This window comes from Mustela erminea, chromosome 21 (genome assembly GCF_009829155.1).
Source record: "Mustela erminea isolate mMusErm1 chromosome 21, mMusErm1.Pri, whole genome shotgun sequence".
NCBI classification, from domain to species: domain Eukaryota; kingdom Metazoa; phylum Chordata; class Mammalia; order Carnivora; family Mustelidae; genus Mustela; species Mustela erminea.
In genome coordinates, this window is record NC_045634.1 from 10,885,136 (window position 1) to 10,957,224 (window position 72,089).

Consider the following 72,089-nt stretch of genomic DNA (forward strand, 5'->3'; position numbering starts at 1 on the left):
TTTTGCTACATGATTGCCATTATGATCCATTTTCCTCCATTTCAGATTATCTTACTCGTCAAATCTACTTCCATGTCCATGAGAAATTGAATACATAATAAACTTTATAAAGTCTAACTTATGAAATACATTTATACAAATAAAAATCCCTTTTCTCTTTAATAACTTCATACAAAAGGCACTTGTAAAATGTTTAAAAATTTACTGTTGCTGTTCGCTTCTATTAGTTACATCTCTGCACTTCAGTGAGATTTGCTAAAAGTACTCTTTTGCTTGTCTTTTGGCCAAGTTTTGAGATCATACATCAGGCTTTTTCACTATATTTTGAGACAGTCTATATATTTTGTTAATTAACTCTCTCCAAAGATTTAAAGGCTTCACATGTTAAGCCTACACCGCAATAATTTCAGTCATATTTATTGGTATATTTAGGTTTTCTGTATTCTCTTTAATCAATATTGGTAATGTTAATTTTCCTAAAAAGTATCATTATTTCCAGATTTGGAAAGTCTTAGAAATACCTTTCACTCATGGTTATAATAAAAAGTATCTTTTACCACTTTCTCACTAACATTTTCCTCATGTTGGGAAGGCAAAAGAGAGAAAGAAGAAGAGAAAGACAGGGTCAGTAGTAAGAGCAAAGGAGCATAGGAGAATGGAACAGAAAACGCTGCTTTAGTATTCCTTTCTAAATCAGACTTCTTATTAAAAGACAAATTAGGTAAAAGAAGTGAAGGTGGATATACAAGGTAAAGGATGGGCTCTCAAAGATTTAGGCAGGCCACTGTTACCCAAATTTCTTCAACTATAAAAAAGAATTTATATTAACTATATTCAACATTTGATGTGAAGATTAGGTAAAAAATTCTATATTTCTCTGAAATATAATCTTACATTAATATAAACTAGTAGTATTATTTTATAAATTTAATATGTTCCAATCCTGACTCATCCTCTTCTAGCAAATTTCCATTTTAAATGATAAAAGATGATTTTTTTTTCTAGGGAATGATGATTCAAAATGGTACACGTTATTGATGGCAGGTTCTGGCTGACCATGGGACTAACCAAGAAAAAAGCACTTACAAGATCAGATCAGCGTGTGTGTGTGTGTGTGTGTATACGTGTGTGTGTGTATACATATACACACACACACTCATTATTACTGAAAAGGAGATATAATTATCAATATTGATCTAGATGAATTTGTAAATAATACTTCAGCAAATAATTATAACTTTGGAACTACTACTGCCCTCCTTGAAAAGAGTCAGTACTAAGTGTAAAAAGAGACATAAATATTTAAAAGATGTGACACCTTGAAAAGAAATATGATCAAAAGAGAGAAAGACATTGGCCTGTAGCTCAACTACCTATCTTCTGTTCATTAACCTTTCTATCTGATTTCCCCCACTCCTGCCTCCATGATCTAGGCAATTTATGGTTGGTTCTTTGATAATAGCTGCTGGGAAAGTTATTTGATTTTTTTTTCAAGATTTTATTTATTTATTTGACAGAGAGAAAGCAAAATCACAAGTAGGCAGAGAGGCGGAGAGAGAGGGGAAAGCAGGCTCCCTTCTAGCAGAGAGCCCACCATGGGGCTCGATCCCAGGACCCTGAGATCATGACCTGAGCCAAAGGCAGAGGCTTAACCCACTGAGCCATCCAGGTGCCCCTGACTTTTTTCCCATTTTTAACATCATCTCCCTCTTGTTTTGCATTTCATCTATTGTTTTGTTAACAGTGGTGACATCTCACTTGTAAAGAGGGTTTATACTTACTGAAAGTCATCATTTGAGACATTTAGCAAATATCCCTAACCTTTGGGGTGTCTAGGTGGCTCAGTCATTAAGTGTCTGCCTTCGGCTCAGGTCATGATCCCAGGACCCTGGGATTGAGCCCCACATCAGGCTCCCTACTTGGTGGGGAGTCTGCTTCTCCTTCTCCCACTGCCCCTGCTATGTTCCCTCTCTCACTGTCTCTCTGTCATATAAATAAATAAAATCTTTTTTAAAAAGTCCCTAACTTTCTTTACCCTATATCCCTGTGGGTGGCAAACAGAGTTTTGTTAATTAAAAGCATGAGCTGCAAGCCTCTGGATGGCTCAGTCAGTTAAGTGTCTGCCTTTGGCTCAGGTCATGATCCCGGGGTCCAGGGATCAAATCCTGCATCAGGTTCCCTGCTCAGCGGGGAGTCTGCTTCTCCCTCTGCCCCTCCCCTCCACAAACGCTCTCTCTCTTTCGCTCTCTCTCACAAAAACAAATAAATAAAAGCATGAACTGAGAACCAAGAAAAAAAAAGGTGCACTTAAGGCCAAGGTATTAAGACCATGGAAATATCATTCTGCAGCTCATTAAAACATCTATGGAAGTGTACTTCTCTAGAGAAAAATAACCAAATGAAATGTCCATGCTCCATGCTTTCCGCAGACATCAGTCTGCATAGCTAGAGTGTGGAGGAGGAGGAGGTGCTAGTGGTCCTGCAAAACTTCGGATTCACCTGCGTATCAGATGCCCCAAACTGGGGACATTACATTAAAAATAAACTTCATGAATATCACCAGCTTATTTGGGAGAATGGGTATGACAAGGAGGACCATCTCATGAATGTAAAATATTTAGATAGGCAGATGCACAATAATGGCTGTGCTACAGAGGTGCAAATCTAATTTTCTCCTATCTTCCTTCTTCTCCACTGGGTAACCCAATTTCTTAAGATAAAATGACGGAGACAGTTCGGTAATGACCGAGAAAATCAGATGAACAACTGTAAATAACTGACCTATGCTGTGAGGCACACAGAGTTACGTGACACTTGGGAAACTAGTATTTGTATAATATTTAATTCACAAATCACCTTGAAACCAGATCCTTACATTCTTCCTATGCTAGAGGTGGTTTTGGAATGCTTTTCCGCTTTTCAAATGGAATAAATAAGCCAAGACTCGGAGATATTCAATGACTAGTCCTGTGCTTTAGAGCGGCTATGCACGTAGCTGGGACCCAAACCCAGTTCCAAATCCCATGCTTTCCCTGCCTTTCTGTGGGAAGGTACAACCCACGCATATGAAACCACCGAGGATTAAGCAGACCACATAAGGGGGGCACTAGGTGAATGCCCTCACTCTGCTGACGAGGGCAGCTGGTGGGCTGACAAGGCGTATTTGACTTAGCAGCCAACTGAAGCAACTCCGAGACCAGCTGGAAGGTTTCTTACTGACCTATCTAGCGGTATACCCATATGAGAAATACCGTTACATATGTCTGTAAAACACGTATTGATTCAATCTGCAAGCCATGCGTGGATTTGCCTTCCACTTGTGGCTAGCATATGGACCCGGTAGCTAAAGATTCTTCAGGCTCCTTTGGTCCTGGTTGTTCTCTACATCAGCAGGTAAACAAAATCTTGTAACCCCCCCCCCCCCATCTCATGCATCACTTCATGTATTTTTAAAATCATTATTAAAATGCTCAAAAGTTGGAGCATTCGACGGAAACCGCCCCCCCCCCCCGCCCCGCCTTGTTTGCAGGACTTTATTGAGTGCTCTCTGAACTGGGGATTTAGACTCAAAGACTCTGACCATTTCTTATAACCATCATTGTTCCTACTGAATTTTCCCGAAAGGTATGGAAGCTGGTCCTTAAACATTGAGATCATCAAAAAGGATGAACAGATTTTTCTAGGTGACTCCTTCAACCTGTTGTAAATTACTCTCTAGGAGAGGACATAAGATTCTTCTTTTCCTTAATAATAAATGCCAGTTCTTGGATCATTGTTTCTAAACCATGATTAGAGCTATCCTGAAAGCCTCATGCCAGGTTCCCTCAGCTTTCTGTATTAGCATACAGTTGCATGGTTTCTTTGTTCCAAGAAAAATCCCTGAGAAAACTCTGCTGTCAAAAATATGTTTTTCCCTAAGTGGGAGGTCAATAGCATCTCCATATCCCCAGCGGAGAAGAAGAAATGAGATGCCAAGTGTGACACCCACTAATCATCTACCTTTCAGGACTTGATTGGGTAATTTTCTCCAAGAATGAAGAAGCTGACAGAAATGCTTTCAAGATGGAAAGTGGGCTTGCAAACCTGCCTGACTTATTATTTTCTGCCTGAAAGCAATAAACATCTGTTTTCTTGATAAAGTAACCAGGTTCATATTTGAGGAGAACAAAGCTATAGCTGGCCTCCAATTATTGATTCTTCTTGAGAACACTGCCCCAGGAGGCTCTATGCAGTGAAATACTGAACTTTACCCCAGGCGCTCTGGATTTCCTGATACAGTCTGTCAATAGCCCAAATTCCATGCCATGAGACATTTTTTCATGCTATAAAATGTTGGAAAATAGCTGGCTGTTCATTTTGATTGAGATATTGGGGTAGGCCAAAGCTTAAGGAAGAGACTCTTCCTCATATATAAACCAGTCTTACTGCTGAATAGCCAGAATTCATTTCCCTGGACTAGATAATAGTTAGGTCTAGAAAGAGATGGGACTTTTGTCTTGTGGTGTGTGTGTGTGTGTGTGTGTGTGTGTGTGTGTGTGTTGTGTCTGAGTCTTATTATCATACTTAGAACACTCAGACTCTTGGTTCTTGACTAACAAAAGCTTATCCTATTATCTACTATTTTAAAACTATAATAAAACTATTCTTTTATTCATTCATTTATCCAGCAAATTTTTTTAAAAGATTTTATTTATTTATTTGACAGAGAAAGAGATCACAAGTAGGCAGAGAGGCCAGCAGAGCAAGGATGGCAGAGAGAGGCAGGCAGAGAGAGAGGAAGGGAAGCAGGCTCCCTGCTGAGCAGAGAGCCAGATACAGGACTCGATCCCAGGACCCTGGGATCATGACCCGAGCCAAAGGCAGAGACAACGCTCTGAGCCACCCAGGTGCCCCATTCAGCCATTTTTTTTAGTATCTCTACGTGCCAGATATTTTTTCAAGTACTTAAAAAAATTAAGATACAAAAGACAATAATCTCTCTCCTCCTGGAAACTTAGATTATAGGCAACAAAGAACAAGTATAGTAAAGAAAGAGACTGTACACTCTGGTGGGGGGGGGGAAATGAACAGAGTAATGGAAATCAGAAAAGACAGGTAGTGAGTGGAAGGCAGCTGCAATTTTTAAAAGAATGACCAAGATTACAACTCACTGAAAAGGTGACATTTGAGCAAAGTTTGATGGAGATGAGAGAGTATCCATACATCCAGATCCTCAAGGAAGAATATTCTAGGGAGAAGGGAAAGCCGGTGCATGGGCTAGAAGGCCAAGAAGGCAAGAACATGTCTGAGAAGTTCAAGCAGCATCAAGGAGGTCAGTATTCCCAAAGAGGAGGATCAAGCAGGGAAGAAGCAGAATTTAGCATCAGAGAAGTAAGACTGAAAGGGCAGAAAAGGAGCATGCAGACCCTTTTGACTGTAGTGAGAACTTCGGCTTGTACCCTGAGTGAAATAAAGTCTTTTACTGGGTATTAAGCAATGGGGCTATATGACCTGACTTGCATTTTAAAAGAATCACTATCTACTTTGTTAAAACAACAACAACAAAAAAAAACAAAAAACAAAACTGTGGATATCAGGTAGCAGGTGTAGAATCAAGGAGTTGTTTCAGGAGACTACTGCAACTGTCCAAGCAAGAGGCCCAGAAAAGAGTGGTAGTGATAGAGATGGTGAGAAGTTTGGGACTCTGAATATATTTTGAAGAGTCAACAGGATTTCATGTTATGCTGTGTGTAAGGTTTGAAAGAGTCAAGGATGACCTCAAGATTTTTTATTTCCGCAACTGGGGAAATGGAGATGTATCAATAGAGATGGGGAAAACTGTGGATGAAATGATTCTGGGGGAAAATATCATAACTTCAGTCTTGACATGTTATTTTGAAATGTTTATTAGTTAACCTAATGGAGATGTTACATAGGCAGCTATTTTTTTTTATAAAGATTTTATTTATTTGACAGACAGAGATCACAAGTAGGCAGAGAGGCAGGCAGAGAGAGAAGGGGAAGCAGGCTCCCTGCTGAGCAGAGAACCTGATATGGGGCTTGATCCCAGGACCCTGAGATCATGACTGGAGCTGAAGGCAGAGGCTTTAACCCACTGAGCCACCCAGACGCCCAAAGCAGCTATTTTTATAGGTGTAGATTTCAGATGAAAGATAAAGGGGAGGTATAATTTTTAAATAGCTATGGTAGTTAAAATCATACTGCTGGAGGACAGGACCAAAAGAATAAATGTAGATAGAGAACTAAAGACTGAGTCCTAGAGCATGCCAAAGTTAAGAGGTCAGGGATAAGAAGAAGAACCAGCAAAGAAGAAAAAAGAGAACATGGTGTCCTAACACGACCTCCTGCAACAAGGAGGAGAGAGTCACTAAATGTACAAACGTGAGATTCGTAAGGTAAAGACTTAGGAATCTGAGTTTAGCAAAGTAAATCTCACTGGTGACCTTGATAAAGGCCGTCTACGAATGAGAACATAGCTGGTAACAAGATGGGGAAAACCTGTGTAGTTTCTTTGCGAGTAAGAACAAAAGCTAAAGTGGAAGCTGGTGAGGGGAATGGAATCAAATTAAGTTTTTTGTTTTCTAAATAAGAGAAATAATGAAGTTTACATGTCACATTGATGGAAAATTCCAGAACAGAGGGAAAAAATTTAATGATGCCGTATTCCTAAAGTAATACCTTGGGGTAAATGAACATAGCTGAGCCGTGGTGCCCTGGACAGACTGGTTTTGAATGGGAGTATAGGTATTCCATCTATGGTTACAGGTGGACAGACAGAGTAGGTGGGGACAGATGTGGATAACTGGGAAGACATGAGTCTTTCGAATGCTTCTGTTTTCTGAGTGAGTTAAGCAGCAAGGCTATCAGGTGGAAATTATGAGGACAGGGGAGGAATTTTTGAAGGTCTGAAGAAAGGAGAGTGTGGGATATAGTTGTTTATGCCCTTTATGTTTGAAGTGAGGTCCTTGGGGGGTGCCTGGGTGGCTCAGTTGTTAAGCGTCTGTCTTCGGCTCAGGTCATGATCCCAGGGTCCTGGGATAGAGCCCCACATCACACTCCCTGCTCCACGGGGAGCCTGCTTCTCCCTCTCCCACTCCCCCTGCTTGTGTTCCCTCTCTCGCTGTGTCTCTCTCTGTCAAATAAATAAACAAATATTTAAACACATACACACACACACACACACACACACACACACACACACACACACACACACAATAAATAAAGTGAGGTCCTTGGGCCAGCAGCAGTGGCATCACCTGTGAGGCTGTTAGAAATGCTGACTCTCAGGCCTCAGAACAACTGAATCAAAAAATGCATGTTAACAGGATCCCCAAGTGTTTCACATGCACATTAAAATTTGAGAAGCTCTGGCCTTGACAGTCTGCCGTAGTGGGAAGAACATAAAAGGTATGAGCTTTTGATCCAAATAAACTGAATTCTAACTCTACCATTTAGAAGTCATGTGATTTTCAGAATGTTATGTAAGCTCTGTGTATAGGTTTCCTCATCTGTAGATTGGGGAGAACTCTTACTATTAGCCTGATGGTGATGGTAGTCGTAATAATGATCAGTAACAGTCACTGAGTGCTCTATCAGTCACAGTCTTGGCAGGAAACAGAATTCACTCACTCATGGTTTCAATAAGCCATTCTCAGCTCTGGCTTGATTACCTGCAGAGCTCTCACATGGCACGAGTGCGCCCAGACCCCAACCCAGGCCTGTTACATCAATCTCTAGGGACAGGGGCCCAGGCATTTGTAGTTTTCAAAAGCTCCCCTGGTGATGATAATGTGCAGGAAGAATTGAGAACCACGGCTTTTAGTGAGTAGATTTTAATGAAGGGACTGCTTGCAGAGATTTGGGCAGAGTCAAGGAAGCAGAAATGGGATGTTAAAGCACTCAGGGAGCAGCAGCAGGGGGAAGGTGTTAACCTTCCAGGGCAGCAGAGACACAGGGAGCAAACGGGGTCACTGCGCCAGTGGCGGAGGGCCACCAGGTGGGGTTTCATAATGGAGGGACTGGGTTACTGCCAGAGAAGGAAGCAGGGGAGGGCAGGAAGGGAATTCTCTGGTCTCTCTCTTCCTCTCTCCTGGTTCCCTGACACTTCCTCCCATTGGCTGGCCCCAAACTAAAGTTGGCTGGCGAGGGAACCTGGGTAATATAGTCCTTTCTTTCCTGGGAAGAGACCAGAAGAGAGAAGACGGGAGAATGAATAGGGGGTGGGGGGGTTGCTGAGGATCAAATGGAGAGTAGTCAGTCAGCCCAAGCACTTACTACGGACCAGGCTCTCTTCCAAGTGTTTTACATGTATTAACATTTTAGTAAATGGTTTCATTCTTTTTCATTAGAATCCAGTACTTTTTTATTGAACAAAGGATATGTTCCAGATCAATTAATTATTTGAGACAGTTAAATATTTAATCCATTCAGACGCACTATTACCAGAATAGTGCTTTGCATTGGTCTTCAGTAGTAAGGCTTTATAAGGCCCAGAGCTCACCATGCACATTCTCTAGGCCTGCAGTGTGCCCCTAGTAAATTCTTGGTAATCATCTGGTTATAGGAATACAATCTGGGTGATGAAACAACTTGCCCTTGTCCTAATGACTTAGCTTTCTAATTTTGTCTTAGGAAAACATGATAGAGAAAGGCACAGTGAGTACCCAAATTTAGATACTGCCAGAATTCTAAGACACATTACACGAACAACATGAAATAAGTCTACAAGACCAACAACAGTTAACCAATGATATTTACAAGGTTTCCTACTTGGAAGAGGGAGATTTGCTTATTTTGACCCAAAGAGTCGTTACCGTCAAAGCTGTGGTTGGATCTCGGTTGACTTCAGTGTTACACAGCAGATGGGAAATAAGCAACACTAGCACAGGTGGTTGTCAGGCAAGGCTCATCTCTGGCAACAACCACTTCCCCCTGCAGCAACCCCATTCCATTTATGGATCAAAAAGATGTATCCAGGGAAAGTGGGGACTGGGATGGGGCACCCAGGGTCGGGGGCAGAGCTGAGCCATCGCTCAGAAGGAACACGAGTACGATCTATACAGGGCAGCTCTCCAAGTCCTGCTTTCCAGCATTTTCTTCCTCTAACTACATTCACAATTGCCTTACCCGGGGTTAGAGCAACCCATTGCCTTTCAAATTTGTTGCAAAGCATCACTTTTGAAGAAAGTGTTCTGAGGGAGAGATCATACGTCTTTAAAACAACCTCCTGTCTGTTAGTCTAGTGCAGGTTTCCTGCTTCATTAGAATTTCATATCAAGACCTGGCTTTCAGACCACATTGAGCAAACCATTTTTTTTTAACTTTTCTAAAAATTTATTTTGTAGTAATCTCTACACCCAACATGGGGCTCAAACTCATGACGCAGAAATCAAGGGCGGCATGCTCTTCCAACTGAGCCGGCCAGGCGGCCCTTGAGCAAATCCTCTTAAAGGTGTTATCTGGCATATCGTCTTGTCAGAGGTCTCTAGGGAAAAGAAAAGTCTACCAAATTCATAGACACTCTTTCCTAATATTGGAATTCAAGCGCCGGGACTATGAGAGAGAAATTGTTCTCCAAGCCCACCATACCCCAAAGGCTTTAGACTGCTTTCACATTCGGACACTCTACTGAAGAGTTCATGAAGACCGTGTCTCAGCACTGGTGGTATTTATTTAACACGCACTGCAAACCCAGCGGACACTTCCTAATGAGTTTATTGCTGCTGTGGAGTTAAAGCTCCCCCACTCAATAAGCATAAACTTGAGTGTCAAAAATGAAACATAGTCAGTCCTGATGCTTAAATGGCCTGTATCGATCCTCCGGCGGTCTAACTGCTCCAGTCTGGTGCCAGTCCTCTAATTTGTGCCCTGAAGTGTACAGCCACACTTGATTTAGATGTCAAAATAAGGCAGCACATCAGTTTGAGAAATCAACTGCAACATTCTAAAAAATTGGTCTGGATAGCTTCACCTTGCAGTGTAAAGATCATTGCTCCCATGTAAACAAGGGGCTAACTAATATTATTCCCATAGACTTTTTTTTTTTTTTTTAGTGTTTTATCAAAGGAAATGTCCTCACAGTCAAAGCTTGCTGTGTTTTGTGCTTTATCTGTACAGAAAATTCCATTTAGAGAAATTTAATGCCAAAGCTGTAAGATCTGCATTCCTAGAGAATGACTATTTAGGGCATTGTCTTTGAATATGAAGTAAACACACACTCAGAATGTGTGTATGAAGCTCTTTCAATGGCCAAGATAGGCTCACTACTTCTAGAAGTCAAAAGGACCCTGACAACTTGAAGATGCATGGCCTCTGCAAAACACCACTGTGTTCATAGCTGTATTTTCTGCCTCAGAGAAATCGTCTACCATTTCCAATGACATCAAAGATGGTGGCTAAAGAATTAGCAGCAGAGAGGTCAGCCAAATTTCTATTTAACACTGGCAAAACACAAGAGAAGCTAATTATCTCCTTCAAACTTAAAGTGAAAAATTTAGAACTTAGAATTATAATACAGACTTTATTTAGTTGAGACTTAGAGATCAACTACTTCTGGGGCGCCTGGGTGGCTCAATGGGTTAAAGCCTCTGCCTTCGGGTCCTGGGATCAAGCCCCACATCAGGCTCTCTGCTCGGCGGGGAGCCTGCTTCCCTCTCTCCCTCTGCCTGACTCCTGCCTACTTGTGATCTCTCTTTCTCTGTCAAATAAATAAATAAAATCTTTTTTTTAAATAATCAACTACTTCTTATGATAAAAGAAACACAAGTCCAAAGAGAAATGAAGTGACTTGTCCAAGGTAAAGAGCTTGCCAAGAGGTAAGGAAAGGACTAGAATTCAAGCCCTTTTCCCAAAACTTACTCTAGTAGGTCGACTTTTTACTAGACTGGTGTGGATTTACTTTAATCTTACGATTTCCAGGAGAAAAAGGGTCTTCACTTCCTTTTTGTTAAAGTTTGATATTGCTACAGAGATAACCTCAATGTTCTGAAAAAGTCATTAGCAACAAGTTCTTTAGATTTCCTGTTCTTAGAAAGTGTGCCTTCTTAAGTCTCTCACTATATTGGGTTCCTTCAGTTTTCCTGATACATGAGGCATTTTGATAAATGTTCTTTACTCTAAAATATTTGATCATATACAGTGCCCTATCAATACGAATGTCAGTTTTAATCCATCCTCCCAGTAGTCAGCAAATTTGCAACCAGAAAATCAGAAGCTGCTACCACTGGCTCTGGTGATCGACAGTGTAGGCTTTTCGAAATAGAACTGAGTATTAGAAATGGATTTCTTTGGTTAAAGTAATGGCTAATCGAGTAGCATAATAGATGCCAAAAGTAAGTTCTCCATGGCAAGATGAATAGTTTTCAAACTTCATGGTTAGGCTAAAGTATTTTGGAGACAACCCACACTTGCCTAAAAAGGGTACAGGAATCTTGCAGATTCTTCAAATCTACCTTTAATAATAGCACCTGAGACTGTATTCCTAAGTTGTGCTGTGTCCGGAAAAGAGGCCAGTTATAAACCTGACTGCATCCAGCTTCGGAATTCTTTTGTCAGCCTCAAGTAAACCTGTCATTCAGAGTGTGGTTAGGGCACCTGGAAGAAGAGAAAATATTTAAGATGACCAAAGGTTCTGGTTTGCTTGGAACTAAGGAGTTTTCTGGATTGATGACTTCAATGCTAAAACTGGACAATCCTGAGAAAACTGGGACCATGGGCACCTCACTTACTACATGGTTCTGTGAATTGCTATGTGCCTGTTTGCTAATAAATGATGATCTGTGGGTCAGTACTTAGTCTGACACTTGTAATTTTACAAATTACCTGATAAGTTCACCGTGGAAAACCCTGTATTTATAATACCTATTTCCTATTGTTGGTGCAACCAGTATCTATTTTTTAAAAACCTAGTGGTTTTGTGGCCAAATTGACTTAGGTGTAATTTTTCCCACCCCGATTGAGATGTGGAAAAAACATATTTTATATCCTACTGGTCTGGATATTTGGGTACCTAAATAATCATATAAATATAAACCTGCAGGGGTGCCTGGGTGGCTCAGTAGGTTAAGGCCTCAGCCTTCAGCTCAGGTCATGATCCCGGGGTCCTGGGATTGAGCCCCATATCGGGCTCTCTGCTTGATAAGGAGCCTGCTTCCTCCTCTCTCTCTCTCTCTCTCTCTGCCTGCCTCTCTGCCTACTTGTGATCTCTGTCTGTCAAATAAATAAACAAAATCTTAAAAAAAGGGACGCCCGGGTGGCTCAGTTGGTTGGACAACTGCCTTCTGCTCAGGTCATGATCCCGGAGTCCCGGGATTGAGTCCCGCATCAGGCTCCCAGCTCCACGGGGAGTCTGCTTCTCCCTCTGACCTTCTCCTCGCTCATGCTCTCTCTCACTGTCTCTCTCTCAAATAAATAAATAAAATCTTAAAAAAAAAATTAAAAAATAAAAAACACTGCATACTCAAAAACACAAATGAAAACATACAAAAAGCCCTATAATAATGATACATAGGGGCACCTAAGTGGCTCAGATGGTTAAGCATCTGCCTTCAGCTCAAGTCATGATCTCCAGGTTCTGGGATCAAGCCCCATATTTGGGCACCCTGCTCAGTGGGAAGTCGGCCTCTCCCTCTCTCTCTGCCTCTCCCCCTCTCTCTGCCTCTCCCCTTGCTTGTGCTCTCTCTATCTGTCTCTTTCTCTCTCAAATGGATAAACAAATCTTAAAAAAAAAAAAAAAGGAATGCTACATAAACACTAAGCATAAATTAGCTTATGATCTTGTGGTTAGCAGCCATCAAAACCTTAACTCTTTTATATTATAAAAAGTTTGCAAAGGGAAAGAAACTCCAACTGTCACTCCAACCAAGGTCTTGAGAGTTGTTCAAAATCAAGGAAAAACCATTTACCTAGGGGATGAGGATTAAGAGTACGCTGATCACGATGAGCACTGAGTAATGTATAGAATTGCTGTGCCACTGTAGTGTATACCTGAAACCAATATTACACTGTATGTTAGCTACACTGGAAATAAAATTAAACATAAAAAAATAAATGACTGAAAACGAAGATAGCAAAAACAGTTTGATTTCTCATAACACAAAGAATCTCCCTTTTATATTTAACGTAATAAAAAAATACAGTTTGGGTGGAGGGGTAGGGATGGGGTGGCTGGGTGATGGACATAGGGAGGGTATGTGCTATGGTGAGCGCTGTGAAATGTGTAAGCCTGATGATTCACAGATCTGTACTCCTGGGGCAAATAATACTTTATATGTTAATAAAAATAATTAAAAAAAAACAAAAAAATGCAATTTGCTTTGCTTTTTCCCTTAAATAGTGATTATTTGCTTGATTCTGAAAAAAGAGTTACAGAGAAAGTCAAAAGCAAATGCTAAGAGTGAGTGAATTTTCCAAAAAGAATGCCATTTATTAGGTGTTATTGGCTGAGCCTTGAAAAACTTGTTATTTTTCACCCTGGACAATTTATGCCCCAATGCAAAAGCATCACTTACTAACAACCTAACTGAATGTCTGCATTTTAATTCAACATAGCTTGATGTGATCACTCTTAGATGACTGAAGCTATTCCCAGCAGTCTACAGGGTCGTTTTGTTTGCCTGTATCTTTCACCATTTTATTAGCACAGTATTGAGCATAGAACACTCGGGCCCACAGAAGTTGCAGGACTTTAGTTTCAAGGCAGTGCTATCAAAATTATTACAGAGAAGATATTATGCTAAAGGTTTTACACTGAAAGGCAGAACAGCTGCAGCCACTCTACTTGCAAATTAAAATCCTAGCTGTGAATTTCAACAAATTAGATGAATTTAGCTAATTGTCTCTACAGTTCATTACTGAAGAGTCAGAAACTTAATGTATTTCTGGCATTTTCAGACTATAAGGTATCTCTTTAACAGGTACCTGCTGGGGTCCAACTATATTTTCAGACTCTTTTACTAAGCAGGTCATGGAAAGCCCTGGATGGTCTTTCTTTTCATCATGGGGCTTTTTGTCCAGCTACATTATGAAAAGCAAAATTAACCCAGATCACTAATCCAATCCTTTCCTTTTTTTTCCCCCCTTAGGATTATGCAATACATCCTCTACCACCATTCCCAGCCTCACCACTAAGTCATCATCTGAATTATTCACATGATCATCTCATTTGTTCAATTCATTTAGGCTTTTAAGACTGAAGGATGGGAAAATTCTGTGAGTTTCAGATTCAGCCTCATAGGACTTCTCATCTCAGAAGAAGCAAGGGGGACAAGAGATGAAATCAATAACCATCAGTCAGTGACTGAGCTGGGAAGTTTATCTCAAGGGAGAGAAAATTCGGGCTCTTGGAGGTTTCTCACCCACGGAACAGGAGTACGGGTTTTTAGTGGCAAATCAGGGAAATAACCTTGGACTCTGTGGGGATCTGACATGACAGGCAGGGGCATAGATGGGAGGGATATGGCCCCACCACATACTGTTTCCCCACCTCCCCAGTTCCCAGCAACAAGACGGAGCCCAGACCATCCATTGCTACCCATTCACAACACACTAACCCTCTTCCATTTACATCCCTCAAGAGATTTTCTTTTCCCCTTATCAGCTGCCTGGGCTATTCATTTTAACCGGATTCACTGAATGTTAAATAGGGGGACCTATCACTCCTTAAGACTTGTTTGGAGCTTCTCATCCCAGATAAGAATTTATTCCCTGTTCAACTTTGGATTTAGCAAGAAAAAAAAGCACACATTTCAGGAAGATCACCTGATTCTTTATGTTCACAACTCACTAATACATACTAGGTAGAAAAATGAATTTTTCCCCAGCCAAATAACTGCTTTTCATTAATTGGGTCAACCAACTCTGGAGAGCTTAGCTAAATTGAGAACTATATATAAATATATTGTAAGGTGGAATTTCTGAGATCTAATTTAATAACACTTAAATATCTTTTTTTTTTTTTTTAAGTCATCTGTATGCCCAACATGAGCTTGAACTCACAACCTCAAGATCAAGAGCCGCATGCTCTACTGGTGCCCCTCAAATACCTCTTTGAATGAGCAGAACTGAATAGTTCAGAGGTTACTCTAACTCTTAGAATGCATTCTTCTCTGACCTTGGCAAGGAGTGCTTTCTTTGGGTGATGTCCAAAATTAACAACTCATGAATTATACTGTACTCAACCACACATCAGCAAGACAGCCAGCTGTAAACACCAGAGTGCTGCACACAGCACATTAGCCTTCAAACCAGCCCTGCTGCCTCCATGGTGGCCTCCCTTGGTCTGGTATACAGATAACCTGACTCAGTTTTCATTCTATGATCTGACTCACTGTTACCTGTTTATTGTCCCATATGGGAGCTGCAGAACACAGCAGCTTATTTCCATCCCAAAGGCAGATGGGGCTAGCTCCCATATTAGGAGTCCCATGGCCTGAGCTTTTGTATGTAAACGGCAATGGATGGTCTGGCTTCTTTAGAGAACCTGGGATAGAAGGGTTCAGTACATTTTCCCCCCAGAGGTTTCTAAGGTCACTCTGTCTATTTTATAGACTCCCCCAAAGATGGATATTGTTACAAACCAATTGCTTCTCCACAGTTTGAGGAATCATGAAATATGTCACATCATTCCCCACCATTTCTGAGCCCTGGACTAGTTCCAAATATAAAAGCCATCTTTCTCAGTGACTGTCATTGTCCGCTAGTGGTGAAGGACAAAGGACAGAGCACCACACTGACCGTACAAAAAAATAAACCACGCCTACCATACTATTGGTACTTTTCCTTTTCCAAAGCAGGCACGTCCCATGGAAGTTAAGTGACCAATCTATCTCATGCTTTGTCCTTTATTCTTAAAAATCCTACTGATTGGCATTGGTTTTTGAAAAAAATCTGTTTTTGAATGTTACCTTTTTAAAAAAGTACATAGGATATAAAAATAGGGGTGTCTCGCATACTCCCATCACATTTAAAGGAAGTCTAATAAGCAAAAACTTGACAAATTAGTTCGGAATTTATTATTCAATATTAAAAAGGGTTTCTTCACTTTTTAAGAGAGTCTCTACATAAGATATTTTATGTATTCAGCTCAACTAATGTTATTGCGTAAAGGTCGCTGTGTAAAAAATTTCTACACAGCGCTTAAGGAAGAATGTCTATTATTTATGTTGTGATATAACTGGAACGACATTTCTCTGAATTGAATGGCTCAACTGAACAGCAGTCCAAACAGAATAAAGCAGAAGTAAATGATTTCCTCATTTCTGAATTCTGTGCTCTTAGGTTGAATGTGACTTTCCCAGTATCAGGGAAGGACACTGATAAACATTAAGGAGTTAATGGATTGACAGGCCATGCAAGGGAGGCCAATGAATAGCGACCTAATGGAGGAAAAAGAAAAAAAATCTGTTTTTACATGTCTCTGAGAAGTGCTCTGGAATCCTGAATACAAGCCTGGGTATACTGATGCCAGAACAATATAGATTAACTCAAGGGAGTTAAAAGAATAGGAACATACATGATTAGAAAGTGGGAGAGTGATTTATGGGCAAAGACCCACAGAACTAAATACTGTCCATATAGGTTACTAGAGCAGGAAGCCAAGTTTGGAAGTGACAGCTCAGTAATTGAAGAACACAGGAGGGAGAAGGGTATTATAAGGGGGTAGAAAAAAAGGTTAAGTAGGGGCAGTGGAATGGAATAAAATGCCCTTGTTTGTATATTTAAAAGACCCTTAGAGACAACCTTCTGAATTCCAAATTAGCTGAGTCATCCCAGTGGTTCCCTAAATTTGAAAGGATCAAAATGCCTAACCATAAACCCCCTGAAATGATTATGTTTGCCGCTCAGAGAGGAAAAAGTAAAGAATAAAAATTCTGGTTAGATGTCGAAAATCTTTCCACTTTCAGATGGTGAGAAATATTAGATCATGAAGGAGGTCCCTGAGGGAATTGACAGAAATCACTGTGAAGCTCTTGGAAATCAGACTGCCCAAAGCAAGAGACAATGCAGCAGGGGGAGAAGGCTGGTGTTAACAAAGAGATGAGAACACTCATCTCTCCCCTCTCCAGACCGCTAGCCCTCCATGTCACTGAGGGTGACACCAACATCTCTCATTTTCTTCCTTCTCACTGGGCAACCACTTGCCAGTTAGGTTTCATTTGGTGTTTTTTGGTCAGTTCTGTCCTTCTGGTTTCCCTTTTCCACCACGCCACCCTTTACCTCTCAAGGTGATGACTCCTAGAAATCTCTGTCCCTGGCACCTCCCTTTCCCATTTTTCATACTGATATCAGATTTATTCTCCTAATGTACAATTTTGATAATGTAACTTCTTTGTTCAAAAAAACCTTTTTCTTAATAGAACTATTCCAGTGAATAAATCATAAAGGTATGATAGAGTATCACCACTTTGCAATCCTTAATGAAATAATGTATCTAACATTGCTCATTAACCTAAAATCATTAGATAAAGAGCTAAAAGGAAGCTTAATAATGAAAGTTTCAGGCTGACATCTGAACCCACTGATGGGTTTGAGCATGACAAAAAAGAAAGAAGTACATCCTGACGGAAGAGTATAATTTAACTTATGCAGAGTCCTTGCCAATAAATCAAAACTAAATCTAACCAAATATCTAGATATAATTACTAGTTTATAGAAAATATAGGGGACAGAGAACAGTATTAAACAAAGCTATGGTGGTGCAATCAGCAAAATATAGAATAAGGAAAAATCTAAGCAATCAGTGACCCAGTTTCTTCAACAAATGAAAGGCAAAGGAAAAAAAAAAAAAGAAGAAGAAATAAAAGATGAATCCATAGATCCAACGAGACTGGAGATCTATCAACCAAAGGTAATGTGTAGATCTACTCTAAATTCTAATCCAAACAAATTATATGTAAGACATAATGATAGGCTCATTAGTGACATTTAAAATCTGCTAGATATTTGATGATACAATACCTGTAAATTATAAGGACAGAGGTGAGATTCAGGGAAAAGTAGATGCAGATTTAGGTGAAAGAATATTGACATGATAGTTGCTAAAGCTCAAATGATATGTGGATTTCATTATACTATCTTTTCCATATATGTTTTGAAATAGTCTGCAGTAAAAAAAACTTTTTTTAAAAGTCAACCGACAAAGAAAGTTGGTACACAATTTTTGTTGTACCAAGATAACAAAGGGGACTCATAGGCAGAATCAAATAAAATTCATTGCAGGAGAAGGGAGCTGTTTAAGCATGGAAATTTGATCTTTGTTTTTCTTTTTTGCTCCTTCCATGTAACAAGAGTTTTAAGCTTGCTGGCTCTTTAGGTTTTTCTCTACCATATGCAGCTCATAAGTTATTCAATATTTGGTGGCAGCAATGATTGGGAGTATGGTTTGATTGTCTGGCCTTTTGATAATCTCTGTTGGATGGATGACATAGGTCTTCTTGCTGTTAGACAAGAAACAACATAGATTCCAATCAGTTAGTCAACTGTTTGACTGTGAGTTCAAATCAGTTAAGAACTTTGTGGCTACTGCGGATGAGAAAAACTCTGGACAGTGAATTTTTGTGTTTATGTGTTGACTTTGACCTATACCTTGAAATGGTAAGTTCTCTCTAAGCATGTAGTTCTGTAATTCAAGAAGACTGTTAATTCTTGTTGAGTATGAAATGTTTTACCTCCACAGGGTGTAATAAGTTAGGTTATAATGTATCTTGAATTAAAGAAGCTCTGTTCATACTTACTCATTGAGATAGTATTTTCAAAATACTCAGAAAATGAGGAAATTGATCTTATAAATTTAAAATATATGGGACTGTTAAGAAAAAAATTCTTGCAGAAACCACTAGCTCAAAAATATTTTTATATAAGAATACAAGTTCACACAATTAAGAGGAATCCTTGATTTCATAATTCAGGTTCAAGAAAGAAAAAAATTCAGCTATAAATCTGGGCTTTTCCCAAATTTTATCAGCATAAAATATAAGAGAATTTTTTTTTGTAAAATTAAAGTTTGTTTTCTCATAAACTAACTAGTTAAGCTTAATGTTCTAAGTATTTTATATTGAATTATTTATCAAAAAGCTAATACTATATAAAGTATAGTATATAGTATATAAAAATACTATGAAGACTATGAAAATGTTCCTTTGTGTTCAATTAATTTGAGTCTTTATTCTGAAACTTTTCTTTTTATCATCAGTAACTATATTTATAATGTATCATCTTGAACATAATATCTAAGACCCTTAGATAACATAAAGCTTTAGAGTAATATTAAACCAATGAATAATCACTGGACACTCAGATAATTTTAAGTGTGACTAAATTTTAAAGCATAGATATTAAACATAACTGTAGTGTATACACTTTGCCTCTCTGTTTACATCCTGGAGAATACCTGTATCTTTGGGTCACATTAATAAATATGTTTAGTTTTCCCACTGTAGGAAATATGTAGGGAAGTGATTAGCTGTGAAATGTGTATTATGTGTATTCATGAATTTTGCTAGTTTGCAAAAATGATTATATATGACAGATAGATCTTAGTTATTCACTTTCTAATTTTCTATGTGAAATAGAAGTTAGTTACTTTGATACTATACTGAAAACAATGATAACAAAGAAGTATGCATATGTAGGCAAAGTAATGAACTGTGTTTTTGCTTATCAAGATAAAATGAGTTTTTTTGTTTTTTTTTTTCTTAAAGTGTCTGGTTGTTCCAAAATTCAAAACCTGAAGAGGATAGTAAAAGATAAACACTACATGGATGCAGAAAGGTATAGAAAGTTTGTAGAAAAGATACTTTCATTTCCCTTGGTTTATAATGTCACTTTGAAAAGAAGCAAGAAAATGTCCTGAACATTTTTATGAAAGTTGAAAACTGGGTGGGTATTAATGGGTATATCCATAAGCAAAATTTTCTGTGTATTCTTTACTGCCAAATATTATACTTATGAAAAACTAGAATTTGACCTTCTATCTGTTAAAATGATAACTTTGTTTTAGAGCTCTTAACCAGAAGTTATTCTTTACTTTTTTGTGTGATCTGTCCAGAATAGACTCCATAACTTACCATGTAGTCTCCTTTGAACATATTTAGATAAAAATTATTGTAAGATGGGCTTTATCTAAGTTTTCTGCTTTTGTGTAGTTTTCATATTTATGTATCTTTGAATAGTGACCCAGTATCACCAAATATTCATTAAATAAAAAAGAATAAATAAAAACAAGAAAAACAATGAATTAGGAAATAAAAGGAGAAAAAGCAATAGAAGTAGGAGGAGGAGTCATTTTTTTCTCTCTCCCATTTAGACAGGAAGTTATAATTAGTAGCTTTGGAAAGACATATGATAAAGAAAAATATTTATTTGCTATGAAGAGAACCAACTTGTGTTTTGAAAGAGTTTAAAAGCAGTAATAGGCAGGACACCTGGGTGGCTCAGTGGATTAAATGTCTGCCTTCAGTTTAGGTCATGATCCCAGGACGCTGGGATCAAGTCCCATACTAGGCTCCTTGCTCAGAAGGGTACATGCTTCTCCCTCTGGCTGCAGCTCTCCCTGCTTGTGTTCTTTCTCTCTTTCTGACAAATAAATAAAAGCTTAAAGAAAACAGTAATGGGCATTGATATTATATAGTCCTTTACTTTTTACCCAGTATGTACGGTAAAGCATCTTTTCCAAACATTTATCCACGCCTAAATACTTTATGGACAGTTAAGAGAAAGGACTGCATACATAGTTACCACACATGTACTATCATCAACATTGTATAGCATTAACATAATACCCACAACTTTTGCATAATAGTCTGTGCCACAAGTTTCCTGATGCAAGTTTCTTTATAGAAAAATAAAGAAATGAAAAAGAACACGGTATTTTCATGGTGATTAAATCAAACTGATACCAAATCTCTAAGAGTCCATCAAGCTAGTTGGATAGAATATCGTAGGTCAGTGTCATGGCCACTATTAAAAACATTTCTTTGGAAAAATACAAGTTTTTTCACAGTAATGTATTACATATTTGACCTATGAGGCTCATGTAATTACATGTAAAGATCAAACCAGGGTGTTTTGAGACTTTGAAGATTCTTTTCAACCACTCAATTTTATAGAAAAGAAAAATGAGGGACAAAGAAATTAGGTGATTTATCTAAGGCTACATAGCTAGTTTTTAATAAACTCCAGTGCACTGTTCATTTTATCCAATCAAACATGGAAGTGGGAGCTATGTCAGTTTTTGGAGACTTAGACCAACTATTTTATTTTTTCTTTTTAGAAATTAAAAAGACATCATAGACAAAATGACATGAATAGCAATCACCTCTCATACTACAGAATTAGCAATACTTTTTTCATATTTACTTCTACGCTACTTATCTTTAATACAATTAAACCTTACTGAAAGAAAGACCCTGTTAAATATCCTCCCGAGTGCTACTTGTTTCCCCTTCTCCTGAGCGTAACCAGTGTGCTGGGTTTGAGATGTAAATTTCTAGTCCAGTGCTGTCCACTAGAAATATAATGTGAACCAAATGCATAATTTTAAATGTCTGTAAGCCACATTTTAAAAAGAAAAGAAACCGAACTCCCTCACACACACGAAGTGGAATTAATTTTAATAATATAGTTTAAATTATTACTTAATATATCCCAAATATCTCAATAGGAAACCAACATAAAACAATGTTTATGTGCTATTTTTCACTCCCTTTTTAAATCATAAATCTTCAAAACCACTGTGCAGTTTATACTTATAGCCTGTCTCAATTCAGATGTGCTCTTTTGTCATCTATGGCTGGTGGCTAGGAGTGGTTAGCTCAGCTCTCATCTATTTTAAATTGCTTTCTCATATATGTGTGTGTGTGTGTATGTGTGTGTGTGTATGTACAGATACACACACAGATATATATATACACATATACACATTCACTATATATAGTATTATTTCTGAATTGTGAGTTTAAATTTATATAAGTAATATGCTGCTGGGTGGGTATTAATACTTTTCTACTTTTCTTTCTTTATTTAACATAATAAATTTAAGGTCTATTTGTGATGATGTATGTAAATCAAATTAATATATTTAAACTGCCACACTGTATCCCATTGTGTGAATATAAAACATTTATTCATTCCCTCAACAGACATACATTTAGGTTGTTTTCAACCTTTTAATTCTTATGGATAAATATACAATGAATATCACTGTACTTGTTCACAACCTCCTATTTTTGCTGACTAGGAGAGAGATGTTGAGGGAAATTCAGCAACTTCCCCAATGTCACAAAGGGATATGACCGCATACTTCTGACCCAAGGGAAATTATAGGATAAGAAATTTTCATTGAGAGGTATGGTAATCAAAATCACTCTAGTAATGTTTCTAAATCATACAACTCTGCCCCCTCATACCTATCCTAACCCCTACACCTCCATACCAGTTAGATCTACTAGAAGATGAGGTGGTGATAATATTGAACTTTATCTGACCCCTGGGTTTTGACAGTCAAGAAATCTCCCCATTCCTTTATATTCTGGGAAATAGCTAATCACAAAGGACCATGTTGCCTTTGAATATTCCAAGATAAGAATGTCCTGACTTGTGAATCCTGTTAAGCCTTAGGGGCGCCTGGGTGGCTCAGTGGGTTAAGCCTCTGCCTTCAGCTCAGGTCATGATCTCAGGGTCCTGGGATTGAGCCCAGCATCGGGCTCTCTGCTCAGCAGGGAGCCTGCTTCCCTCTCTCTCTCTCTGCCTGCCTCTCTGCCTACTTGTGATCTCTGTCTGTCAAATAAATAAAATCTTTAAAAATATGCGGATTCTTGTGCCCCATCTCAGATCTGGCAAATCAGAATCTTGGTAGTTTAAAAAAAAAAAAAAAAAGACTTACTGTCCATCTTTCCTGCTGACTCCTTCATTTATTTGCCACTATAAAACCTCACATTTTCTCACAGATTTTCATCTTCAAGATGTTCAACATTAAAGACAGTTACCTCTATTGCAATAGCTTGGAAAAAAAATCATCTCCTTAATTTATAGTACATTTGTCTTTTACAGTTTGGGTGCCTTGGACACCCAAACTTGGGTGACCTTGAACAATCTTGCCCCTGGACAATGACCTTGTACAGTCTTGCCCCTGTTTTCATATCCCCATTCGCTCCACTCAGGACAAGAGGACAGTGAGTCTGACTCCTCATGCCTTGCTCTGCGTTCCTGTCCATTGGCAGTATGCCAAGGATTTCACTTAGATTCCTTTTGAGTATTCAGTTGATTTCTGGTTCTGGCTTCTTCAGTTCCATGTTTTGACCATTTGGTGATCTCTATAAACAGATCAATGGTTAATAGAGATCTCTCTCTGGGGTGAGCAACAATAATAATCTGGTTTGTTAGCCTCTTCTGTTTGTTTGTATACCTATACATATAGAACGCAAATGAATTAAAGATTCATACCCACTGTGAAGAAAACAGCTCTTTGATATGAACCAATGAGTTTTGTAATCATGTGCATGTGCTTGACTCATGGCTGAAATTTTAGAATTGAAGCTATAAGAATCTCTATGCCTGCGTGATTATGCATCTGTAATTCAGAAAGGCTTTTGCTTCTCATTGTGTTTTCTGTAATACTTCTCTACCTAAAGATGATATTAATAAATCCAATTATAAAATTTCTTAAAGGAGTGCTGTTCTGAAGGCTTAGCAATAAGTTAATACTTATGTAAATTGAATAGTCCTAATATTCCCAGAAATTAAGGAAATTGAATCTCCGATACTTGACTGTGCTAGACTTAAAAATTATCTTTATAGAAAGCAACTTGGATATGCTTTATGAATCTAAGTTCACATAATTTATATAAAGCTCTGGCAAACAAGACCCGTTTAACACTTTTCGTTTAATAAAAACAACCATGTCTTCTCTGATTACAGTTAAGAATAATATATACATAGATTTTTGTTCTACTTGGAAATGTTCTGCATGGACTCACAAAGTCTTACTGATTGATTAAGGCAGTATCAGTAATGTTTAAGATTGTTAATGTTCAATATATGAAAAATGTAAACTTGTGTTCAACCAAATAAAGTCATTATAATAACAAACTAACGGTAATTAGGTTTTATAGTATATCAGTGGGAAGATAATTTCTAAGATCTCTAGGAAACTTAAAACCTTAGATTTATACTAAATTGAGTGAAATAATAGGTATTAATTGAATGCCAAGATCATTTCAAGGTAAGATGGAACACTGAAACATTAATATATAAGCATAATTTTAAGCTTTGTACTTTTGGCGTTTTATTTCGTGTGTTACAGAGGGACTGTACATGTTCATTTTTACCACTTTGAGAAGTTGTATTATAAGGATGTGTGTGGCTGTGAGAAGCTGTGGGATGTATATTCATGAGCTCAGCTCATCGGCTGAAAAGTATTGGCGTGTGACAGACAGTTCACAGCTACCTGCCTCCTAGTTTTCTCTGTGAAATAGAAGTTATGGAGGTTAAATAATATGTGAGCGAGACTCTAACAGGAGTGGGAACAGCAGGATGGTACAACCTCCTGTGCAAAGTGTGCGGGGGCATGTTTCTGTTAAGGAAAAAGAGAGTGATTTCATTCTAAGGTAAAATGACTGGGTATTGTCTTGTAGGATAAAACCAGAATGGATGTAGAACACTCGTGGAAAGGAAATTTTATTCACTGTAGTCAAAGCTAGCTAAGGGTGGATGGGTTTATTCACAGATTTTCAAAAAAGAGCTTATGTGGACATTTGTCTGCCTTACCACAAGATTATTGTACAGTCTTTTTTTTTTTTCTTAACTGAGTAATCCGAAAGAATGATAGTCTTCTTGAACAAAAAGGGGCGCTGATAACAAACCTCAGTCCACCCTCTTCTCTAATCCTGTAAGCCTCACTGTCCCTCCTTCCTAGTGACTCTTGTTTACCTGCCTCTGTAAACCCCAGCTTTTCTCCCTCTTCTTTGAGACAGTCTTTATTAGTGAATGGTCTCCCTAGTGTGATAAACAGCCTGAATAAAACCATCTCCTAATCATCTAGTGCCTTTTGCCTTTCACAGGGCTACAGTCCTTAAATTAAGTGAACTTGACAAATTAATAAATGCAACAAGCAATGCATGTTTTTAAAAAAAAAAAACGAACAGATGACAAGATGATTTATTTTGTGATGACTTTCATGGAAATGACCCTGAAAGAAAGATTTGAAGGTGAGGAAGTTTAGCCTATTGACAGCAGCCCCAAGAAAACCAAAACACTCCTCCATATGCACCACCCTCAGGGGAGATCAGAAATAGACTGAAACAAGGAAGTTATTACTTAATTTCCAATATAAAATCAGATATTTTTGAAAATAGCTGAAATAGTAGCCCTCAATGCAAGTCCTCCAACTGTAGGAGCTGGAATTTTTGATAGAAGTTGATTAATCTCCAAAGGGCTAATAGCCAAGAAGGATGCATAGCAGACCCTTTATGTCAGGAACCACAGAGAAAGGAATTTCGAGTAATGATCAAAGAGCAGTTTCCTACCTCCAAGGTATAGAGGTTCATCCAAAGTAGGAAGGAAGAATCAGGGGGTCAGGAATAATTGATTGGTACCTTAGAATGAATCCACAGTTAAAGATGGATTATATAAACATTGGTAGAATTCCTAGGTCTTAGGAGAGAAAACACATAGTCTGGCCTGTGAAGGTGTAGCCTGAGGAACTAAAGGCCTCAAAGAGCTTCGATTCCAGTGGAAGCTGAGGGAGGTATCTGGGAATCAGAGGACTGATGTGAACACCCCCGTTTGGGGATAAAAATCAGTGGTGTTAAGAATTCCTTACCCGGCAAAGAGGAGCACCAAAGTGATAATTATCTTTTCTCTTGGGTTGAGGTAATGCAGAATGTCCTCTGAGGTCCAGGCCAGGGTCTCAGATAACTACAGCAGGTGTGGCAGGACCTGAAATGGATTACCAGAACCGCATGAGACACACTACACCTCAGTGATGGTCAAAGAAGACAGCGTGTAGCAGGTGGGCCACACAGCACTCCTCTGATCCCAGGCCAGTAAGTCAGAAAAAGTCACCCATCTTGATATTCACATAACGTCAGAAAAAGGCAGCAAAACAGAGAAATTTCAGGATTGAGTCAACAGACACAGAAAGATATAGTTTTTAACTAGAAGTGAAATAATGACTTTGAATAGATATGATGAAGTTTTTGCCTACCTAATGGAAATCAGTACTTACAAGCTACATTAAGTTCAGTTTAAAAAAAAAAAAATCACATTTTTGCACACCTGCATCTATGAATGTAAAATGTCATTACCTACTGTGAATTATAGATGAGTGAAACTAGCCAAGAAACAGGAAAGAGAGATTGTATTCGATTGAAATAAGATTGATCACAGAATGAGAATGACTATCAGAGCTTTCTGGAACCTGATCTCAGGCAAAGGTCAAGGACGAAAGAATTTGATTTAAAAAAACAGCATGATACAAGGTTCATAGAACTCTTCTCTAGGATAAGAAGTATAGAAGAAAAAGATGGCAGATTCTCTACACCTGAGTAGAGTATATTTCTTTTTCTCTGACTCTAGGATCACCAGGCAAACCTCTGCACATAATGTGCCTTCCTTGGTAGATGATCTAACTAAAAGGGTTATTCTAAGTGTAGGGTTGGCATTTCCCCATATATTGTATCCCAACAATCTGGACATCTGGACAACTGTAGTTTATAGATATGTAGGGAAAATGTGACCAAATATTTGAAATTCAGTATAATCCTTCAACATCCAGGCTGTCGAGTTACTAGACTCACACAGATAACAGATCACAGATCTCTGGCCGAATACTCCTCCCTCTGAACATAAAAAAAAAAGAGTAATCTGGCTTACAGACTGTCCCCCTGGATTCTTGGTTTTCATGAATTAGTTTACTAAAACCAACCATCCTTAGATTTGGAAGATAGGTTGGTTTGGTTTTGTTTTAGACTATCTGAAACACACATACACTCCCAGTGCCCTATGTACAGTGATGGCTTCACTTTGGGCTTCTCATGTTCTCTGAACCTTGATCTATGTATTATACCTAGTCTCAGAAAAATCCTTCACACTGAAATGAAACTGTTAACAGTTGGAAATGTATATCTCTTAGAGAAGGAGCAGCTCTTCACAACATCAAAATCTGAACCTGAGTAAAGAAATGCTCAATGACAGAGCAGGCTGCTTGCAAGTGGATGAGAGAAATATCTGCAGACTACAATGCTTACTGGCCCCGCCTAAAATCATACTACCTAATTGGTAACCTCATCTATGTATAACTTGGCCCTGATGGGACCAACAAACATTTGTCTGGTTAGGTATCAAATTTAAGCTTTTGGGGAATGAAGATGAAAGGGTAGTACATTTGATGGCAGTTTGGAAATACATACCATAGGGTATATTACATAGTCAAGTGATATTCATGATCCCTTTCAAAACAGAAACAGAACTTTAAGGAACAGCTCTTTATGCAAAAAGCAGGACATATTGGAAGGAACAGAGGTTGAAGGCAGATAACCTAATTGTAGCATGTTTTCTGATGGTGCGTCTAAAAATCTGTTCATAGACTCCACATGAGTCAAGTTTCTCAATGCATCTTCCCAACATAAAATTCTGTTCCTGAGTTTTCTTGCCTAATGATGGCTTAGCTACAAGTATAGAAACTTCTGTGAGAATGTTGTTGGGAACAACTTAAATTTCATTGAAAGAGGAAAACAATCTCACTGCTTCATCAACAATTCCGGCGACATAAGACAATACAGCAACAACCGTGGTCCTTTCCCAATGGGACAAACACAAGCAGACCAAGTCACTACACAGCCTCCTGGCAGGAGCTCTCACGGATCAGGGAGACAGGCCCATCCTCTGATCAGAACATGATGCTAGCCCCTGCGTCACTTTGCTCTGAGCCTTCTGCCCATCTTCTTTCTCTCTTTAAATTACTTCGGGAGCCCTGTTCCATTAAAGTACACTCAATCTGAGCAACCTCTGACAAAGATGTATAGGCCCCTCATGCAGGCTAATAATTTAACATCCCAAGCAGGCTAATCCACTTGCCCCTTCAAACCTGTACTCTTGGATCATTTGTTCACATTTAATTGGAGGAGAGGTTGAGAGTAGCCTGGGGGAAGGACAGAGGAGGACTCTAGTAGCAGGCCGCTGTGCTCAGACTCTCTCCCTTGTTCTGCACAGTCATTTCTGGCCCCAGACACTTACGCACACCCTCACCCAAACAAAAGTCCCTATACCTTGCTCTGGGCTGACCCTTCCTAGTAAGAGCCTAAATGAACATCTATGTTTCTGAACAATGACCCTAGTGGGGGTCTCACTCCCTTTTCCTAAAAGGCGTTTTTCCCCCCAATAATATTTTATTTATTTATTTTAATTTGTCAAAGAGAGAGAGAACAAGCAGGCAGAGTGGCAGGCGGAGGCATAGAGAGAAGCAGGCTCCCCACTGAGCAAGAAGTCTGATGCAGGACTCAATCCCAGGATCCCGGGATCACAACCTGAGCCAAAGGCAGCAGCCTAACCGACTAAGCCACCCAGGCATCCCTCCTAAAAGGTTTTTGAACTTCTTAGAAAAGTAGGTATCATCTAGCTTCTACAATTTTTCTATATGAGGTAAAGGCTCTGCTACTTCCTAGCTGTGTGACTTTGGACAACTATTTAATCTCTCTGTGCCTCAGTTTCCAAATCTGTAAAACAGGAATAATAATACTAACTACATCATAGGGTTCCTGTGAGATTTAGAGAAGTTAACACACTTAATACACTTAGAACAGTGCCAGCACAGACTGAGCTGCAAACGAGCATTTGCTATTATTAGTAGACTATGAAGACGAATTTGGATCATTACAATTTTCCCAATCTCCTCTCATTTTCAGAAACATTCAGTCTCTCCAGGAATGTCTGCTGCTCCACACAGATTGGCATTTTGGACATCTGCTTGGGGGGCCCAGTCCTTGATCGGCCTCCAAGTCCGTGACAGATAACCACGCCAAAGTGTGATACAAGAAATAAGTAGTTAATTAAATTAAACAGAAGTTGTTCTGTCTTCTCAAAGCATGGAACACTCAGATGGATATACAAAGCCTTTCACGGGTACAGGAAGTGTCGGGACAAAATCATTGGGGACAGCAGCGCGAGGTGGACGTCAAAGGCTGGGGGTGTTAAAAGAAAACATACCCGGCATCTGAAGGAAATACAATCACTGTCTTGAAGAGATATCTGCACGTGTGTGTTCACTGCAATATTATTCACAGTAACCAACACATGGAAACAACCTGAGTGCCTACCAACAGATGAACGGACAAAGAAAGTAGGGTATAGATACATGCGGAATGTCATTCACCCATTAGAAAAGGAAGGAAATCTTGCCATATGCAACAACATGGATGGACCTTAAGGATATTTCTAAGTAAAATAAGTCAGACAGAGAAAGACAAATAGTGTATTATCTCACTTATATGTGGACTCTCAAAAAAAAGCTAAACTCAGAAACTAACAGTAGGATGGTGGTTGCCAGGGGCTGAGAGGTGAGGCAGAGATGTTGGTCAAAGGGTCTATGACTCCAATGATAAGTTCTGGGGATTATGTACAGTGTGTGACTATAGTAAATAGTATTGTATTATATACTTGAAAAATGCAGATATTAAATTTTTTACTACAAAGAAATGGTAGCTATGTGATGGATGATAAATGATGGATGTGTTAACTAGCCTTATTATGCTAATCATTGCATAATATATATGTATATCAAATTACCACCTGTACTCCTTAAACTTACACAAGGTTATATGTCATCTTCATGTCAATAAACTGGGTGGGAGAGATGAAAATAGACCCACACCTACATATTCGAATACTGACTTAACACACGTAATGCTTAAGAAGCTGTATACTTTTTTCATTGATGCTATATTTGAAAACATTTTTGGAAATATGGAAATTTTCAGAAAGTCAAATTAGAAGGCACACATGAAAATAAATCATCTTTTTATTTTTTACTCCAGCTTCTGTTGGGCAGGGGTTTTCTTCCATTGCACTTGCTAGATGTGATCTGGAAGTTTTTTGGCTATTTCTGAAAAGAAACTTATAAATCAAAAATTTTTTTTTTCTACCACTGAGGCTGTCCAAATCTCAGTTCTGAAAGTGGCAGCAACATTTGAATAAGGTATTTAACTTATATTTTAGAAAGTTATATAGAACTCCTACAATTTTTACTAAGAAAATAAACTGCATTACTTTGTATTCATTTTATTGATCTTGTGTATTATTAAACCACTGCATTTTCTAGGTAAATCAAATTCAAGGACTCATGATCCCACCCCCAAAAATGAATAAAATGAAATTAGCCATGTATTTATTCCACAACAGCAGTCTAAGTTTTAATGAGAATATTTGTGAAGTAATTCTGGGTTCTTACTCTGTGAATGCAAATCATTGGTATTTAAGTCAGCAAATAAAACAGCGGCGGGTGACAGAGACAGGCAAGGTAAAGGGTCTAAACAGGTGCTTAACGGAAGGGTTTGAAGAGCTATTTCTGTTCTCTGCCTTGTAGCTACTAATTTATCCTGCACACCACATTCCTTGACAGGAGCGGAAATGTACTGCTCTGGGAATGCCGACTGCATTACGGTGAAGTCATTTGTGACCGCTAAGTGGCTTGGATCCTAGCAGGACTGAGAGATACCAGAATTGCATTGGCCCATGCATTTCCACCAGAGATTCTGCTCAGTGGACTCTTACGTATTTATCATCACAGCTTCACCCCTGAAGAGGTACTCAGCTAGGTTTGCCTTCAAATTCCAATCGGTGTGGGTTTGCGGAAACACAACAAGCAGGGCACATTTATGGAGTGGCAGGCCTTAGGAAAATTACAAGGAAAATCCACAACTTGGCACGCCTGATTCCAAGCCTGTCTGGAAAGTGTCAAGAGCGTGCAGGAGCCTTCAGATTGTGGCACAAGCACCTAGTTGACCTTTGGAATGGTAAAACACTAGCTAGAAAGGATGAAACAGCACAAAGCCCATACTTGGTTAATTTTAGACACGGAACATAAGAAGTGCCATCAACCAGTTCTAGCAGTGAAATTATATTAGCTCTTTATTTTATAAAGAAAAAAAGTTTTTAATAGAAAAATCCTTAAATGTAAAGCCTCGTTTTGCAAGATTAACATAGCCTCTGTAAAGCTCTTTCTTGCTGGAAAATTAGGAAGACTTAACAGAGTATAGGAGAATGCTAGCCTTCCTCGCTCAGTTAACAACGGCTTTTCCACACTTAACCATCATAGCACTGGAGAGACAAAGTAAATTAATACAGCCCTTGAAGCACTTACTGTTCCCAAAGAGACAGATAGATAACAACCCCCACATGGAGGGGCTACACACATCAGGAAGAACATCCTCTAGGTTTGAGGACAACCAACTATGCGGGGGAGTTAAACTTAATAAACGAATTTACGAGATGGCTTAATGGCTGAGAATTCACTATAAAGAATTAGGGGAAGAAGAGTCTAGAACAGCTTTCTCTGGGATTGGAAGCACAGAAGCACTTGGCATATTGGGAGGTATTATAAGTTGAACTGTATCCCCCCCTAAATTTATATGTTGAAGTCCTAACCTCAGTACCACGGAAAGTGACCGTAACTGAAAAGAGGGTCATTGCAGATATAATTAGCTGATTTAGGGTACACATTCTATAGTGGGGAAATTTGGACAGAACAATCACACAGGGGAACACTGTGGGGATGAAGACAGGTTTCAGGGAGATGCAGCAGAAGCGAAGGCACACCCAGGATTGCCAGCAACCACAGAAGCTTGAGGAGTGGACTGGGTCAGATTCTCTCTCACGGCCCTCAGAGTTGTGACCCCGTTGCTAGCACCTGGGCCTCAGACTTCCAGCCTGCAGAACTGTGAGACAATACATTTCTGCTTTTTGTTGCCTGGTTTGTGGTACTTTTTAAAAGACAACATTAGGAAACGAACACAGGGGGGATGATATGAAGCTTGGTTTGGTTGATTATGCAGGTATGAAGTGGAAAAGAAGGACCATAAGGGAATGAAGGTGGAAAGGAGACTAGGCCCTTATTCAGAATCTTTTTTGTCAAAATGAACAAGTCCATCTCAGATTTGTTGATGAAAGGGAACAGCGATTTTTAATGAAAGGATAAAACTCTGGGGAAGGTAAGAAGCTGGAGGCTGTTAGGTGGCAGAAACCATAATAAAGAGTCCTTAACCCAGAGTTCAGGAACTCAGATGAAACATTAGAAGACTGTGAAACCCTTGCAATTTCAGGTAAAATTTTGTGTAGTCATGAATCATTACAGACTATTAGTTAAGTGCACACTTTTTGAAGTCAGGCACCAAGTTCAAATCCCCATCCAAACACATACTAGTTCAAGGCCATCATCAAACTATTTCTCTTCTCTAAGGCTCAGTTTCCTCAACCGTAAAAGGGGACAAACTCAAACTATATGTTGCTAATGAGACTACAATGGTATACTCTACATAAAGTACTTAGTACAATGACATAGAGTAAGTGCTCTTTCATAAACGTCTCCTATTTAGTTATTTTCATTCTCCACGGACAGGTGATGCCTTAATGTTGAATCCATAGAGATGACTGTCACATTAAGGTTTTGATGCTCTCAAAGCCCACCTTTTAATGAAGAGTATAGCAAACAAAGTTAAGCCTTCAAATTCTAGATCCATATTAAAATTGGCTTAAATAGGTAAAATAAATGATGTTTCTTTATTATGAACACACTGCTTATCTCAGTGAATGGACTATTTTAAAACTCAGCATTAATAATAATTCTACTGAACTGACAGTTACCAGAGGGGACAGGAGTGGGAGGGAAGGATGAAATAGGTGATGGGGTTTTAAGGACAGCACTTATTATAATGAGCACCGAGTGATTAAAAAAAAAAAAAAAGAATATCCTGAAATAATTCAGTAAAAAAATAAATAAATAAATAATAATAATTCTAACTCCAGTGGAGATAAGTAAAGAATATAATTAAGTTCTGGTTAATTGGGCAAAGTTCTTTAAATCTTTGGGGCTAAAGTGACCAACAAAACCTGTCTGAGAAACTGTCATACATGTTAAATCGGTAAACAAGTACATGTGTGAATGCTTGCATCCACAATATGGCTATGGCCAATTCAACATTATGAGGTATAGTTGATTGACCACTGAGATACAAGTCTTGACAAATCCATTTCAAAAGAATGACTGACAGCAGCTAACATTCAAATTCACACTAACTAGATTGCAATGGATTTATGTTCCAATACTTTACATTTTGCACAATTTTAAAGTAGCTTTAAATTGGAGATGAGTGGAAGTCGTGTTATATAATATTTTAATTCCAAACTGTAGTTCTGATTACATCATAAACATTTAGGGCATCTGTTAATGAGGTTACGTCCTCTCCATCTTTTTAAGACAAAGGCCTTATATTCCTAGTTGTGGAAGAGAGAAAAACCTACTATTTCTAATTGAGTACCTGGCCCAAGATCATATGCTCACTGGAATCAGATTTAAGCCAGTCTGACACAAAGCTTTTATCGATGACATCTAACTGGCTTTCCAACTCTGTATTAGTAATGCGAAGATAAGAACAAAGAGAAGGAGGAGTAATACTTCCTGAGTACCTACTAAGTACTAGACATTTTGGCATCGATTATCTCATTTTATTATCACTTATTATCTCCATTTTTCAAAATTTACCATTTAATATGGGATAGAGCCAGGGTGACCATCCAAGTTTTCTGACTCCAAGTTCACTGTTCTTTCCACTGCACAACAGAAGATTGCCTTCTCAACTTCCCCCAGAATATCCGAGCTTAGTTTTCTCTCTTCTGACATAATCTTGTAAATTGTACTTTACTGTCTTAGATTGGGTTTCTCAGATATAGACCTCATATCAAGAATTTGAGTGCACAGTTTCTTTGAGAGGTATATCTTGGCAGGATCCTTAGGGAAGTGGGGAAGTAAAGCCAATAAAAGGCATGTTGATGAGCAAATTACCACTGGGGGAAACTGGGATCCAATCCATGGGAGTTTTGGGGTGACTAAGTGGAGCACATCTGAGTTGGGATGAGTTAGCAGGGTTATCTACCTACTTACCCTCCCCTAGTTAATAGCCGAAAGTTGTTCCTGAAAGTCTTACTCCCTGGCTCTTAATAGTTGGGTGGTACCAGAAAGCCTCAGGCAGGAAGCTGAAGGTGCTTGCCTTCTGAAGTCCTAGGGAATAGTAAGCTCCCCAAAAATATGGGGGTGAGGTGCAAAGATGCACAGTGTTTGCTACAACTATTGTCTTCATTTTATAAATATGGCAGCTGAAGATCACAGAAGCTAAGTGTCTTGTCTATCTTACACAAGGATTATGAATGGGTTAACAGCGGGCTCTGCTAGACGCTATCACTTATCCCAAGCGAATGTGTTTCTAATGGTGAGCAGGGACAAATGTACACTCTAGAGTGTTTCCCTATTAACAGTCTCTTTTTCCAGTGAGTTCAGTTATTTTTACCTCCTTATACTATTTTCCTTTCAGTTATTAGCTTTCAGTTTATCAGCTCTCTCTAAGTTCTGAAACAGTCAAGGTGGTCTCCTCTCTGCCTTCTTACGGTATCATTACCCACCCCAGACCCATTTTAACTTAGTCACCGCTGTAAAGACTGTATCTCCAAATGAGGTCACATTCTGAAGTATTGCAGGTTATAACATCAATATATAAACTCAACCCAGAACAGTACTTACAGGAAGAAGTAAATTAGACCCAGAGAACTGATCATTTATTTTTGGTTTTTAGGGTTAGGAATAATCTTGGGTTTTGGCATTTAAAATAATTGTCATATTTTTAAAAATTTGACAGTTTGAAATTCTGAAAGATTAGTCTTACAAGTAAAATGTAAGACATAAAACTGAGTTGTTGATTTTAGACTTGGAATTTTAAGTTGAACAGTATGAGTTTTTGGCTAAGTTTGTAAATAATATTAGAACATTTTTAAAGAACTTAGATTCTCTATATTTTTAAGGTTTAATTAAATAGAATTACATTACAACATCAAAGTATTTGAGAAAATTTTGCTTGCTGAACATTTATTTAAAATATATAAAAATAGAATCTATTATTTTACATTTATAAATGAAGTTTAAAACATTTTAGGAGAGTTTAGCCAAGTTTGTAAATGGGACAGAATATTTAGGAGAATGTAAAAGTATTAATCAAATTTTCTTGGAAGTGATTGTTAAATGTTACTACATTTATAACTACAATAATACTATTTTTAGGTCAAACTTGAAAGCTTAAGGGAAAACTAAGTTTTTCAATTTTTCACTTTAATAAATTGAATATTAATATTTTTAAAGCAGCCACCAATAGCATTTCTTGTGCATCAATCTGCCCTCAAGAATGCAAAAATCCCACTTCAGGTCTAAGACTCTCATGTGAAAAAGAGCTACATTTTTAACTTAAAACTACATTTTTCTCTTATTACAAAAGCAACACATACCTATTATGGAAACGTTTGAAACCTCTGAGAACATTCTTAAAGATGTGAAGACAGGGGCACCTGGGTGGCTCAGTGGGTTAAAGCCTCTGCCTTCAGCTCAGGTCATGATCCCAGGGTCCTAGGATGGAGCCCCACATCGGACTCTCTGCTCAGCGGGGAGCCTGCTTCCTCCTCTCTCTCTGTCTGCCTCTCTGCCTACTTATGATCTCTGTCTGTCAAATAAATAAATAAAAAATCTTTAAAAAAAAAAAAGATGTGAAGACATTAATGAAAAGATAATAAAACAAAAATTATATAATTCAAGAGATCATTACAGTCAACATCCTCGTAGGCAGCATCTGCCGATGTCAGCGTTGTCAGTGTGTGGTTTCCAGGCCAGGGCAGCAGCGGCACCTGGGAATGAGTTGCGAGACCAGCACTCTTACCTCCCTCCACCCTCCAGACCTGAGTAGGTTTCTGGGAGAGGGGCCCAGCAGTCTGGTTAGAACTGTCCTTCCAGATGATTCTGTTGTAGGCTAAACTTTGGGAGCCACTGACACATAACAGTAATTGTTTGCACAGCATAAATACCTAGGAGTGCTCATGTTTGCTCAAAGGATTTTTTTGTGTTTTGGTTTATTGTTATTATTATTATTATTTTCACTAAACCTTATGCTTTATTTAGGTTGCATCTGTTCTTCCAATAAAGCCCTTTTCTACTCCAGGATCCAGTACAAGATCCTATATTACGTTTAGTCATCATGTCTGCTTTGTCTCCTCAGTTCTGAGACATTTAGGCTTTCGTTGTTTTACAAGACCTTGGTATTTTTTTTTTTTAAGATTTTATTTATTTATTTGACAGAGAGAGAGAGAGACAGTGAGAGAGGGAACACAAGCATGGAGAATGGGAGAGGAAGAAGCAGACTCCCTGCTGAGCAGGGAGCCCATGTGGGACTGAATCCCAGGACCCTGGGATCATGACCTGAGCAGAAGGCAGAAGCTTAATGACTGAGTCACCCAGGAGCCCCCTAGACGTTGGTATTTTTGAAGGGTATTTGTGAAATATTTTGTTGAATGTCCCTCATTTGGGGTTTCGTCATGATTATTAGATTGGGGAACAATACCAGAGAGGTGAGGTACCCTTCTCATTGCATCCTATCAAAGGATATGTGATATCATCATGATTTATTACTGGTGATGTTAACCTTGACCACTTGGTTAAAGGTGTCTGCCAGATGTCTCCACTGTAAAGTTACTATTTTTCCTTTTTTGCAAGCAAATCACACAGTCCAGTCAAGCACTCAAGGGAAGGGACATTAAGCTCTACCTCTCAAAGGAGATAGTATCTCCATAAATTCTTTGGAGTTGTTCTGTAAGAAAGATTTCCTCTCTGCCATTGATTGATTGATTGACTGATTGATTTACATCAGTATGGATTCATGGACATTTGTTTTATTCTTTGGGTTATAATTCAATACAACATTTATTTATTTCTCCCTCATAGTATTTTAGCTTTGGCCAACTCTTTCAGAGGGGCTTCTCTGTTTTTCCAGCTTTACGGAGGTATAATTCACTGGTAAAATTGTAATATATTTAACATGTACCACATGATGATTTGATATGCATATCCATAATGAAAGGATCCCTACCAAGTTAATGAACACATCTATCAACTCACATACTAGCTTTTTTGGAGGAAGAGGTAAAGACACTTAAGATTTAATCTTTTAGCAAATTTCAATTATATAATTCAATATTAACAACTATAGTCACAATGCCATAAATTAGATCTTCAGACTTCATTCAACTTATAACTGAAAGTTTACTCTTTTACCAGCCTCTTCCTATTTGCCCCCGGCAACCACCAGTCTACTCTCTGTTTCTATGAATTTGACTTTTTTTTCCCCCCTAGATTCTACATGTAAGTGATACCATGGAGTATTTTTCTTTCTCTGTCTGGCTCCTGTTTTTTGTTTATCCCTCCTTCCTTCTGGTACTACAAAGTGTCCCAGGGTTCTTATTTTGTATTTTCCATACCCAGCCTCTATAATCAATCATTTCTCTTGATTCCTTTAACTGGAGGATTGTATTCAGTAACTAAGGTCTGGGGACAGGATGTGTTTGTTGCCACCTACTAGGGTATTACTAATCTTAAACCTTCTCATGGGCAGAGCTAGGAAATACTTATACTTTTAAGGATTCCAAAATATATTGCAAAATTGTTCTCTTTTTTTCTAGCTTACATCATACCACTAATGTATGATAGAGCAAGTTTTCCTCAATGTTTTTAGAAAAGGATCATTATGATTTATTCTATTAAAACTTTATCAATTCAGTAAGTTTCAAAAAATGGTATATCCATGCAGTTTTTATTTCTGGGTTAATTAAATATTTTCCACATATCCACTAGACATTTTACTTTTTCCATTCATAAATTTTCTCTGTGGCATTTGCTCATTCATTATTCTACTACTGGTCATTTACTAACTATGGTAAAAGAAACCATTTAAACTTAATGCTATTCAGATTTTAAGGTAAGAGAAAATGAACAAACTAATAGCCATGTCTAACAAAACTCATGACTTAATTATATTTAGAGAACGAAAGAAAAGCTATTTAGTTATCATTTTGACCTGAAGCTTACCTGGAGAGACAATTGTTGGAACAAATTCCAGAGCAGAATAAAATATTGAGACATCTCAGGTTGACCTCCCATTGCACTGGTAGCTGACAGCAATCACTAACATCCTATGAGTTTCTATGAAGTATGGACTGATTAAAAGTTCTTCTGTGCTCTTGTAGAAAAAGTCATGATTTGGTTGTGTTGTGGCCTGATTTATAAGGATTGGCAAGCTGCACGAACTCTTTCTTCTGAACTTACATGGGGCCCATGAATTTTGCTGTACCTGCAAAGGAATATTAAGATGGAATTTGAAGTTTAGAAGTGTGGTACGGAAGATTATAATCAGGACATTTCATTTATATTATAGTTGCTTTAGGATAAGATATTCAAGAGTGGTTATATAATTTAACATGGGCTTGGGGAAAAGAAGATAATGGGCATTTGAGGTACAAGACTAGGTCTGTTGCCTTGAATAGTATCATAAGGCCCTCAAACCCTCAAACACCTGGCAATACCTTCCCTCTCGTTTACCTCATCCACCATTCTTTGCTCCAGTCATACAGAGGTAACTGCTATCCTTTGACCTTGCCGGGGAAACACAAGGACATTTGCATACATTGTTTTCTCTGGGTAGACCATTCTTTCTCCACATATCCACATGGCTCCCACCATCTGCTCTTACAAGTCTACTCAGTTGTTACCTTCTCAATAAGAACACCCTGACCGTGGTGTTACAATGACAATCCCTCACTCTTAAATCTCTTTATTAAGATAATGCTAGCAGCTATAACGGGTAAAATCACAATGCTCAATGGTTTGCAACAATGGAAGTTTTTTTTCACTCGAATTCCAAATAGTAGATTGATGGGACAGATGGTGGCTCTTTCCAACACAGTCATTCAGGGACTCATGCTGATGGAGGCTCTGCTATCATTAGCATGTCAGTTCTAAGCATGTCCCCGAATCAATAAAGAAAGAAAAAGATAGTGAAGGCAAGAGACTTTGATATGTCAAGAGAACTCACTCAGCATCATTCTACCCCCACTTCATTGGCCCAAACTCAGTTACACGATTATATGTAAAACTAAGAGAGACTGAGAGATGTGATCTAGCTATGTGCACAGGAGGAAAAGCAAAAAGGTTTAACAACTAACAGTCTCTTCCACACACTTAGTAGGCACTTATTAAATATTTGTTTGCAGACTGGATAAACAAACACATTAATTCTGTGGGTAATCCATTCATGTTAAGAGGGATGTGAGGGTTTCAATGAATGATAAACACGATGTCTGATGGTTTCAAGGGTTTTGTATTTAAGTGGGGACATATGTGCTCATTTAAAAAATTATCATGCAAAGCAATAGATAAGGAACAAATAGCATTTATAAACAGGACTTCAGGAACTCAGAGGAAGGACCCAGCTCTGAGTACTGAAATGGTCATTAAAATTTTTGAAGGAGGTAGGACTCTCTCAATTTGGATCTTTAAAGAAGGGTTAGGATTTTAGTAAGTGGAAAAAAAAGGAAAAAATAAATCAGTTGGGAGAACACGAAGAACAAGGATGAAGACACAGGAAAACTTGGGGTAGGCCTACTTATGTATTTCAGATGGGGAAGTGTATCAATCAAGATAGGCTACATTATCTTATAGTAAAACATCATGGACATCTCAAAGCTTTAGCACAACAAAGGTTTGCTTCTAGCTCATTTTACATGTCACTGAAAGTCAGCTGGGACCTCCAGTCTATTCTCCAGTGTGTGCTTGGGGGCCCAGGTTGATAGATTAGTTGCTATGGAGAACACTGTCAGTAATTGTGGCTAAAGAAAACACAGAGCTCTGGAGGAAGGTCTTACCTTACCAGTTAAACTCTTCTACTTGAAAGTGACGTATGTCACTTCCACTTAAACTCACCAGCTAGAAACAGTCATATGACATATTCCCAAATGGGAAGAATTTGAATAATTGGTGAACAACACTGAAGACCATCACAAAGGGCAGTGGAGAATGAAGTTAGACTAAAGGTACTGGCATTGTCTTCAGTCTGTACCAACAGCACACCTGGAAATTAATTCAAACTGCAAAATCCTGGCAGACTCCGAAACTCGCCTCTTCACCCAGACCCGCTTTTAAATTCTCTGTGTATGGGCCTGCTCGCTGCAAGTCTCCACTCGGATATTTATGGTTGCTTTATTTATCAATTTATTATTCAACACACATTTGAGCCCCCATCAGGCTAGATGCTGGGGACACGGAGGTGAATAAAGTAGTGATGTTCGGTGGCTTGACTGAATGTGATAAGCTGCAGAGATGGCAAAAACAGAACTGATAACACACACACACACACACACACACACACACACACACATCCAAGAATCATCAGAGGCATGGTCTCATTGCTTACCTGCGCATGGTGACCACAGGAGGTGAAACGTCGTCTATCAGGCATGGAAGTGCCTTACGTACTCCTTCCACCTTCGCTGGGGCTCTGAGTACGATGCTAGGCACACAACTGCAGCAGTTCCCTCTTACCTGCGGTTTTGATTTTGCTCTCAAAGGTTTCAGTTACCCACAGTCAACTGTGGTCCCAAAGCAGTGGCTCCTCCTTCTGACCAATCAGAAGTCAGAGAACGTGGGCGGTCGCCTAATGCTACGTCACAGCGCGCACGTCACAATGCCCACCCACGTCGCAGCGCCTACGTCACAGAGCCCAAGTCAGTGTCCATGTTGCAAGCACCCAAGTCACTCACGTCACTTGTCTTACCAGGTGGCTATTTTATCCTCTCACAGCATCACAGCAAGAAAGGTAAGTACCCTGCGCGGAAGGTATTTTGAGAGAAAGACCATGTTCACACACTTTTATTCAGCCTGTTGCTATAATTGTTCTATTTTATTATTATTGTTAATTTCTTACTGTGCCTAATTTATAAATTGAACTTTAGCGTTTAAGTATGTAAGTATAGGAAAAACCAGTATATATAAGATTTTGTACTATCTGCGGTTTCAGGCATCCACTGGGGGTCTCAGAACGCATCCTCTGTAGATAAGGGAGTTTTCTGTAGATGCTGTACTGCTGTTCCCTCGGGCCGTCAATTCTCTTACCACTCTCTTTCCCTTAATCTCCACTTCTGTCCTTCTCTTTACTGGCAGTGACAGAACCACCCCAAATTACATTCTTTTTCTGTGAAAAGTACTAACTCTATTCATAAAAGAGCTGGCGCAGGATATTGTTTCAGCTTTTTCATTTCTTAAGCAGAGTGATGAATTTACCTAGCAAAGAAAGTGCCAAAGATAAATTTTGTGGATAATAAAAGTTCTTAACAAAGGCAGGTGGATTGATTTGAGTTCTGCCAAACACAGGTCTCCTGCTGACCTGCCCTCATTCTACAACTCAGCACAGAGTGAGCTATTTATGCAGTATTTGAAAAGTGCTTTAAAAAAAAAAAAAAATCATGACTGGGATTTAGAAAGCAAGCATGCATGGAAAGGAAAAAAAAAAAAAACAAACTTAAGTCTTATCTTTATTTAAAAAAAAATGCTAGATTTAGCTTTTTTCAAAATTTCGAAAGAAATCTAGACCTGGCACATAGTAGACAATATTATTTGCTGCTCTGAATTTATTTTTCCCTTAAGATATATTCTGACTTGGGGCACCTGGGTAGCTCAGTGGGTTAAAGCCTCTGCCTTTGGCTCAGGTCATGATCTCAGGGTCCTGGGATCGAGCCCCACACCGGCCTCTCTGCTACGCAGGGAGCCTGCTTCCCCCTATCTCTCTGCCTGCCTCTCTGCCTACTTGTGATCTCTCTTTGTCAAGTAAATAAATAAAATCTTAAAAAAGAAAGAAAGAAAGAAACTCTTTCCTTTAAAAAAAAAAATATATATGTATGTATTTTTTTAAAGGAAAGAATTTTTAAAGGAAAGGAAATACACATTTAAAGGAAATGTATATATATATACATATATATATTCTATATATACACACATGTATATATACACATATATATATATTCTGACTTCCTAGCTGATATTGTCTATACACACACACACACACATTTTTCAAATGGCTTTATGGAATATTTGAAAAAGAACTAAGATATAATTATGAAAAACATTATATAGTCACCCGCCCAATAATTGGTAACTACCATATTGTAGTAAAATCTTTTGAAGTCTAATCTTATAAAATTTACATTTTAAATTTTAGCCCCAGACATTTAGAAAATTACAGACAACTTCATAATTTTCCAAGATTCAAATCATTTCCAAGTAATGCTATGAGTCAGCAACCTTAAGACTATCATACTAGAGTACCAGAATATATATACACATGTGTATATATATAATATATATAGGCATTAATATTGCTCTAATATCAGGATATGGATTCTCTACTATAAGGAGCTAAACAAAGAAAAACAATTATTCTAAAGAATATAAAAATGCACAACTTCCTAAATGAAGTCAGTTTCGTCTGGCTTATTCCACATGGCTATATTTTTTTAAAAATCATAGCATAAACAAACAAACAATCAGGCATAAATCCACCCTTTTGCTTCGGTTTTAGGAAAAAATAGGAACTTGGGTCATTTAGGGAATATACATGTATCTCTGAAAAGCCTGTAACAAGATCATCTGAAATACCCTCCCTCTCAGGGGAGGATTTTTGCTCTTTCTTATTCACCCTGGTTATGTCAACTTTCTTTCCATTAAGTTTTCTGGACACTGAAGACTAGAAATTGAATCAGTCTAAGAGCTGACATTTTTGGGAGTAAGCGCAATGGGAGAAAAGATGGACTAGGGCAGGGCTGTAATGAACCCTAGGCTGAATACAGAGACAGGAAAACAGAGGAAACAGAAAAACAGGAAAATGATATGTGGCTTCAGAGGGCTGCCTGGGTGGCTCAGTGGGTTAAAGCCTCTGCCTTCAGCTCAGGTCATGGTTTCAGGGTCCTGGGATTGAGCCCGCATTAGGCTCTCTGCTCAGTGGAGAGCCTGCTTCCCTCTCTCTCTCTCTGCCTGCCTCTCTGCCTACTTGTGATCTCTCTCTTTCTGTAAAAAAAAAAAAAAAAAAAAAAAAAAAGATGTGGCATCAGAGAGGATTTGGTGAAGTCCAACTACTCTTGTAGTGAGGGCAGGTTAAAGTTAGGAGAAAGGGCACAGGTTGTATTAAGAAGCGAATATCAATGAACAGTTTAAGAGGTAAGGAGATAGGCGCCTGGTTGCCTCAGTCTGTTAAGCATCTGACTCTTGGTTTCAGCTCAGGTCAGAACATCATGGGTTGTGGGATTAAGCCCCTGTTGGGCACCATGCACAGCAGGGAGTCTGCTTGAGATTCTCTCCCTCTGCTTCTCCCCCACTTACACACGTGTGTGTGCTCTCTCTCTCTAATACAAATAAATAATCTTTGCAAGGGGGAAAAAAAAGAGGTAATGTGAGCTGGACTGTGGCCCTGAGCACAAATAACAAGGCACAAGAGAGAGAGAGAAGATCCTTGGCAATGAGGAGGCTGAATGTTCTCTGTCATCAGCATAGTTGTTAAAAAACAAACAGGAGTTGCTATGGAAAGCAAAACTGCACCTGTGGACCAGGTGTGGCATTACTCAGTGGACAAAGAGGATGTATTTGGATAGTGCAAGCAATGAAGATGGGAAGCAAACCCCAGAGCCAGCAGCTGATGCTTCTGAGCATTTTCTCAAGCACATTTCAAACCATAATAATAGCATTTATTGAGGACTTGCCATAGCCAGACACTCTACTAAGCCTTATATTCACATTCTCACTTACTATTCCCAACAACCTAAAGCCATTATTTTCCCCAATTTTATAGACTAGGAAAGGGAGTGAAGAAGGATGAATTTGCTCATGTAAACATTAAATTTGTGGAGCCCCTGTTGAATCCAGGCCACCTAGTCCAGATTCCATAGTCCTAACCACTAAACAATATGGTCACTCTGGAACCCAGGTGAGGCTAATGACCCTGGGTGGGAAGACTTTGTCTGGAACTACAGCCACCCAAACACTTGATCAAGACTAGTTTGGTAGATTTCAGAGGAGGGTCCTTAAAGGTAAGACATAAACAGAGATGAAAACTACATTATGGCAAGCAAGTAGAGGAAAGGGAAGATCTATTTCCCGTACCCCCAGGCAGACACCTTTGTTAGACCTGCAAGAGTGTACTGGTGGGAAAGAACACCGTTTTGACCAAAGAGATTCTGTAGTGGCCGTGTGTTTGCTGATTTGGCCATTCTGAGACTAGTCATCAGGCAGTATCTGCAGCCCATAAAGAAAGAACAGATATGGTGAGGAGGATTCCCCATGCTGCAACATGCTCAAGCCCAAGCTAGTTCAGACTATTGAAGTAGATGATATTTGCTGCCTTATGTTATTTCCAAATGGCTGCAGAAACTGCTGAGAACCCTAACTCTAAAGTATAGGAGAAAACTTTGGAAAGAGCATAAATAGGAACTCTGTAACTACTTCATCCTTAGTCAATAGATTCACTTGAGAAAATTCTTTTTTTTGTTGTCAAGTTAAAAATATGAATAAATTTCAGCCAGTGTGGAATCCTCATGTTTCTTATATCTAAATGAAGCAAAGTTGGTATCTGGAATAGCCTCTAGGAAACCCAAGGAAAAGTAACCCAGAAACTCTTCATTAGCCCCCCTTCCCTTTAGCAGAGCAAGTGTCAATTCCCAAACCAGAGGCAAAGTATGGTTTTGATGATGGGAGTGAAGCCATGAGAAGATAAGGGTGTTAGGAGGAACTGTATACACAAAAGATGCCCCCAGATCAGGAAAAAGCAGGCTATAATATCTATAATGACAGTATTGTTAGGAGGGCTGTGAAAAGGTTAGAGTAGATGAAGCCAGGATAAAAGTTGGAAATGAGTACAGGTATGGAGAGAAAGTTCTAGAAATAGGGATGTGTTGCCTGGGAACAGGAGGATTTGGCACAGAGAAATCACACCAACAGCGCAAGGTATACTTTTTTAGAGGGCCTGAGAACATATTACCAGACTAAGTGGTTTCAAGTCCCTGCTTTTTATATGCTTTTGTACCTATATACCATTTCATGCCTCTATTTTTCCCCCCAAAACTGCTATCCACTATAAACAAGTAAAAAAGTATAGTTCAGCAAAAAGAAAAGAAAACAACAACCATAATTAGCTCTGTGGAAATATTATTAATCTTTGAAATATTCATCCAGATTTTTCATATATGTATTTATATTTTCAAGAACAGATCATATTGTACATAGTGGACTATAAATTGCTTTTCTCCCTTGGCATTATATTGTGCCAAAACATTCAGGAAAAGATAATTCTTATGTTACAACTATTCCATAGCATAGAAATTGATGGACAAGTTCCCAACTATAGACCAATGTTACCAACCAACACTATGATACAAAATACTAAAGTATTTGCAAATTAAATCTAGTAATATACCATGACAAGTAGGACTTGCTGAAGAATATAAGAACTTTCCAGCATTGGAAAATTAATCCACATAATACACTAGATCAAATATTAAAGGAGGAGAAAGGCATGGTCATCTCAATGATAGATGTCACCAATTTCTAATAAAAACATAAATAATTAATGAAACCACTAGTCACTAGTAACAGAAAGAAAATCCTATAGCCTGAGTGGGTATCTAGCAGAAACATTGGACTTAACGGTAAAATATTAGAAGCATTCACAGTTACATTAGAGAGAGAAAAAGAGAGAGGAGTATCCTGTATCAATGCTACATTCTAACATTTTCTTCCTTTAAGGATCTAACTAATGCAAAACACATAAGAAATAAGAGGAATGAATATTCAAAAAGAAGAGGCAGGACTCTCACCATTTGCTGACAAGGATGTCTTAGAGAAGAATCACTCCCCACCTCCAAGAAAAAGATTAGAAAAGGTAAAATATGTCAACAAGTAGCTTATACATAAGATCAACCTACAAAATCAATTGCTTTTCTAAACACTGTCAAAAATTTTTTAAATGAAAAAAATCATGGTTAAATAGCAACTACTACTATGAACTACCGAGTAATAAATGTAATAATGAATGTGTAGATGTTTATGAGAAAAATTTCCCAAAATACGAGTTAAGTGATTTTAAAGATATAACATGTTCTCATATTGGAAGACTCATTAAAAAGATCCTTTTCCTTTTTGAAATTAAGCTATGAAGTTAATATTTAATAAGGGTAACATTTTAAAAATATATGATATGCTTTTTTATTCACCCAGAGGCCTCCATTGATTTGGGGAAGAAAATAGAATTTAAGGTAGTATATAAAGGGAAAGAAAGAGGCAATATTCAGATTTTGATTTCAAAAATATAATTTTTTTGAAAATATAATTTTTTTCTTTAAATTTTTTATTTCAATTCAATTTAATTAACATGTACTGTACTGTTAGTTTCAGAGGTACAATTGTAGTGATTCATCAGTTGCCAACAACACACAGTGCTCATTACTTCAGGTGCCCTCCTTAATGCCCATCACCCAATTACTGATTCCACAGCAAAGAATTTGTCTTGAAAGTCAAGGTTTGTAGGTGCCTGGGTGGCTCAGTCAGGTAAGCATCTGCCTTTGGCTCATGTCATGATCCCAGAGCCCTGGGATCAAGCCCTGCATCAGGCTCTCTGCTCAGTTGCTCTCTCTCAGCACCTACTTGTGCTTTCTCTCTCTCTCTCTCTGTCAAATAAATAAATAAAATCTTAAAAGGATTTAAGGATTTAAGGTTTGTTGAGTGAGGAAAACAGTTTCTAATTTTACAATCTCTCCTTTACATTTTAAGAGCTAAATGACTGACCCAGATCATGGGGCTTACTATTATCATAGCGTAGGCAGAATGTAACATGCCAGGTAAGAAAGGTTCCCAAAGATGGAAAGAAAAAGCATAGACCACTCCTCCTTCATATGAAGAAGAAAGATTTAGAAGAAAAGTATCCAACACGGAGATGTTGTCTGGAGTCTCTCTCTCTCTCTTTTGTTTTTAGATTTTTTTTTTTTTAATTCATTTGAGAGAGGGAGCACAAGTAGGGGGAGAGGCAGAGGAAGAGGGAGAAGCAGACTCCCTGTGAGCAGGGAGTCAGACATAGGACTCGATCCCAGGACCCTGTGATCACGACCTGAACTGAAGGCAGACACTTAACCATCTGAGCCACCCAGGCACCCCTGCTGTCTAGACTCTTAAAAGGACATAAGGATCATAACAATATTACAAAGAAAAAGAAAGGAAAGAATTTACATGTGTCAATAAGAAAGGAGTTAAAATAAAATTTAAAAAAAGAAAGTAGGAAAAATATACTTACATAATATATAAATAGACTTTAAAAGAATGAGAAAAACAAATCAATCAATACAATCACATTCAGCTCAAAAATTATACCATGAATCTGTTTTTGTGTCAGTAAATAAATGTCTACAACATCATTTCCAATACCTGCATATTTTATATTATATAAACTTGCCATACATACTTTTCTGTTGCTAGATACATAGTTTGTCTTATAACTCTTATAACAAATAATTTTTAACATAAATAATCATGGTACATTTTCTCATGTTTCTTTTGCAATAAGTTCCTTAGGACAAATTGGTAGAACTAGAATTATTGAGACAAAATGCTAGCAAAATATTAAGACTTTTGATATATATTGATAGGTGTCTCTCCACCATGGTTCTGTCAGCTATGTGATCAGCTTTGGGGTTGGGGTTTTAAACAAAGAAAGGAGAGTTAGGTAAACTTGATTGGAATAATAACTAGAAAAATGGCACCAAAAGGGTAAGGACAGATCCAAATACTCCTGATGAATTTTGTTGGTAGGTCTTTTACATAAAGCTTTTTTTCTATCTCATGTTTAGGTCTTTCATCCATTTTGAATTTACTTTTGTATATGGTATAAGAAAGTGGTTCAGTTTTATTCTACTGCATGCTGCTATCCGGTTTTCCCAACACCATCTGTTGAAGACACTTTTTTCCTTTGGATATTTTTTCCTGCTTTGTCAAAAGATTAGTCAACCATATAGTTGAAGTCAGGAATTGTGATGCTCCCACCATCACAGTCTTTTGTAGTTCCATACAAATTTTAGGATTGTTTTAGCTCTGTGAAAAATGCTGGTGGTATTTTAGGACTGAATTAAAAGTGTGTATTGCTTTGAGTAGTATGGACATTTTAACAATATTTGTTCTTCCAACCCAAGAGCATGGAATGTTTTTCCATTTCTTTGTGTCTTCCTCAATTTCTTTCATAAGTGTCCTGTAGTTTTCAGAGAAGATATCTTTTACTTCTTTGTTTAGGTATATTCCTAAGTATCTTGTTTTTGTGTGCAGTTGTAAATGGGATTAATTCCTTGATTTCTTTTTCTGCTGTTTCATTACTTGTGTATAGAAATGCAACAGATTTCTGTATGTTGATTTTATATCCTGCCGCTTTGCTGAATTCATATAACAGTTCCAGTAATTTTTGCTGGAGTTGTTTAGGTTTTCTGCATAGAGTATCATGTCATCTGCAAATAGTGAAAGTTTGACTTCTTTCTTGCCTATTTGGATGTGTTTTATTTCTTTTCATTTTCTGATTGTTGCGGCTAGGACGTCCAGTACTATGTGAAATAGCAATGGTTAGATTGGACCTCCCTGTCTTGTTCCTGACTGTACAGGAAAAGCTCAGTTTTTCCCCAATGAGGACGATATTAGCTGTGGGTCTTTCATATATGACCTTTCTGATGTTGAAGTATGTTCCCTTTATCCCTGTTTTGTTGAGGGTCATTTTTTATTTCATTTTTTAAGGAATTTGTTTATTTATTAGAAAGAAAGAGATCATGTGAGTTGGGGGGCAGAGAGAGAATCTCAAGCAGACTCTGTGCTGATCACGCAGAGCCCAATGTGGGGCTCAGTCTCACCACCCAGAGATCATGACCTGAGCTGAAATCAAGAGTTGGACACTCAGTTGCCTGAGTTACTCAGGAGCCCCAAGGGTCATTTTTTAAAATATAAAGTAAGAATAATACCTTTGGTTGTTGTAGAGGTAAAATCACATATGTGAAAGGACCTGGCACAGTGCCTGACACCTAAGACATTAAAGTTTTATTTCATTTTCCTTCCTAGAGAGCAAAAAGATAAATGAGTTTTATTCAAGTAAAATTAACTACTTTATTTGTTGGACACTACACATGAGAGATAATGTGTTGGATGAAACCCAGAATGGGACTGGAGTTCTGGAGACACTTTGCAGTGATACTACATCTCTGTCACTAACTTTTTAAAATGATTTTTAGCAAATTTCCAGCTCTTCCTGAAATGCATTGTTTTTACCTATAATGAGGAAATGTGTTCTGAATCAAAGGTCTAGACCTAAGGCTAATTTTGTATGTATGTACATTTTTTCCAGAATTGAGGTCCAAAGCTGCCAACAAAATATCAAAGAGATCTGTGTGTAGTAATAGATAGTGATATTCTAGAATCTAGATGGTCTCTAAAATTCCATCTGTATCTAATAGTCTCACTCTGATCAAACTCGATAATTGACTGTTCCTTTTGGTTCAATATTATTCATTGATATGTTATGAAGCAGTGTAATATTTTAGTAGTGATTTTCCAGCCAAATATGTAGGTTCTTTCTTGGCCTCCATGCCTCCCTGCAGTTTTCACAGCCACTGGGAAAATATGGCCCCAGCATTGCTATACCACAGGCTCTGATTACCTGAGTGGTTTCCTAGACTTATTATCCTCCTCATTCTACTTGGTTCATTTTTTTAAAGAAATGTTCTCTCTCTAGGCTAATTCACCAGAGAACAAATTTAATTAATAGGTGGCAACATATTGCAACTCTCGGTGCCAAGAAACATGATTAAGAAGAGAGCCTGTTGGCTTCCAGATCTTCTGGTTGTTTTTATTTCAAGCTTCTTAAAATACACAAGATCATATTGAGAACAATGTCAGATTATAACTTCACCATGATAAATAGGAATATCTGTGAATACTAAAAAGTAAACTGAAGAAAAAATACTACATGAAAATGATTGTTAGTAAGCAATACATTTATTTGCAATGAAAATTATAGTGTTAGATGACTGCATCATGGAGCTCAGAGAAGTAAAATATTTATTCTGTTAATATTTATCAAGAGTCAACAATGTTCTAAGCAATGGATGTAAAGGATAGAATGTTGAACTCGAATCCTCCCTCCAGGAAAATAATTTATCAGGACATGCAAGAATATGATATATATTTGCAAATAACTATAATGCAAGGTTATAATATAAGTGTTTTGTTCCAACCCAATATGTGTAGATCAACTGCCAAAGCTGTCAGTGGTCAGAAAGGAAACTTTAAAATGGAGGAAAGAGGGCACCTGGGTGGCTCAGTGGGTTAAGCCACTGCCTTCAGCTCAGGTCACGATCTCGGGGTCCTGGGATCGAGTCCCGCATCGGGCTCTCTGCTCGGCAGAGAGCCTGCTTCCTCCTCCTCTCTCTCTCTCTCTGCCAGCCTCTCTGCCTACTTGTGATTTCTCTCTGTCAAATAAATAAATAAAATCTTAAAAAAAATAAAATAAAATAAAATAAAAAATAAAATGGAGGAAAGAAAGATCTCATAGAGAAGTTAGCCATCAATGTGAATTTTGATTCATAGGTTGGGTTTGGACACATGAAATATTGGTATAGACATTCAAACAGAGGCAATAGAATGGACAAAGCAAAGAAAGAAGTCTGAGGACTTTGAGAACTCTTCAGGACGTGCATTTTAAGCTCTCAGTAATATTTCTTAATTTCTTGAAGCTAGGATACATAAATGGGAGTACTAAGAAACATGATAAGAGAGCAAGCCTGTGACTAAATTGGAGAGGACCTTGAATGAAAAACTAAAGTTTATATTTAATCTATAGGCTCTGAGGAACCATGGATGATTTTTAAATAGGGAATGATATGATCTGAGTTTACATAAGGAAGATTAATTTTTGGCAATATATATTGTGGAAACTAGTTGGGGAAACAAGAAACTAAGCAAAGATAATGATGTCAGTTAACCAAAGAGGGAGATGAGATGGAAAAGAAACTATGATGCTCAAATCAGTAATTTTTTTAAAAAACAATGTAACAATATGGAGGATCTCGAAGTTGGAGGGAAGATGCCAGAGATCTGAGTCTGAGAGGATTTTGGAGCTACAGAAACAGGACACTCAAAATCAGTAAAGAGAATAGGACGGGATGGTTGGAAAATTATACAAACTAAGGAATAGAGATGAAAAAGACTGAAAAAAATTCACAGAGACTCAGTAACTTTGTGACAATGATCAGCAGTCTAACTAACATATGTTATTGGAGTCCAAAAAAGAGATAAAGAAAGAAAAAAATTTTTGAAAAAATAATGACCAAGAAATTGTAAAGTTTTTTGTAAACTATAAACCAATAGCTCCAAGAAATTCTACAAACCCCAATGAAGATAATCACATCCATATTCAAGTCACGAGAAATAGGAGCTAAAGATTAAATATTTAAAACAGCCAGACAAACGAAGAGACAAATAAGGGAAATTTGCAGACTGCTCGTCAGAAATAATACAAGCTAGAAAAATGGAACAACATTTTTAAAACATTGAAAGAGCAAAGTTATTCATCTAGAACTCTCTAGCCTCCAAAAATGAAGGTGAATTATCACATTGTGCCTATTAAATCCGTAAGTGTGGCCAAGTGCAGGCCAAGTGTGGACACATATCTCCACTGGGGTGGGAGGATAGATAGGGGTGCATGAATGGGATGGTTGGAGTACTAGAGATAAAGAGAAACATATCAAAATAAACAAACAAAAAACCCCAACTTGATTAAAGGAACACTGTCTAACAAAGAACTAAGTGTAGCTCAGAATAGAATCTCAGTCAGAAAGAGATGCTTCTCAGAGTAAGAATAATGCCTTCATGAGAGTGAAGGTCAATTACTTCACAAGGAGTACTTATGAAGTACTTGTGAATTACTTCACAAGGAGAGGAAATCCTCATGTGTTTAGGGTCCAATGCAGAAGGCTCAGAGGCTATTGACAGGTAGTTTTTCCTTAAGATTATCTAGTTTAATCACTTTAAATAACAGGGGATACAGTGACTTTTTCTTTTTAAAAAGATCATAAAAATTGGATTTATAAATATTTAGAAAATTATTTTTAAATGTATGAAGTTTGCTATAGGTTGGCCCAAGGTCTAACACCATCTGAGGCTGCTCACGGGGAGCCATATCTGCCTTCTCTATTACTTTCATCAGTTGATAATTGCTTTTTCTTTCTTTAATGCTCCATATTTCTTTTTGAAAACTTTAATAGCTCTTGAACCTCCAGATTACTACTGGAAAACATAAATTCCAGAGGCAAATGCCCTGACCTTTCATTCTAGCAGTGATATTACCAAAAGTCTCTCTCGAGGCAACCTGTTCTAAACAGGGTGGAGGTAGCCTTGCAAAGAGTTGTCACATGATAATTCATTATGTTCCTCATGATTTGCAAAGCAGAGAAAAGGGAGTGGCCTCAGTCACTAAGAATTTCCATCTGTTCCTCCAGGAGTCTGGGAGAGCTCCACTGGACCTCAGAAGATGCCGCCCACTGCAGACAAGACTTCAGAACCATTTGCCATTTCCACCTGAGAGCATCCTCTCTGCTCTCAAATCACTCCCCTTCTTTCTCATATCTTAAGTTTTCACCATAAAATATAGTTCTTCTCTTTTGCTTACTAACCTGAAATCCTGTCAGTGATTTTTCTGAAACACCTCTTGAACCTGTCACTTTTTTCTGCCCCCATGGCCATAGTCTTCCTAATTCTGGCATATCTTTTTAAAACCCATTTTCCCATCTTGCTATGTCAGTGATTTTAGTCTAAAACTTAGCACTCCTACCCAAAAAAATGTATTTTCTCTGGGATAAATTCCAGGACCTTTTACATAGTGCTCTGGGTTCTTACCATGTGGCCAAATCCAGTCTCAGTCTTAAGTATCATTACCTGATCTTGCCCACAGACATCAACACAGAAAAGCTCCAGATAAGTAATTCATAAATTTTAGTTGACAAAATATCAAACTCTGCTGCATTACAGATGTTCTAACAAAGGGACTGACATGTCAAAAACTACCCAAGGAAAAGGGATTTTTCATAAAATGAATGTGTATATCCTATAGTTCTCTCACTGATAAAAGAAAGATAAACTTCTTGGGTAATGATGGTGGCAGCTTTTTCATATGCTAATGGATTCCTTGGGAGGAGATTCATAGTTCCCAAGTGGTGGAAATCCTCAATTCCATCTTCAAATCACAGAGGGGGAAAAAAAATGGAACATGTCTTTTTCCCCAAACCAAAGGAAGTTTGAAGAAACTTGATCCAGAGTGAGGTGCTAAGAGAATAGGCTTGTGGCAAATCTTTCAAAGCAGGAAAGAATGTGAGAGAACAAACAAGAAGGCCCAAGATGAGGCTGGGAAGGCAAAGGGACAGCTGTTCCAGGGAGGGTGGCAGTCTCACGTCCTGACAGAGACTTCTCTGGGATTTCATTTCTAACCATTGGTGGCCAGAGAATGAGGGAGAAGTAACAGTGGAGTTGCTGAGAAATGAGGCTGAAGGAACAGCAGTTCCCACCTGAAGGCAAATAGAGGCAGGCCTGGATGAAGAATGGAAAGGGCCCCCATCTCCAAAGGATTTAGGAAAGCTAGCTTGATGGAAGCCAGATGGAAATACAGTAAAAGGACAGTCTCCAGAGTTGGACTAAGACTGCTCTTGGATCTGCAAGAGGAGGGCAGTAAGGAAACTTATGCCTACTCACCTCAAAGTGGGACTTCGTGCTCCCCCCTCAAGCATTCTGATAGGACCCTGTCAGCTGTGGTGTGGACAGTCTGTAGGACAAGCAGCATGGGCAAGGCACCCAAAGGAGAGATGGTGTATAAGATGGAGATCTGCCCCTTCCTATTAATTGAAAGGCAGGAGTGAAAAGATAGAAGCCAGTGACAACAGAAAACTTCAGCTTCCCCCAAATAGAAAGGTCTAGCAATCCTGGGCCTTAGCTCCTGCCCTGGGCTCTTTCCATATTGACGTTACTACATTGGCTTCTAAAGGCATTTGCTATGATCTCAGCACATCAGAGAAATGCAACATCCTTATGGGCTGGATTCACAGGAAAACCCATCATGGAACGGTTGGGGTCTGAGCTAGAACCTGATGGAGGGAGACAGAGGAGAATATTATGTGTGTGTCTGAAGGCCCACAAGCTGACTCTGAGGCCTCAACACTGTCGAATCCTTTCTCTTGGATTGTCACTAACAGCTCACCAAAGAGATCCCCAGCAGGCTCAGCATCACTGGGCCCTTCACCTAAGAGACACCCCGAGGATTGTGCTGTTACAGTGGAGCAAGTCACTGCTGTTCCAGGAGTGTATAGTGAAATCAGGGGGAAAGGATAGTTTGGGGAAGGAGCCGTGGGTTAGGTGTCCTGATTTCTACTCCTGGTTATTTTATTAATTTGCTATGTGCCTGGGCAATTTGCTGCTTTTCTGGACCTTCACTTCTTTATCAGTGAAATTAAGGGGTTGAACTAGGTGACCTCCTAACTTTTTAGGCTCAAAAGACCATGACTCTAAGAAAGGTATCTATGCCTGAGCATCTCTGTTCTGTGCTGGAGGTTAGAGGGAATGGTGTTTGGTTTGGGGAACTGTGAGGGAATCACACAATTACTCGATCAATATTTATGGAGCACCATACTTAGGGACCAGAGATAGGTGTTGAACAAAATAAACAAAACATCCCTACCTTTGCTCTGCTTAGATTCTCATGGAGGGGGACAGAAAATAAGACACAATATATCATATAGTAAATGGTGATAAACGCTTACATGTGACATAGTCTAGAATTGAAGAGCGGAGAATTGGAGAGCGGAGGATTGAGGCCAACACCATGCACCCTGGAACAGAATAAGAGTAAAATTTTCCTTTCCACCTGCTGTTTTAATGTCTACTTTCCTGAAAACGGGCATATTTCATTATACACACTTGGTATGTTCTAATGGGACCAGGGACCATAGCAAAAGTCACAGTGATCCGGCAGTTGTCCATTGTTTGCCTGATGCCATGACATCTAGAATGTGCCATCAAAGGCCAGTGTGAGCCTTGCTAGGCAGTGGCAGCCTCTCGTGATTGCAAACTGCTTTTACTTTTTCTGAACTGATATTTCCTCCAATTTTTTTTTCTCCTTGGGTATTTTTGGCCTGAAATTCTAAATGTAATGAATGTTATTCAATCATTCTTTTTTAGCACAGAGAATTTTTTTTTTTAATTTACAATTTCACGGATTTTTTTTTTTTAATGGGGTAAACGTCAAAGTTTAAACCTTTCTGTTTTGCAGGTCCATTTTCTAGGTTAATATCATTAGTAGGTCTAGATAAGGCATAATATTTGTGTCAGAGAAAGGAAGTCAGTATGCTCCAGTATCTTAAGAAAATTACATTTTCTGAAAGCAAGTTGGCCTCTATCTAATCGCTGTAAGACACCTTCTTTTTTTCTAGACAACCAAACACAAATTGGCTGATCCCTTGAAAAAAATAACTCAAGGGTCAAAGAAGAAGGTTAGAGTTTAAGTAAAATAAAACAACCTGATTCACACTTATCACCCACGTTACCAGCAATCGAAATAGACAGGAAGTATATGAACATATCATGCAGATTTAAATAGCAGAACTAAAGGCCAATATTTAGAAATACATAATTTCTTGGGTAAAAATATCAAAGCTCAAATTCTAAGCCAAATTGCCTCGTGCGTTCCCTTACGGAGTTGATGGGGGAACAAAAGAGGGGACTGCCAAGAAGGGCCCACAACTTCACTGCAGGGAACCTCGTGCCACAGAGTATGAAGAGAAAAGACATTAGATAAAGTTGTGATGCTTGGCTGTGGATTTCCCCATGTTGATTTTTAAGATGCCTGCTGGCTGAGTCAGAGTGCAGAGTGACAGCTGGCAACTTGATGGGGTAGGGGGCAGCAGCGCAAGCGGGGACAAAGACGATGCAGGAACAGACTCTGGAACAGATGTGAGCTGCTGGATCGGCCCCATGGGATCCCGCAGGGTCCTGACAGCCCTCGTTATTAATTTGTGCTGCATGGTGTAGGGAAAAGAGGGCTCTTGTCTTTTTACTTGTTTATTTTTATTTTTTATTTATTTTTATGTGGGATTTTTGGGTCTCTTTTATTTTTTATTTTAAAGATTTATTTATTTATTTGAGAGAGAGAAGGAGTGTAAGCAACGGGAGGGGCAGAGGGAGGCGGGGGAGAGAGAGAAACTCAAGAAGACTCTGCACAGAGCATGAGCCAGTTTCCAGGCTCAATCTCATGACCCTGAGATCATGACCTGAGCCGGAGCCAAGAGTCAGAGGCTCCACCAGTTGAGCCACCCAGGGGCCCCTGGTCTTTTTTAAAGTGAGCTTCTTTATTTTCTTTCCTTCCCAGCGCCCAGGCACTTCCCCAGCCTGTGCGCCACTCTCTGTGTTCCACTGAGAACATTTGAGCACTTGCCCTAATACTAACGACTCGTCCTAGTAATAGTAGTCATCATACTACTAAAAGCAAACCTGTTATCCACAGCCTATTTTCCAGTCCCTGTTCTAATTACTTATACAAATGCCTCTCATCCTCACAGCCACACCCTGAAGCCAGCACAGTGAGGAGACTGAGTCACAGAGGAGGTCAGTGACTTATAGGTACCCAACGAGACCCACAGCTGGAGAATACAGGATTATAGGAATGCCTAACCAGTGCCTTCCAGACTGCTCGCTCAGTTTCCGCTCATGGGAAGACGTGGGATGGGGGTCCTGAAACTGTGCCACAGGGTGGATGTCCAGAGCACTTCCTGTCACAGCCCTGTCCTCGCCCACCCTAACACCATCTGCAGTCTCTAGGGTCAAATGGTGCTATGAGGATGGGAACAAGAAGTGCCTCAGCCTGGAAGGCCCTTCACAAGGGCATCCTGAGCAGAAGTGCTGCCGTGGGGAGGGGGTCACCAAGGACAAAGGGAAAAGCAGGGCTGTCAAGTGCAAAGAACCACCCCCCGAGTCAGTGTCTCATGTGCTAGGAGAATACTGAGAAGATCTAATATTCGTGTGGAGATCATACATTTGTGAGCCCTGCCTCAGGGCACATGGTTTGAAAGAGAGTCTGAAAATTTCGAATTTAGAACTGTGGGACTGTCACCCACATTCGCTGATATTTCAGATACCGAGGCGCTTTTCAAGTCACTTGCTGAACATTTGACTGCATTCTGCTGAGGAACAGGGTCACATTGCCGAGGTGTGTGTGGACACACATGTACATGCAGAACCTCAGGTTCCAAAGGGCTCTGGAGCCACCAAGCAAATGACACAGATTGCGAACTCTGGACAGACCAAAGCAAGACCCATTCATGACACGAAGGTCTTTGGCTTGATATCGTCTTCTATTTGACATCATACATTCAAATATCCCTGCTGCATCTCTCTGTATTTGTAGAGAAAACAAAACCCCAAACCCTGAAATCTTGCCCCATATGCATGGCACACTTCACTAGTGTTAGGGAAACTTCGGAGGGTTCTTTAATTAATTACAACAGAACAATAATTCTGAACTCCCTCCCTCCATCCGCTACAACTGCCTGAGGCTTCCGCAAGCTGCTTTCTGGATAGCTTTGTCTTCCTATAATAAGAGACACTTCAAAAGAAATGTCCCCCTCTGACATGGAGAAGAGCCAGGGGAAATTCCCTTCAGAACATCTCCCATAAATGCTTCCATTTCCTGAAACAGGAACAGAAGGCCAGAAAAATGAACTTGGATGAGGCACTCTGGTGGCATTTGTCACAATGCATTATAATCATTGATTGTGATTTGCTGGTTCAACTACAAGGGACTCTGTTTAGCCAGCATTTTATAGAGTAGCAGGCACACAATAGACAGTCTCTAAATTTTTATTAAAAGGGGTGAATGAATTCACTGCTCCCGACGTGAATAAGGAACTTTAAGCTCAAGGGAAACATACACACAGACACACATACACAAGGTACAAAACCAAAATAAAATTCTTACTTCATTGGTCATGAAGAAAATCAAATTAAGAAACAGTAATTATCACAGTTATGACAATATTTCTTTTTACAATCTTTTCCCTCTCCTTCCCCTCAAAAAAAACAAAATAAAAACCCAAAACAAAAAAACTAGGTTATAGCTTTTTTTTTTTTTTTTAAAGTAGGCTGCACACCCAGCATGGATCCCAAATGGGGCTTGAAGTCACAACCCTGAGGTTAAGACCTATGCCAAAATCAAGAGTTGACCATTCAGCCAACTAAGCCACCCAGATGCCCCCTTTTAAAGTTTCTTTACTATCAGTAAAACACTTCTTCCAGGAGACTTAAAGTATGACTCTTCTTCCGTAGGGACAGTGAAATTTCAACGGGTGCTTACCCATGATAGGCCAACCCCAACACAAAAGGCATTGTTATCCATTCAGCAGATGAGAAACTGGGTCTCAGAGAGCTGAAACAGCCTGCTCTTTGTCACGCAGATATTAAGTGGTGAGGTTGTGATTCAAACCCCAAGAGCTTGCTTTCACCATTACAAATGACCTCTTCACCAGGTTCATAACCTTGCCTTTTTTAATCTCAGAGAAAAATTGGGCCAGAATCCTTATGAAACCAGGAGGGCTGAAGGAGTCGAGGCGGAATTAGGAGTAAGAACCCTGTCTCAGAGGAAGTTAGCCTTAATAGGAAGTATGGCATAGAGTGAGACCTCGGGAGTTCGAGGCAACCGATCGTTTATGGAAATGCCTGGCACTGGTTTTACGAAGAGTGAATTTTAAATCTAGCCAGAAGGATAATGATATTGGGACCATTTGCTCCTGCTGAGCAAAAGAGAGATGATGACACAGAGCAGCACAGAGCTCCACAGGCAGTGAATATCAATATGAGAACAATTAGTAGGGCACTGGGCTGTTTGCTGGCTGTAGGGCTTAGAAACACAAGAACGAATGTCAGAAACTTGCAAAGCTCTTTTAGCAGGGTAAGGGCAGATGAGAAAAATCCTCCGAGAGGCAGAAGTAACTAAAGCAATTGCAAAAGTGCTGAAAGACATACAGACTTCAACACTTCTTAAAAACCCCAGCTTATGGGGGTAGCCGGGTATCCTGTGGGCAGCAGAGTCTGATTTGGCGGCTTTGGCTCGGCTGCTCTTGGACAGGGCCAAGGGAAGATCCACCCTGGTTTAATTTTAGGGGTACCAAGTGTCAGTCTCCAAAAGCTACCACAAAGCCTGTCACAGCATCAAGAAGAGTCAAGTTAGGTTTACACCTAGGATTCAATAAACCCCTGTTGCTTTATAAACCCCTAAGAGTAGAAACACACTAAATTGTTGCCAGTGTGGTATGTAAGTTCTGAAATAGTAAGTTGCCACAGCTATTGGGCAAGACAAACAGTTTCTGCAAGAAGACATAAGATGTCCAAAGTACAGAACACACAGCTGTGCCTGCGATAGTGGGAGACAGGAAAGAGAGGATGGAGTGGGAAGGCATAATACAAATCCCTCCCTCAGTCAGCAGATGTGACTGAGTGCCTATATGCCAAGCCCTCTTCTAGGCATTGGATATACATAATGAGCAAAACAGGCAAAAATTCTGCCCCTCATTTAACTTATAACCAAAAAAAAATACTGGTAAATTTTTCTGACTTGGCCATTTCTCTTTGACTAGGTAATACCATGAGTGGGAAGTTCTTCACAGAGAGCACCAGTAATACAGCAAAATAACACGTAAACTTGGTCCCACTTAAGCCAACGTAGTCTGTTAGCTCTGTATTATCCCTGTTTCACCAGAGGAAACCAGGGTTAAAGTCCTGGAAAAGAGGACGCAGCTAGCGGGGAATGAGCTGTAATTATGTCTCAGGACTTAGTGACTGGAGAAGCAGCCCAGGGTGGAACATGACTCTGGGATCAACAGAACTAGAACCGAGGTCTGCCTGTTGCTGCTCATGCAACTTTGGGCAATTTATGGATCTTCAACTTCATTCAGTGTTCTGGTATGCATGATTGGGGATAATAGAACCTACTGGAAAAGGTGAGGAGAAAGCTAGGATGAAAAATGGGAGTGAAAATCTTAGACCAATTCCTGGCATGTAGTAGGTGTTCAATAAATGAAAACCCTCATAACAATCAACGACAATGAATCCATGTTCTGTCCCTTTTCCTCAGATTTGTCACCTGTACTAAACATCCAACTGAGGCTGCCAAGCCCCACCCCTGCCCTTCCCATCTCCCTCTGCTCCTGTAAACAGTAGGCAGGCAACAGACGCAAAGAAGCCTGAGCCATGGAGGTTCATCACCCCCCTTCCACAGGCACAGCCATTACACAACATCAGCTGGTCTGATGTGCCTTTTCTGGAGGCCATTTTTGAAAAGTTGTCCCTTTGAACACACAGAAGTCAGGAAATGCAGAATTAAGGCTCTCAGAGTAACCATAACTCACTCACAATGCACATCGAGGCATAAATTTCTCTGGAAGTATAACAACGTAAAACCCTGAGCACACCAGAATGGGAGAAGTGAAGCCTGTTGCTAAAGTCATAAATTTGAATTTCGTGACTTGGGTGCATTTTCATTGTCACCCATGACACTACATTAACATAGCATTCACACTAGAAATTGCAACATAATTCAAAGGCTGTTGTGCCCATGACTGAGATAGTTTTCTCTGTAGGGACCACTTCTCAGACATTCACAAGAATTTCAAGAAAAAAACAAAGAAAACCCCCAAAAAAAATCCTGAGAAGAAATATTAGTCCCTTGGGGAATGCAGCGAAATCTACCCAGCATGAAAGGATTAGCTACATTTATTTTCTAGCAAGCTCTTGAAGCAAGCAAAACTGCTTTCCTTTCAAGGGCTACATCCCTGAGAGACGGTGGCTTACTCAATCCTTGCCATCATCTGAATCTTCCACTGGGTCTTGAGGGAGTGTGGGCTGTAGATGTCCCGTATCCTCACCTGGGACAGGAAGGTCAAATAAATGGATATTGAAGATGTCAGTGATAACTTGTGTATTTACGGTGGCAATCCATCCAACATTCCCGTAAGTTGTAGAAGTCAGAGCAAGAACTTCAGAGTCCTTGGCGTTCAGAAACCATCAAAGATCCATAGGACTAACGCACCTAAAAGAAGTCGCCACCTCAGTTCCAGCCCTCCTCCTACCTGGGTCCCGGTCCCTCGTAAAAGAAGGTCTAATGATAATAACCTTTCTTTCCACAGAAGGAGGAGACTGTGGGAACTCTTATGGTCCTGTCTGCTCTGTGACCAAATATTCTTTGATCGCGACGTCTAATCCTAACACCTTTCGTACTCATGACATTCCAAGAGTAGCATTTCCCCTAAAGGTTCCCAGTGTTGTTTTCTTTTTCTTTTTGTTTTGTTTTGTTTTTTTTTTTCACCTTGAATGTCTCATTATCTCAAAGAAGGTACATGCTTCCTGCACAGAGAGGCTGCTTGTTTCTCCCTGGAAGGAGCCTGTCTAAGGACTATCAGCAATGGATAGTCTACAGAGTGTTCATTTGATCTTCATTCTACCTCCCTCCTGTCTTCTTCCTTCTATGGTTATGTTAAGGTTTAAACAACAACAACAGCAAAATGTATACAGAGTACCTGACACCTAGTAGAGGCTCAGCAAGTGTCAGATTCGTTTAAGTTACTTTACCAGGTATGTGGTGCCCTCCCTACTTGGATGGAGTGTTCCCTTGTGCCCTCTTCTCTATCCTCCCCACCTCACCCCATACAGAGCATGGACAGAGGATTGCCAGCTACACCCTGGGCTTCCTCTGCTCAGAACACAAGCTATCCCTTAGAAGACTTCCAGAATCTCACCGTGTAACGGTCCCTTTAGTCCCTCTTGGACGTTGCCTCTTTGATTTCAGTAACCAGAACCCAAAAGCCAGTCAAATTGTACTTTGGTCTTCCTTGCTCCATCCTCCCTCAAGAAAGCATCTTTGGTTTCCATATTTCCTCCCATGACTATCATACATCTTATTTACATGTAATAAAAAGCTGTGACAGTTGAATGCTAGTCCAGGCTGCATTTGTCTGAGGACTGGGGCTGCTAAGAACATTATGAAGTCAAGGAGAGTTCAATCTCTGATAGCTCATCCATCACACATCTGTATATCACCAAAGCTCTGTAACCTTCCTTTTGCGGCATTTCTCTGGTACCACCCCCTATCCTTCCCATGTGCACTGCTTTGCCCTGAGACTGGTTGTGAGGGACTTAGAGTTGGTCTTCCCCCCATTGATTCATATCCAATGCTGTAACTCAAAATGCTCTTCTTTAATTTCTTTCTTATTTCTTTCTTTCCTCTTTCTTTCTGTTGTCATGACATAACTCTTAATCACAGCCTGGCAGAGGTTTTATTTCCCCTCAAATAGTCAAATCCTGACTCCTCATCAAGTTCTACAAGGTTCTTCACTGGAAAGAGTCAGTTCCCTAAAGACTGGGAAGTCTTCAAGTTAGAGGCAAGAAGATCAAGGGGTGACTTTATAGCCATTTTCAAACACTTATGTACTTCTTATATGAAGGATGTGTTTTTACCCAGGAGACATAAGAATAAGAAAGTTTAAATAGACATTTTGGATTGAAAGAAGAAAGAAAGAAAGAAAGAGAGAGAAAGAAAGAAAAGGAAAGAGGGAAGGGTGTTTTGACTCTCAGATCTAGCATATGTCCCGCCACCTCCGCAAGAGTCTCCTTAAATCTCTGTCTCTCCCCATTAAAATGTTTTTTCATTTGACCTTCCAGCCCTTTTCTGTGCCATTTAGTTTAAATTAGTCTATCACTTGGCTTTCTGACGCTCTTGTACTGTTGCTCTGCACATCCGTTACCTTGTTCGATAGGTATGTCACACCTTTTCCTGGCATGGGATAATTTTTGTTTTATGAGACCTTTCCAAAGTATCTGAACTGCTGCTGACTCCCATACTTTCAAAGTGCTTTCCACTGAACGCGATCTCTGTGTACTTGCCCAATCATCCTTAAGCCCCGATGACGGTTTCTTCTCATTTCTTCACCTACAATCTAAAAGCTCATGTTCTTAAAGTGTCCCCTGATTAGTCAAAATTGTTTTCTGATCTTATACAGGGAAAGTTTATATTTTAAGACTGTGGCATCTTTGGGAATCTATGGAGTGTTATAGACCATCTCTCCAGAGAACTGCACATGCAAGCAAACTTTGGCTTCTCTGAAGCCAGAAAAAAGACTCTCTAGGATGAAACAAATCCCAGGAAATGCATGCATGTTCTGACCCACTTTCTGGTTATCTCATTGAAACAACACGCTCTTGATTCCCACACTTGTATCTTCCTTTGCGACCTCCCTCATATGCTTCAAACACTCAAATGGACCTACCTACTAAAATATGGTGTATGACTCCTGTTCCTAATTAGTAAAATATTTTCCTTATATTTAAGGAAGAATACTATATCTGTATTCCTTATCTAAGCACTGTTTCTATGCCATGGGCCACAGAGAATTAATCCAATTTTCTCTCACATAGTAACCTTCCCAAATATGAAGACAGCTATGACAAACCCAGCTGTTTTGGTCTCTCTCTCAAAATGAGTGTCTCCAGAACACTCATCTTTGTCTGAATGAGTAATGACTTGTCATTGTCCCTCTTAAAATTGTGACTTAAAATGGAGCGCAATATTCCAGGTGGGTTTTGACAGTGTAAAATATCTATCTACTCCTTTGTTAACACACATAACATCTTAAAATTGTTCTGGTTTTTCTCATTTGTGATTCATATTAAGATGTCAGCTAGAACTCCAAAATCTTTTCACAATTACCTCTGTTAAAACACACTTTTCACATCCTGTAATTCTGGGGTATGATTCTTCAAAAGTTATCAGAATTCATCTTGGTTTCAACGTGGTATTCCAACAACCACAGCCATTTTTGAGTGTTTATTCAGTCATCTAAGCTAGTGCCCAGACCCTGGGGCACCGGCCATTGGAAATGCCTTCCATTCTGATACTGATTGATTGATCTCTTGGTACTAGCAATGAGCTCTTTTAACTAAATTACAGTTAAAACCAATTTGTCAACAAACACGCAATGAAAGACTTTTCCAAATAGCTGGAGGGAAAATGGATACTGGTGGCTTATCAGTCAAGAGATGCTCTTCAGAAAGAAAGAAATGGCCCAGCTTGTTCTTGGTGGTGTTCCTAGTATCACTGCTTCACATAGACTGAAAACATTAATCAACCATTCCTAGAATTTATCAAGATATTCATTACAGGCTCACCCAATAAGAGATCTCAGAAATTACTTTCCCACCATCTTTGATGACTCTTAAATTATTTGTCCATCTGTCAGTCTTCTGGTACCATTCTTCTCATTCTTCATGTGCCCTCAGAAATGTAGTCAGTGATTTAAAATCCCACCTGCAGACATTAGGGAAAGCTGGCTGAATTGTACCGAGGGCCTCCTTGGACATTTCTTTGTCCTTTTCTATGGATCTATATTTATTTTACAATAAAAATATTTTTAAAACAGTCTCATCTGCAAAGTTCAGTATCATGGGATATAATGTTTCTGAACCTAAAGATTTAGATATAGCTTAAAAGTTAGATGCTTTTTGGGGCATGTGGGTGGCTCATTTGGTTAAGCGTCTGCCTTCGGCTAGGGTCATGATCCCAGGGTCCTGGGATTGAGCCCGATGTCTGCCTCCCTGCTCAGTGGGGAACCAATTTCTCCCTCTCTTCCCAGCTCATGCTTGCTCATTCTCCCTCTTGCTCCCTTGTGCTCTCAGTAGCTATCTTTCTCTCTCTCAAATAAATAATCTTTAAAAAAAAATAAAAATAAAAATACCTTTTGTAGTAGCTCCCCTATTTTAGGCTTCAGTTTCTTCTTTACAATGTTTTTATTTATTCTTTCTAGTTTGAAGATACTTTTCTTCATTAGATAAAAGTGAACCCCAAGGGCATAGAACAGCTGTTTGCCATCTGCCAGCCATCCTCAATGCACCATACCTACCCTTCCCTGGTTCTTTATTATCTGTTCATCACTAATTTTGGCTGTCCCATTTTTCCAATCACTTTTCTCTTCCTCTGGATTATCCTTTTGATTCTGTTCCTACCCAGTTTCCTGTCGATCCTTAGCATTTGTTCTTGACCATGTGCTCCCCCCTTTGCCTTTCAACCGCATACTTTAAAAATCTGATTTCAGGGCCTCCTGGGTGGCTCAGTGGGTTAAAGCCTCTGCCTTTGGCTCAGGTCATGATCCCAGGGTCCTGGGATCGAGCCCAGCATCAGGCTCTCTGCTCAGCAGGGAGCCTGCTCCCCCCCGCCACTCTCTCTCTGCCAGTCTTTCTGCCTACTTGTGATCTCTGTCTGTCAAATAAATAAATAAATAAATAATCTTAAAAAAAAAATCTGATTTCATTTGAAACGCCCTTGGTACAGAGTATACTGGGATGTGCGTTTCAGGTGCTGTAACTGCTGCACCAACAGTATTATCATCGCGAAGAAAATTGCTTCTCTTTTATGACCATTTTAGTTACTCTGGCGTAAGGGTTTTCTTTCTATCTTTTGAGTTTAAATTATTTATATACTAGAAAATTGCTCTGGCTTAAATGGGGAAAGAGAAGGCTTTAAAATTTTGTCAGTGGGCCAAGAAGATTTAAGACCTTGTAGAAATGGTATTGTTCCTCTAAAACTCCAGACTGCTCTATCTAGACCCTCTTAGAGTCCCCTCCCCCTGAATTCCACTTTTTCATGTGGATATACTTCTGACTTCATCATTCTCTCTCATTAGAGGCCTTTGAAGCCCCGCTGGGATTCTTTCAAATGATTTTCACTTGAAGTTGGATATAACCTGTTAGAAACGATTCATCACCCCATCCCTTAGCCCCGTGTGGAATATTCTGGAGACTTCTTTCTTAGCCAGACTTCTCCTGCTATGATTCCTACTATAGAGTAATTTCTCCCAGACATCCAACTGAAATCACTTAGTTCCATCCATGTCACAGTTGGGATGCTGCATTCCTGACAAGGGGTGCGAAGGAGAGGGTTAACGGGGAGTTTCTGATAGGTCTTCATCTGACCTCCTTAAATCTCAATACTAGAAAAGTACAGATTAACACGTAGCGAGAAAATACATTCAGTCGAATATAATCCCATCTGTACCTGCCAAAATCTTCACTCTGCTTTACCAACATCCTTGTAATAACATTGTTAGAAGGTTCTGACACTTCTCAGATAAGCCCTTCATTCAGCTCCCTGCCTCTGTTCAGGAGGAAACAGGAAAGTTCCAAATACAGTCAACTGAGTTATCAAGGTCTTCTTATCCAGTCTGTGAAGGAGCCAAGCCCTTTGTTTGGGATGTATTAGTTCCACTCTGTACCACCACTTCGGGGCACTTTGAGAGAAAAGAGTCTTAGGTTGCCAGTGATGTTTTTATTTTACTTTTTATTAGCATGCCTAATAAAGAGCCGGGTGAGTGAAGTCTTTGGAACCAAGGCGCAAAGCAAAGATTGATGGTTCCAAGTAAATCTGACTTTGAGACACTTAGTTCCAAGATATCCTGACTTAGCAACAATAGCTACCCCCAAAATGGGCCTCCTTCCCACCAAAATTGCTAGAGATTTCTTTTTTCTTTCTCTGCTGATCCACTTTCTTGCCATTTTCTCTGTCAGAAAAGAAAAAGTATGCATAGTGAAGCAAAATTAGTTTTTGTTGCTTTTTTTCCCCCCACAAGAGAAAGACCCACACAGTTTTGTAACACTGCATCACACAGACACATGGGACACCCAGTGACTGGGGACCCAAGGGCCATTACAGTGGGGGTTTACCCTTTTAGGTTAAACAAAGGGAAAGGGGCTTGGACTTTGGGGTGGTTGAGGAAGGAAGTCAGAGAGGGATGGTTAAGGAGGGTTGCATAGTAAGATCTGTTATGCAGATTTAAGTCAAGGAATTCACCATTGTTAGAAGTTGGGGAGAGTCCCCTCAGAGTAAAGCAAGATCACACCTTTACACATATGAATTTCCTTTGCAAAAGAAAAACTTGTGCCTGGCTTTTAGAGGCTTCCTGAATGGCTGGTCCTGAATGGCCTTAGCTCAAAATAACCCATATGCCCGGGAGATACACACACACATATATTTAGTACGCAGTATTAAATATATATATATATATGTGTGTGTGTGTGTATACATTTTTAAGTAGGCTCCATGCCCAGCACAGAGCTCAGTGCAGGGCTTGAACTCATTACCCTGAGATCAAGAGTCAACACTTAACCGAATGAACGACCCAGGTGCCCAAAGCAAAATTAGTTATAATAAATAAACTGTGCCACTGGTTCTAACATCTTTGAAAATGTTGAGAAGCCTCAATCAGGATATCCATCAAATTTCCATCCATCGCTTATCCTTTTCTAATTAAAGGATACAGGGAAGGGGGGAGGGAAAAAAAAAACCAAGAAGTTTATTAAATCTGACCCCCCACACCCCGCACACACACACGCACACACTCCGGAGTTTTGTATGATTATGTGCTCTCTACTTTTTATGTAGTAAAGGGGATTTGACCTGCATCTGGTTTAAATAGGCTTCGGAGGGTTTTAAGAGCCAGAGGGCCTAACTGTGTCTTCCTCTGTTTCTTTACAGAAAATGTGTTTAGGTTTCCAAAGAAATGCTTCACAGGCAAACTTTGGAACGCAACTTGTTTATAATATAGAGCCTACCTAGGTCCCTGGACTTCTCTTCCTGCAGCAGCCTCTGCTCATGGAGAATCTAGGACTCAAACATTCCCAGTAGAACTGACTCTGAAATGTTTTAAAGAGAAGTTAGAAATTGATTCAGGCAGTTAGCTTGAGCGTGTAGGACATTGCCCGAAGTTCTATTACTTCCTATGGCACCTGGGACTTAGTGACTGTAAGTGCATAAATCAGCCTTCTGAGAAATACTCCGTTTCCTGAGCTTAGTTTAAGTTGAATTACAAGTGACCCTATAGAATTATTTTATTCCCCTTTTGTCTGAATTCCTGTGGAAAGGATTAAAATCCACATTGTCTGTTTTCATTGGCATGTCTTTCTCACCCCACCCCATTTTAATAACTTTGTCTCCTCAAATCTGTATTCTGTACACGGCATTTTATAGAAATTTGCCAAACATGTAAATGCCCAAAGTTAACTAGGCCCTAACTATTTCTAACAACTGGTGCATATACAGAAGACGTGATGGCCCTTTGGGTACCAATAACTTCCCAGGGACATAAAAGTGAGAATCGCTGCTTTGCCAGATCTCGCTGTGCTTTATGACAGGACCAGGCGTTCTGTGACACCATCACGTTAACATACAGGCTTTGGCCCTAGACTAGATGCAAAGGGACATGTTTATTGATGGGGGCAGTGGAGGAAGAGCCGGAAATTAGAAAGGAAAGACTCCAAAATTTCCTGGAGAAATGTTCTTGAGTCAAAACCAGATCCAGAAATTTCCGAAGGGGAGCAGAAGTTGGGAAGGCAAGGAAGGCCGGGACGAGTCCACACTGAGTTGAAATTGTTTAATTTTGAAAATTCCCATCAAATTCCAGTGCTTTGACGCGCTGGGTTTTGTTTTGGTTTTGTTTTTTTTGGTTTTTTTTTGTTTTTTTTTTTTTCAATTTTAAATTGCAGGATGAACAGGAGGTTTTGAGGTCCACTATCTCACACTCAAAAGGAGGCAGGAAAGAAGAGGTGCGTCTTCAGTTGTCATCATACAAAACTGAACTGAATTTGGTCCTTCCTTAAGGCACTTTTCCCCCACAGCATTCATTTTAGATTTCCCTGTCCCTGGAGTTAGGACCCTTAATGCTTTCATTATGGAATTTCTGGCCACTGAGTGGCACCCTGTGGCCCGCATGGTGTCTCCCTCCGTTTCACGCTATATGAAGTTGGAAGTCTCTAAAGAAATATTTACTGGAAAAATAATTTTGCGAGTTTACAAATTACCACACACATAAAGCAATTGGGAAAAAAAATTTTATTATAAAGTGTTGGTTTCTACGTATAGTTTCTTTTTTATTTTTTTATAATATTTAAAAAAATATTTGTTTGAGAGAGAGAGTGAACATGAGAGCAGGGCCAGGGACAGAGGGAGAAGCAGACTCCCCAACTGTGCAGGGAGCCTAATGTGGGGCTCGGTCCCAGGACCCTGGAATCATGACCTGAACAAAAGGCAGACACTGAACTGAGCCACCCAGGCGCCCTAGTTACTTAATATGTAGACAACAGTAAGGGGGGCTGTTTACTTTTTGAAGGGTACTGGCCTGTGGACCCATTTCTACAACTCAGATAAAACTAAAGTGAATGTTATACAAGATCTTTCACTTTTGGGGGTGGGGGAGGGCAGAAGAAGGAGAATCTTAAACTCTCCACGGCCAGCACAAAGCCAGATGTGGGGCCCCATCTCACACTTCTGAGATTATGACCTGAGCGGAAATCAAGTGAGACACTTAACCGACTGAGCAGGTGCCCTCCCCCGCTTCTTTAACTAGAAGGCAGATTATAGTTAGTGCCACATCCATATTTCATGGAAATATCTGTTCCTCTCATCACATTTTAGACATGATCCTGGATGATACAACTAAGTCCCCTTGTTGCTACTGCCATAGAGAGAGAACCCTGGGCTGTGAAAACTGAGCATCTGACCACTGTGATATTTCCTAGACTTTGTATGTAATAAGGAATCTTCAAATTCCCTCGGTAAGACTCCAATGTCTACTATCTCTGTGTCCGTAACTGGAAAAGAGGTCACACAACGACATGTACGAAGAAAGATACAAACCACGATCACCAAAGCCTCTGCACGCAGCCTGTCCTCATTCCCACTTACACATGACAGTGGCTTTCTCGAGAGAACCCCACCAGTTCAGTCACTGAGCCTCAAAGGAATCCGTAGTCCCTGCATTCAGACGGCAGATGTGGACGCCTCCATTTCCCCTTGGTGGTGCCCTAATCCTGCTCTTACCAATTCACTGCAAGACAGCCAGGCTTCCTGGTGGAATATCAGTGAGCAGGAGAAGGAAAAAAAAAAACCACAAATCCTTTTCAACTGAAGCTATGAAGTTTACGGTCCCATTGGTTTTTCTCCCCTGAAATTAAAATAAACCAGAAAGAGAAAACCGGATAAATGAAGTAAAATGATAACGATGTATCTCATCTTGGTAGACTGCCTTTGGGAAATAATGAAGTTCTCCCTGGAGAATTTTATTACACACAATTTCCATTTGGGAGTGTCTTTATGCTCCTTGGAGCCCTTGGTTTAGGGTTTGTTTGGAGTTTGTTTTTTTCCCCTTTTTTGGAGGGGATGCAGCACTGGTCTAACAGCAGCGTTATAAAAACCCTGGAAAATACATAAAGTCTAAGAACTCCAGCAATTAGAGAAGGAGTAGACCCATTATATCATCCCACAGGCCCGCGGGAATCAGTGGAGGATTCTTTCCTAGAATAGATTTTCTAGTTCCTTATCCTGTTGAATTTCAAATGGCTCCAGGGATAAAGTTTCCACCACTTCCTCTAGTACGTATTCCCCAGTCTCATGATTCTCACTGTCATAATTTTTCAGGGTGTTTAATCCAAATGTCCCCTTTCGCAAAATGACGACTGCTCTCCTTTACTCAAAATTGCGTCCACCTGTTAGAATGGACAATACTTTTAAAAAAAAAAAAAGATTTTATTTATTTATTAGAGAGATATACAGTGAGAGAGAGCATGAGCGAGGAGAAGGTCAGAGGGAGAAGCAGACTCCCCACGGAGCTGGGAGCCCAATGTAGGACTCGATCCCGGGACTCCGGGATCATGATCTGAGCTGAAGGCAGTCGTCCAACCAACTGAGCCACCCAGGCGTCCCTAGACTATACTCTTTTAAAACTGTAATAATCTTCTATTTTTCATCAGAATTCTCGGATTCTCTCCCTGTCTCTCTCTCTCTCTCAAAGCCTTTGTAGCTGCAGGTGGGGTAGCGAGCATGTAAGAAAAATCTCCACAAATGGCAAATGGAATTTTAGACTTGTGAGCTGCAGCATCTCGGAATTCCAACACTTGAGCTCCTCTCAGTGTTTCAGGGTTCAAACTTCCAGGCTAGTGTCTCCTTTTAAGGCCACATATGGAGCATATGCTTTACATGGACACCCCTAGAATTTTGCAGTGCACAACCTCAACAAACCTCTATGGTCCTTAAAAAATATATACATATCCTTCCCTCATAGTCAGTAACACCTCATTTGAATTGAGCTTGCACATATGTGCCTATGCACGTTGGGGCTGTAATTATAAAATTCTTAGGTGTATTTCCCCTCACAGGGGTCCTGACAGAGTACAGAGCTGAGAGTCATGAGAAAATCATAAACCCATGTTGCCTAGTCTCTTTATTTAGCAGATAAACAGAGAAACAGAGCTGGAAAACTTAGAAGTTCTGAGTCCAGAGGCAATATGCCCAGAAAACAGAATCAGAGAAGAACCCCAATATCCCCTGACAGTCCGCCACTCCTACTCAGATCTTGTTCTGATAATTTCCTCACTGTGCCTCTGAGAGTGTCTTTCCCTATCTCTGGACCTCAGGTTTTCTAAGTCAGAAATGAAGAAGAGAACCAGAAAAAAAGGGGGCAAACTGGGATTCCCCAGGATGACTTTCTTAGTTGTGTTTACTTCTGAAAATTAAGTCAACAGATTTTTTTTTTTTTTTGGTAGTGTAACCATCTGAATTTTTAAACTCTAATGATTACCACTTAGTTGCCTCCTCCACGTAGGTTCCTATCCGCTATCGCACTCCCTGACCTTCTAGCTCCTGCATTCCCTCTGGAGATAAGTCTCTCAGGGGTACCGGCTCTACCAGTAACTCCTGTGTGAGCTCAGTTCTCATTACTTACTTGCTGCGAGCTCCCTGGATCACTGGTTTCATTCGATAGACAAGAAGATCTGGCAACCT

General features: G+C 39.4%; 2 long non-coding RNA genes across 2 annotated transcripts; one reads left to right on the forward strand and one right to left on the reverse strand.

The window, feature by feature from the left end:
* Nucleotides 1-21,371: 21,371 nt before the first annotated feature.
* LOC116582003 lies at nt 21,372-40,728 on the reverse strand. Its single transcript, XR_004282340.1, has 4 exons — nt 40,539-40,728; nt 38,159-38,420; nt 25,817-25,932; nt 21,372-21,502 (listed from the first exon to the last, which is right to left on the reverse strand). It is a non-coding gene; the product is annotated as an uncharacterized LOC116582003 (long non-coding RNA).
* A 5,187-nt stretch (nt 40,729-45,915) lies between these two features.
* LOC116582001 lies at nt 45,916-52,853 on the forward strand. The gene is made up of 2 exons (XR_004282338.1): nt 45,916-46,046; nt 52,681-52,853. It is a non-coding gene; the product is annotated as an uncharacterized LOC116582001 (long non-coding RNA).
* The last annotated feature ends 19,236 nt before the right edge of the window (nt 52,854-72,089 follow it).